Here is a 72,089-nt window from a genome sequence, read left to right on the forward strand (position 1 = left end):
AGGCACGCTGTGGTTGTCATAGGAACTAGGAACCTTTGTTTTTCATTGTTCACACTCGTGCATGTTTTACCGTCACACGCCGACTGACGCTGAAAACTAGTCATGGTTGTCAATAATCGTGGCTGACAGCAGTCGTACAGTATGAGTACACATGTCGTAGGGTCAGATAGAGTACGAGGGACAAACCCGGTTGTGCAGTGGGAGCATTTCCCCGACAGTCAGATTTCTAAAATCGCACAGTGTCCTCCCGGCATAAGAAGAACGTAGAACAACCACGGTTTTTAACCGGTTAACAACGTGACTTAGCTTTAGCCCGCTTCATTCCATTAGCTGGTTAGCTCCTGTTAGCCCTGGATTAGCTCAGTTAGCTCTTAGCTACAGAAAGCTCGGAGTTCGATGTCAATCATCCACCATGACACTCACACCCCCCCTCTCAGTTCCACCTCTTTGCCCATATTTGTATTTTCCAGGCAAAATGACACACATGCCTCTGCCAAGATGGCGATGGTAGGAACTGCCCACCGAGCTTCAATTCAGCTCTTCACAAACCTACGGGTGACGCCACGGAGGCTCTGTCCATCTTTTTATATACAGTCTACGGGTGCACCACAGCCTGTGTAATAAATAACTTAATCTGAACTACGAAACTGCTTTCATTTGGATGTGACGGATTTCCATTGACTGATTGATATTTCATTAATTTGGACAAAATAACACAATTTGATAAACAGGTTAAAGAAAAGTAAGAGGTATTATAGAGTCGGAAAAGGAGCAGAATGAAGCTATGCTTATTTATTGCTTGCCCCCTTTACAATGTGATTAGATTTAATTAAATACGTATTCATAAAAGTGATACTTGATTTCTGCTAATTAAAAAAAACAAACAAAAAAAAAACAACAAAGGAGTTTCACACAGTACCTTTAATTGATAATACTTCTAATAATACTAATTAAACTAACATAAAAGCTGAATGATATTAGATGAAGGACCATTTTGACCAAATGTTTGAAAAGAGACGTTTTCCTTTACCATTGTGATGGAAATTTACTTTGCTTTCAGGAACTAAACCTGCTGTCCTCTAATTGGACGATTTCATACATGATCGTGTCGAAGCCGTCTAATCAGTGAAAATGGTCAAATTCCGTTTTCTGCTTGTTATCTGAACAAATGCTGAGAATAACACCTCCAAGTTCTAATGATCTTTGTGTCATTTACCTGTTTTTACTGTCCAGATGCAAACGTTTTCTACGGACAAACCTGAACTTTCCACAGAATCATTTCACAGGACAACAAAGCTTCGTTTACAGCTGCAACATTTATGGTTTACAAGCTGAAAATGTGCAGCATATCAGTGGAACGATGCCATATCTCTGAGACACTGACGTAAACCTTGTTTGAACGGAACACACTGAAAGAATGATGCTGTTTGGAAAAGCAGTTTAGTTTTGGTTTATTCACTTATCGTTCATTTATTTTAATTTTAGATAGTGTGTAACGATGATAACTGCATCTGGTCATAAAACACATAAGGCTGAAATCAAGCATGGCGATTCTTCTGGTGTTTCATCTCCAGACCTTCAGCTTGGTGGGTGCATCACCCCCCAATAAATTCCTGTGGCTGAAATCTCCTCGGTTAACCTCATGTTCACAGCCTTAATCCGTCAGATTTATTGATTGCAGCCACATCCTCCAGTACTCCCGTGTAAACCCAGCGAAGACAGACAGAACAACGCAGGCGCCAGTTAAACCAGTTAAAGCTGCTGTTGTTGACTTTGAAGCCACAGCTGCATGCCTCGCTCTATCAAGTAAAGTCCTAATAAACAAAGAGATAAATCACTGCAAGCATCCAGGAACGCCTTCAGTTCCAACATGTTCGTCACTTAAAACTCCAAAGTTGAAGCCTTTTGAGTTTTCATCCACAAAATGTGTAAAAAAAGCTCCCGGTAACATGTGTGATGTGGTGGAACTGATGATCCAGGTCTAAGGAACTTGCCAGACGCGGAACTATGCGGAATTTAGAAAAAAAAAACGGTTTTATTTGCTGCACGACAGAAACTGCAGAAATAAACAGTCGATGAACCTCGTTTTGCAGCTCTGCCAGTTTAAGGCCTCTGATGATGCTCAACAGTCAGTTGTGTTGACTGACACCAGTTTTGTTGATTTTAAGTGTCTTTTAAACTCTCACCTTTTTACGCTGGCTTTTAACTCCAGAGAACACGACCTTTAGGCCGGGATTTGTTCTGCTGTCTTTGTATCATATTGTCTATTTAAGGGTTGTTTTATGGTATTATTGTTAATTTATTTATTTACCTGTACAGCACTTTGGTTACCTTGTCGTTTGTAAAAGCGCTTTATTAATAAAGTTTTGATTGACTGATTTATCAAAGTTATGTTATAAAGAAATGGCTCCCATGAAGGCCAACATGGCTGCTTCACGACATGAGCTACGTGTACATAGTGAGGGTTAAAGCCAGCTCCGCTTCTCTTCATCCTCTTCATCAGCTCCATCTGTTCTACTTCCTGTTTACACCAATATCCAACCAGCAAACCACATGTCAGCATGTAGACATGATGAAGGTGACTTCTGAAAGTCAAACTGAGCATCAGAACGAGGAGGAAAGGAGATTTAAGGTTGTTGGTCCGAGTATTTACTGGGATTTCCATATAAAACCATCTCCAGGTTTTCCAGAGAAGGTCTGAAGAAGAGAAAACATCCAGCAGCTGCAGTTGTCTGGACCAGGATGCAGCAGAAGACCACAGCGGGTTCCCTCCTGTCAGTAAGAACAGGAAACTGAGGCTACAATTCACACAGACTCACCAGAACTGGACAATAGAAGATGGAGAAACGTTGCTGGTCTGATGAGTCTCCAGTTCAGCTCCACATTCACATGGTAGGATCAGAATCTGCTGGAAACATCATGACAACATGGATCCATCCTGCTGTCAGGATCAACAGGATCTCCCTCCATAACCATGTCCATCCCTTTCTGAGCACAGTGTAGCATCTTCTGATGGAAACTTCCAGCAGGATGATGCACCATGTCACAAAGCTCACATCATCTCCACCATGACGATGAGTTCACTGTCCTCCAACGACCTCCACAGTCACCAGATCTACATCCAGCAGAGCAGCTTTGGGAAATTCTCATGGTGATGAGGTGGAACGGGAGATTCTCATGGTGATGAGGTGGAACGGGAGATTCTCATCATGATGAGGTGGAACAGGAGATTCTCATGGTGATGAGGTGGAACGGGAGATTCTCATCATGATGAGGTGGAACGGGAGATTCTCATGGTGATGAGGTGGAACGGGAGATTCTCATGGTGATGAGGTGTAACGGGAGATTCTCATGGTGATGAGGTGGAACGGGAGATTCTCATGGTGATGAGGTGGAACGGGAGATTCTCATCATGATGTGGTGGAACGGGAGATTCTCATGGTGATGAGGTGTAACGGGAGATTCTCATCATGATGTGGTGGAACGGGAGATTCTCATCTTGATGAGTTGGAACGGGAGATTCTCATGGTGATGAGGTGTAACGGGAGATTCTCATCATGATGTGGTGGAACGGGAGATTCTCATGGTGATGAGGTGGAACGGGAGATTCTCATCATGATGAGGTGGAACGGGAGATTCTCATGGTGATGAGGTGGAACGGGAGATTCTCATGGTGATGAGGTGGAACGGGAGATTCTCATCTTGATGAGATGGAACGGGAGATTCTCATGGTGATGAGGTGTAACGGGAGATTCTCATCATGATGTGGTGGAATGGGAGATTCTCATCTTGATGAGTTGGAACGGGAGATTCTCATGGTGATGAGGTGGAACGGGAGATTCTCATCATGATGAGGTGGAACGGGAGATTCTCATGGTGATGAGGTGGAACGGGAGATTCTCATCATGATGAGGTGGAACGGGAGATTCTCATCATGATGTGGTGGAACGGGAGATTCTCGTGGTGATGAGGTGTAACGGGAGATTCTCATCATGATGTGGTGGAACGGGAGATTCTCATCTTGATGAGATGGAACGGGAGATTCTCATGGTGATGAGGTGTAACGGGAGATTCTCATCATGATGTGGTGGAACGGGAGATTCTCATCTTGATGAGATGGAACGGGAGATTCTCATCTTGATGAGGTGGAACGGGAGATTCTCATCATGATGAGGTGGAACGGGAGATTCTCATCATGATGAGGTGGAACGGGAGATTCTCATGGTGATTAGGTGGAACGGGAGATTCTCATCTTGATGAGTTGGAACGGGAGATTCTCATGGTGATGAGGTGGAACGGGAGATTCTCATCATGATGTGGTGGAATGGGAGATTCTCATCTTGATGAGATGGAACGGGAGATTCTCATCTTGATGAGGTGGAACGGGAGATTCTCATCATGATGAGGTGGAACGGGAGATTCTCATCATGATGAGGTGTAACGGGAGATTCTCATGGTGATTAGGTGGAACGGGAGATTCTCATCTTGATGAGTTGGAACGGGAGATTCTCATGGTGATGAGGTGTAACGGGAGATTCTCATCATGATGTGGTGGAACGGGAGATTCTCATGGTGATTAGGTGGAACGGGAGATTCTCATTTTGATGAGATGGAACGGGAGATTCTCATCTTGATGAGGTGGAACGGGAGATTCTCATCATGATGAGGTGGAACGGGAGATTCTCATGGTGATGAGGTGGAACGGGAGATTCTCATGGTGATGAGGTGGAACGGGAGATTCTCATCATGGTGAGGTGGAACGGGAGATTCTCATCATGATGAGGTGGAACGGGAGAATCTCATGGTGATGAGGTGGAACGGGAGATTCTCATCATGATGAGGTGGAACGGGAGATTCTCATGGTGATGAGGTGGAACGGGAGATTCTCATAGTGATGAGGTGGAACGGGAGATTCTCATGGTGATGAGGTGGAACGGGAGATTCTCATAGTGATGAGGTGGAACGGGAGATTCTCATGGTGATGAGGTGGAACGGGAGATTCTCATGGTGATGAGGTGGAACGGGAGATTCTCATGGTGATGAGGTGGAACGGGAGATTCTCATCATGATGTGCAGCAACTGTGTGATGCTTCATGTCAACATGGAGAAAATCTCTAAGGAATGTTTCCATCTCGTTCAATCCAAGAATTACAAAGGAGGTCCAACCTGGTACTTGAAGGCGGTTTTTAACATCCATGTTTCAGATTGTCAACATGGTCCTGACATCACTTCACACGATTCCCGCTCCCTGCATGGAAAATCCTCCCCTCTGCTTCCAGGATGTCTCCAGGACAGAAAGAGATGCAAACAGACCCGAAATCATTCCTCATCTGATGGATCATCGTGTAGACTTCAGTTACTGCTGCCTCTCCAAAGATGGAGATGTTTCAGCGGCTGGGGTCAATCACCTGCTTGTCAAAAGACACAAGGATCCAGTTTCAATTTAAATGTAGGAGGTGGGAAACAAGAACTCAACAATCAAGATTAATTAATCAAATTAAAGTAAGCAGGAATGCTGAAAGGGGGCTGCAGGAACACTTTGTTAACCAAAACATATCTAAGCCCTTCTGTCCATGTTTATAGGTGTCTGTTACGCCATGATGAAGACTCCTGTCTTTCCCATAAAGTAGAGGAGAGAGGACGGAAACATGACTCATGTGAAGACATAAAATGTGTGGCTGAATAGCATCTAGATTTGAAAAGAAAGTCATTTCTGACTTGTGTTCAGTTTCAAGCACAAAACGTTGCTAAAACTTTGTCACCGCCTGGTCAGACAAACCCCAAAACAACAGTTGCTCAACAAAGTCACGACCTCAGGTATGTCCTTTTTACAACACGACTGCATTTTTATTTTTTTCCGGATTTACACGTAAACACAACACGCTATGACCAAACTTTCCCTTCCTGGGTGGGTTTGGACTAAAGTTTAATCAGCAGCTAGTAGGAATTAGGACATGATTAAACAACTCGGACCCGTGTATTACACGGTTTTAATGCACTGCACTGTGTTCTAGACTCCACGTCGTGCATTAAAACTTTGTAATGTACGGGTCCGAGTTGTTTATTCTGCTTGTACCACCGTCCCACACAGTAAACATTTTATAACTGATGTTATTTCAGCTAAATTTGCTGAAGTACAGGAACTATCTTATGTCCTTCCTTGTTGCCCAAACATGTCTCCGGTACACATAATCACATGACCATGTAAACTATTTTATGTTTTTATTTACTTTTCTGTTCTGAAATACTTTTGACACCTTTGTCAGACTAAATAAGACAATATATGAAGCTCTGTTTGTTTTGTTTTTTTTAAAACTTCTGGTCGTTTTTCTGTTAAACAAATGTGACAAAAAATTAACTGGGTTTACCGGTTAGATGAAACTCTTTCAGTCCCTTCATCTTGTCAAGGTTTGTGGAGGTGTGGGGACCCAAATGCATGACAGAGAGGCAAGAGGCAGACCCAATGCAGAAACAAGGTTTAATCATTATATGAAACTGAACAGAAAACAGGACGGAGACTAAACCGGCAACTAAAGAAAAGTTACCACAATGAAGCAGCACAAAGAACAGAAACCAAGGAACAGACTGGGTCCAGGTGAACTTAATGGGAAACAAGGCTGGACAGAAATCACAACTTCAAAATAAAACAGGAAACCAGGATCTAAAATAAACGTGACATCATGACTCATCCTGCTGCTTCTGCCTCTTCTGAGAATTGTCTGATCTGCACCTCCACTGGTGATGTGATATGGTCTGAAACCAGTGTTATGGTCTTCAAACAAGACTTTATTCTGTCACAAATAAGAAATAAGTTAGTTTTTTATGTAAATAAAATCAGTTTTATGAGTTTCCAATCTTTTCTGGAGAAATTAGTTTCTATAGAGACAGTTTGGTGAAAACAAGTTGGATTTTAAGTAAATATTTTGTATTTTGTAAGAACTGGTGTTTCTTTTAATGACATGCAATGAAAATATTGCAATATTTCTGTGACTGTTTTTTATCAATCTTATTTTTTTTAAAAACAAACAAAAATAAACTGCCTTTGCCATCTGGACCACCTGGTTCAGGTATGTAGAATGCAAAATAAGTGTTTTTCTTTAAAAAAAAAAAAAAAAGAAAGAAATTACTAACATTGCCACTACATTATCAATTGTCATCTTAACCAAAGAAACATAGATTATTATTATTATTATTATTATTATTATTATTATTATTATTATTATTATTGTTGTTGTTGTTGTTGTTGTTGTTGTTTTTGTCTAATGGAAAAGTACAAAGTACAAATGCAAAAAAACCCATCTTCATTTGTTTATTTATTTATTTATTTACTTAATACATAGACAATGCATATTAATCAACATTTCTGTAAATTTACCAGAGTTAGTCAGAGGGTTATTTTTCATCAGCAGTCCCTAGACAGATGTTAAAAGTCATCCCAGAGGAAGAAGATTAAAATATGTTTACATGACAGTTTTAGCATAATACATTAAGTAAAAGTAACATTTAGGCTAAAAGTATATTAGAGACAGAACACATCAACTATCACAACAATAAATGAAAAACATGAACACAAGGTAAGATGGCAGCAGGGGCAGCGACAGCAGGTTTAGTTAATATTGACTGCTCTGATTATCAATAAACCATTTCTTTAACTCAGTTTACTGTTTTCTTCATATAAACATTAAAAAGTTTAAACTAAACAAAAGGCAGAGACAGTCTACAGTAAATCCTAGTTTAACTCCTAAACACGTCATGGATGTGAGTTAGATAAGAAACAGAACATATGTCCACTGCTGCAATGTATTACTTATATTCTCCCAACAGAGAGTCTCTGTTAAACTAATGTCCATCTAAATACTTCCTGACACCTTGGCTTCGTGCAGCTCTCCACATGCATTTCATTCTGACTTTGCTCTTCACACAATGTAAAGAAAGGCCAGCTTCGTGCCCCTGCAGTTCCCATGGACGGGGACACTTTAACCCTTCATGCTCATTAGCCCCTTCAGCAGAGTCTGAATAAGTGGACAGCCTCAGTTGAGGAGGTGGGGGGGTAATTTAATAGCCAGTGGCTCTTGGCAGGAGCTCTCATCTACTGCTGTGTTGTGTGAAGCAGATAATGTGATTTCCAGACAAGAGTTCCTTTCACACCTCCCTGCATCAGGGGCTCAGTGCAGGATGAGGCTGAACACCAAACTTCTGCTCACATTCAGGAGAAACGTGAACCAATCAGGATGCAGCAGGTAAAACCCAGGACAGCTACTATGTCTACATGGTCGGTATGAAGCCACTGTGAGTATTCGTGTCTCTTCTTGTTGCACAGAGGAGATGAAATGAGCAGAAAACTCCACAAAACTCCAGCAGACCAGTTCTCCTGTTCCACCATCAGGATGTGGTCCAGCATGGTGGAACCTGCAAGGTCTTCCCTGAAAGAGACGTTGTCTGGATGGGAGCAGATGTTTCAGCATTGATGGAGCTTCCCAGATGTGGAAGCTGCCCACGCCATCGGCACTAATGCAACCCCATCCCATCAGAGATGCAGGCTGATAACAAGCTGGATGCTCCCTCTCCTCTTTAGTCTGCAGGACACGCCGTCCATGCTGTCCACAAACTATTCCACATCTTCATCCAGGTTTCCACTCAGAACATTTTAAATGAGCTTTGGTCCAGAGAAGACGGCGTGTTTCTGGATCCTCTTCACATATGATGGAGCTTTAACCTGCATGTGTGGATTTCAGCCTGAACTGGGTTCACACTGGTTTCTGGAAGCTTCCTGAGTCCATGCACTGGTTTCCAGTACAGAATCATGTCTGCTTTTATTGCAGACGATCACAGCATCCAGCATTGTCCCAAGCATTCAGAGATTCCTCCTGACTTTCTGAATTTGCCAGTGACATCTGTAACTACTGGAAACTTCAAATTCTGAGGAACATTTTCTGAATATTTGGATCCAGATCTTTCCATCTGAGAGACTTTGCCTCTCTGAAATGTTCCTTTTATACCCGTCATGTAACAAACCTGTTGATAATTAACCTGATTAGTTGTCAATAGTTCCTCCAGTTACTTTTCAGTCTTTTGTTGCTCCTGTTCCAACTTTTAATATTTTCCATCAAAAGATAAAATGTCTAACTTATATAATCTGATATGTTTATCCATGACCTGAATATGACCTAATGGCATTCTGGAAATAGCTAATTCTGTTTTATTTACATTTTACACAGTCCCATCTTTTTTCACCTCTGCTAAGTATGTTGTTTTTATTTTTTGTTCAGGCAAAAACAGAGAAAAAAATGAGAGAGCATGAGAAAGAGAGAGTGTGAAGAAGCCAGTTTTAAATAAAAATGATGGGTTTTTTTTTTTTTTTTTTTAAATATATGTGTTGACAACTGTAGCAAATCCTCCTAAACAGTTCAGCCCAGAGATCCTTTCCACTGAGAACTGGAAAGGATTTTCCAACTTTTTGAGTGAAAAGGATTTCATTCATTCATTCATTTTCTGAACCGCTTATTCCAATTCAGGGTTGCGGGGAAGCTGGAGCCTATCCCAGCTGGCTTTGGGCGACAAAGCCAAAAGCCCAAAGCCAGCTGAAAAAGATTTCAAAACAAGAAAACTGTTTTATGTCCAAAACCCAGAAATAACTCTGAAGTTATGTCGGAATTTACTGTGATTGTTTAAAAATCGTGCAGGAAAGAGTTTGGAATTTAAAATGAAAAATATGATTCAAGGATATCCCATCACAGTTTTTACCTCAGTAGAAACTAACTTCCTCTTTGTTGTTAACAGTTCACCAGCATCTGTCACCAAAGACACTGACCATTAAGCCACTCATAAAGAAAAGGACGGTAAACGGTCCTATCATGACCAACTATAGACCTGTCTCTAACCAACCATAGACCTGTCTTTAACTGACTATAGACCTGTCTCTAACCAACTATAGACCTGTCTCTAACCAACCATAGACCTGTCTTTAACTGACTGTAGACCTGTCTCTAACCAACCATAGACCTGTCTTTAACTGACTGTAGACCTGTCTCTAACCAACCATAGACCTGTCTTTAACTGACTGTAGACCTGTCTCTAACCAACCATAGACCTGTCTCTAACCAACTATAGACCTGTCTTTAACTGACTATAGACCTGTCTCTAACCAACCATAGACCTGTCTTTAACTGACTGTAGACCTGTCTCTAACCAACCATAGACCTGTCTCTAACCAACTATAGACCTGTCTTTAACTGACTATAGACCTGTCTCTAACCAACCATAGACCTGTCTTTAACTGACTGTAGACCTGTCTCTAACCAACCATAGACCTGTCTCTAACCAACTATAGACCTGTCTTTAACTGACTATAGACCTGTCTCTAACCAACCATAGACCTGTCTCTAACCAACTATAGACCTGTCTTTAACTGACTATAGACCTGTCTCTAACCAACCATAGACCTGTCTTTAACTGACTATAGACCTGTCTCTAACCAACCATAGACCTGTCTCTAACCAACCATAGACCTGTCTTTAACTGACTGTAGACCTGTCTCTAACCAACCATAGACCTGTCTCTAACCAACTATAGACCTGTCTTTAACTGACTGTAGACCTGTCTCTAACCAACCATAGACCTGTCTCTAACCAACTATAGACCTGTCTTTAACTGACTATAGACCTGTCTCTAACCAACCATAGACCTGTCTTTAACTGACTATAGACCTGTCTCTAACCAACCATAGACCTGTCTCTAACCAACTATAGACCTGTCTCTAACCAACCATAGACCTGTCTTTAACTGACTATAGACCTGTCTCTAACCAATCATAGACCTGTCTCTAACCAACCATAGACCTGTCTTTAACCAACCATAGACCTGTCTCTAACCAACTATAGACCTGTCTCTAACCAACTATAGACCTGTCTCTAACCAACTATAGACCTGTCTCTAACCAACCATAGACCTGTCTTTAACTGACTGTAGACCTGTCTCTAACCAACCATAGACCTGTCTTTAACTGACTGTAGACCTGTCTCTAACCAACCATAGACCTGTCTTTAACTGACTATAGACCTGTCTCTAACCAACCATAGACCTGTCTTTAACTGACTGTAGACCTGTCTCTAACCAACCATAGACCTGTCTTTAACTGACTGTAGACCTGTCTCTAACCAACCATAGACCTGTCTTTAACTGACTGTAGACCTGTCTCTAACCAACCATAGACCTGTCTTTAACTGACTGTAGACCTGTCTCTAACCAACCATAGACCTGTCTTTAACTGACTGTAGACCTGTCTCTAACCAACCATAGACCTGTCTCTAACCAACCATAGACCTGTCTTTAACTGACTGTAGACCTGTCTCTAACCAACCATAGACCTGTCTCTAACCAACCATAGACCTGTCTTTAACTGACTGTAGACCTGTCTCTAACCAACCATAGACCTGTCTCTAACCAACCATAGACCTGTCTTTAACTGACTATAGACCTGTCTCTAACCAACCATAGACCTGTCTCTAACCAACTATAGACCTGTCTCTAACCAACTATAGACCTGTCTTTAACTGACTATAGACCTGTCTTTAACTGACTATAGACCTGTCTTTAACTGACTATAGACCTGTCTCTAACCAACCATAGACCTGTCTTTAACTGACTGTAGACCTGTCTCTAACCAACCATAGACCTGTCTCTAACCAACTATAGACTTGTCTTTAACTGACTATAGACCTGTCTCTAACCAACTATAGACCTGTCTTTAACCAACTATAGACCTGTCTTTAACTGACTATAGACCTGTCTTTAACTGACTATAGACCTGTCTCTAACCAACCATAGACCTGTCTTTAACTGACTATAGACCTGTCTCTAACCAACCATAGACCTGTCTTTAACTGACTATAGACCTGTCTCTAACCAACCATAGACCCGTCTTTAACTGACTATAGACCTGTCTCTAACCAACCATAGACCTGTCTTTAACTGACTATAGACCTGTCTCTAACCAACCATAGACCTGTCTTTAACTGACTATAGACCTGTCTCTAACCAACCATAGACCTGTCTTTAACTGACTATAGACCTGTCTCTAACCAACCATAGACCTGTCTTTAACTGACTATAGACCTGTCTCTAACCAACCATAGACCTGTCTTTAACTGACTATAGACCTGTCTCTAACCAACCATAGACCTGTCTTTAACTGACTGTAGACCTGTCTCTAACCAACCATAGACCTGTCTTTAACTGACTGTAGACCTGTCTCTAACCAACCATAGACCTGTCTCTAACCAACCATAGACCTGTCTTTAACTGACTATAGACCTGTCTCTAACCAACCATAGACCTGTCTCTAACCAACTATAGACCTGTCTTTAACCAACTATAGACCTGTCTTTAACTGACTATAGACCTGTCTTTAACTGACTATAGACCTGTCTTTAACTGACTATAGACCTGTCTCTAACCAACCATAGACCTGTCTTTAACTGACTGTAGACCTGTCTCTAACCAACCATAGACCTGTCTCTAACCAACTATAGACTTGTCTTTAACTGACTATAGACCTGTCTCTAACCAACTATAGACCTGTCTTTAACCAACTATAGACCTGTCTTTAACTGACTATAGACCTGTCTTTAACTGACTATAGACCTGTCTCTAACCAACCATAGACCTGTCTCTAACCAACTATAGACCTGTCTCTAACCAACTATAGACCTGTCTTTAACTGACTATAGACCTGTCTCTAACCAACCATAGACCTGTCTTTAACTGTCTATAGACCTGTCTCTAACCAACCATAGACCTGTCTTTAACTGACTGTAGACCTGTCTCTAACCAACCATAGACCTGTCTTTAACTGACTATAGACCTGTCTCTAACCAACCATAGACCTGTCTTTAACTGACTATAGACCTGTCTCTAACCAACCATAGACCTGTCTCTAACCAACCATAGACCTGTCTTTAACTGACTATAGACCTGTCTCTAACCAACCATAGACCTGTCTCTAACCAACTATAGACCTGTCTTTAACCAACTATAGACCTGTCTTTAACTGACTATAGACCTGTCTTTAACTGACTATAGACCTGTCTTTAACTGACTATAGACCTGTCTCTAACCAACCATAGACCTGTCTTTAACTGACTATAGACCTGTCTTTAACTGACTATAGACCTGTCTCTAACCAACCATAGACCTGTCTCTAACCAACTATAGACCTGTCTCTAACCAACTATAGACCTGTCTTTAACTGACTATAGACCTGTCTCTAACCAACCATAGACCTGTCTTTAACTGTCTATAGACCTGTCTTTAACTGACTGTAGACCTTTCTCTAACCAACCATAGACCTGTCTTTAACTGACTGTAGACCTGTCTCTAACCAACCATAGACCTGTCTTTAACTGACTATAGACCTGTCTCTAACCAACCATAGACCTGTCTTTAACTGTCTATAGACCTGTCTCTAACCAACCATAGACCTGTCTTTAACTGACTGTAGACCTGTCTCTAACCAACCATAGACCTGTCTTTAACTGACTATAGACCTGTCTCTAACCAACCATAGACCTGTCTTTAACTGACTATAGACCTGTCTCTAACCAACCATAGACCTGTCTTTAACCAACTATAGACCTGTCTCTAACCAACCATAGACCTGTCTTTAACTGACTGTAGACCTGTCTCTAACCAACCATAGACCTGTCTCTAACCAACTATAGACCTGTCTCTAACCAACCATAGACCTGTCTTTAACTGACTATAGACCTGTCTCTAACCAACCATAGACCTGTCTTTAACTGACTATAGACCTGTCTCTAACCAACCATAGACCTGTCTTTAACTGACTATAGACCTGTCTCTAACCAACCATAGACCTGTCTCTAACCAACTATAGACCTGTCTCTAACCAACTATAGACCTGTCTTTAACTGACTATAGACCTGTCTCTAACCAACCATAGACCTGTCTTTAACTGACTATAGACCTGTCTCTAACCAACCATAGACCTGTCTTTAACTGACTATAGACCTGTCTCTAACCAACCATAGACCTGTCTTTAACTGACTATAGACCTGTCTCTAACCAACCATAGACCTGTCTTTAACTGACTATAGACCTGTCTCTAACCAACCATAGACCTGTCTTTAACTGACTATAGACCTGTCTCTAACCAACCATAGACCTGTCTTTAACTGACTATAGACCTGTCTCTAACCAACCATAGACCTGTCTTTAACTGACTATAGACCTGTCTCTAACCAACCATAGACCTGTCTTTAACTGTCTATAGACCTGTCTCTAACCAACCATAGACCTGTCTTTAACTGACTGTAGACCTGTCTCTAACCAACCATAGACCTGTCTTTAACTGACTATAGACCTGTCTCTAACCAACCATAGACCTGTCTTTAACTGACTATAGACCTGTCTCTAACCAACCATAGACCTGTCTTTAACCAACTATAGACCTGTCTCTAACCAACCATAGACCTGTCTTTAACTGACTGTAGACCTGTCTCTAACCAACCATAGACCTGTCTCTAACCAACTATAGACCTGTCTCTAACCAACCATAGACCTGTCTTTAACTGACTATAGACCTGTCTCTAACCAACCATAGACCTGTCTTTAACTGACTATAGACCTGTCTCTAACCAACCATAGACCTGTCTTTAACTGACTATAGACCTGTCTCTAACCAACCATAGACCTGTCTTTAACCAACTATAGACCTGTCTCTAACCAACCATAGACCTGTCTTTAACTGACTGTAGACCTGTCTCTAACCAACCATAGACCTGTCTCTAACCAACTATAGACCTGTCTTTAACCAACTATAGACCTGTCTTTAACTGACTATAGACCTGTATCCAACCAAATATAGATTTGCCTCTAACCACTGAAAGACTTGTCTCTGACCAAATATAGACCAGTTTCTAACTGACAATAGACCTTTATGTAACCAACTATATATACACTTGTCTCAACTCTGCTAAAGGCCTGCTGAAAACCAGCTATAAACCTGTTTCCAACTGACTATAGACTATAGACCTGTATTTAACCAATCATAGACTTGTCTCTAACTACCCATAGACTTGTCTCTGACTATAGTAATGTCAATTATCACAGTAATTTATTTTAATTTATGATTTATTGTGATTTTCACTATTTGTTGCTGCCTTCTATGTTTTATTTGCATCATCAATGCTTTTAATGTTTTATGTAAAGCACTTTGATTTGTTTTGTACATGAAATGTGACAAATAAACCTTTTCTTGCTTTAACTTACTGTGACACAATAACAATTTAATACGAAGCTCTAATTTAATCATGAACATCCAATAAAATATTAATGTGTGTCACAATCAATAAACCTTCAGACCCCTGCGATGGCTGTGGAACAATGCATGGGGCTTAGTGGGCTGACGCTGGCCAAGCCGGGGGTGTTATCACAGTACAGCCAGCACAGCGGAGCTTGAATCAGCAGAATACCAAAGTGGATGAATGATGGTGTTTTCATCTGCTTTCATGCTTCAGTTGGTGAAGAGCCTTGGTTATAACCACATGTGACACATGTGATAGAGGATCGCAGATTTCTGCAGGCAGCAGCAGAAACGTGACGTAGCACTGAGAGACATCCCAGTTCAACAAAAAGCTCAACACGTGCTCTTATATCGTTATCGCACTTTATTTTATACACCTAGGTGAGTGTATACATAGTATACAAGAAAACAGCCAATAGAAATAACATTATCTGTACATGGTGTCAAAGAAAAATACATCACCACCCTTTAGATGGTTCAACTGGTCCCTCTGACTCCTGACTGAGTCAACGTTTGTCTGAGTTGAGGTGGACATCCCCGTCCAACCACGAGGGGACGTTTATAAAAAGAGTATTTTAAAACGGTGCATCCTTGTTTTCCTGAACCACATGAGCTACAAGAAGACAATGAAAAGTATGCTGTAAACTGTGAATTGTGTGTTTCAATGTGGATTTCCCTTTTATTATAGACCTGCTCAGCTTTTTTAGCTATAAACAGCGTTTACGCACCAAGTTCAGCTGAATTACGCTCAGCACTTAACACAGCCATGCAAGCGGACCAGTAAACCTGTTAGTACTGGGTTCTGTGTTTATCTGGGACTGTAAATAGACTGGATTCATACTGCAAAGAAATGAAGAGGCAACACCAGGGCACATCAAACCATGAAAATATTTCACATCAACAGCAAATGAAGTCAAAGTAAAAGAAGATACAAAACAAAGTATGTACAAGGTCTTCTTCCAGGGGTGAGGTGATGGAGCGGCTAATGGGCATTTTACCCACAGCAGCTTCCACAATGTGCTGAAATAGACTAAAAGTAATGATAGAAGAAGGGAAGAAGAGGATACACCAAACTCAGAGCAACACGTGTCCCGTCTTCGCCCATTTTTACTTTAAAGATTCCTTTTATGACACAGTTGGATGGTTGTGTAAACTACATAATGTCAGTAAATGAGTGTTTGGTGGATTGTTTCTTTGTTGTACTCATAAATCTTCAGTACAACTTCTTTATTTCCCTTTTAAAAAGGAGCCATGTCTGTAAGGGAAACGTTTGTGGGATGAGCAGAGTTTAGTTTGTGGGTTGAAACTTGCTAAATCTCCTCTGCTGAGCCCAAGCAGCTGATGCCGCCCAGCAATCATCTTTGGTGTCGTTTACTGGACTAGACTCAAGTCTGAAGAAGGTCTGGATAGTTTTGTGGATTCAACAGACATGCCCCCCTCTCGTTGCCACAGGGGTGTGTGAGCTCACCTCTGCTGTTCGCCATCTACACCCATGACTGTCATCAGTGCACCTGACCACCATCTGTCAACAGAACCACCAACTGACATCTCTCTGGTGGCTCTGTTGACTAAAACCAGACACAAAACCAGAATAGCTTCATGCTGAATCCCACCAAGACGAAGGAGGACATCTTTGGGACAACACATTACAAACCCATGAAACAATCTGCATCCTTCGTTTGGGAGAGCAGGTGAACAGTGGCCTTTAACAGCCCCATCATGTGGATTTTATCTGCTACAAAGTTGCAGTTTCCACATTAAGCATCCTGAAACGTGGACTTCCACCCTGGGTCTGTGGCCTCTCGGTCTGAAACAGCAGAACATCTGGTCCAAGGTAGCAGGTCAGCCTGTGAAGGGCTGGTAAACAGCTGGTGTGTACACACTATCTGCAGATCGCTCTCATCCCCTGCATAACAAGCATCAGCGCCTCCCATCAGGCTGATGCTACAGGGAGCCTTTCTGCAGGACGAATCAACGTCCATCACACTGCTCAACCAGTACCTCTGTGTTCTTTCCTTCTTATCTCGATGTTCCAGTCTATTTTGATGGGTTTGCATCTTTAAAAATGTGGGGTTTTTTTAAATTTTATGTTCCTGCTGATACTCTAAAGGATATTTACAGACTGTTTCTGTTTGGTACGGCTGCAGTCTGGTCTGTTGATTCTGTACTGCAGTACAGTTTATCCTGCAAGCTGACAAAGTATCATCTATTCTCTCACACTCATCCCTGCTGCTCATCCCACACATGCACTTTCCTCGCAGATGTCTGAAGGTAATGGGATGCATCTGAAAGAAGATAAAATGTAGAAAGTTCATTATGAAGAGGCTATTAGAACAAAGAAACACTCATTTCCTAACTTCTTTGTGATAATGCAGTCTGGCTAAAGTCTTTTATCCTTCTGTGCGATGAGTAACGAAGATCTAGATTCTCAGGTATGGGTGGGATCCGTTGGACTAAGTCATGGTTTCACCACAGGAACCACCCTGGGAGGAAAAAGACAAACAGTCTACCTATGGGTCAGCATCAGTTTCCTGGACGGATTCACAACCAACTGACTTCCGTTGGGAAAAATCCCAAAAGCAGCGTCTGTTCTTTCAACCGAGGAGCCCAGACCTCCATCATCTGCTCCTTAAAATGTTCATAAACGCTCAGCTGTAATTTGAAAACAATAAAATGCTAAAATATCCTCATTTAATCTCATATACAGAAAGAAAAAGAGTTCAGTGAAGAAGATATGGAGGCAACTTTCCCACATATAAGGCCTACCTAACCCTGATCAATACTGTTACAAATGAACAGGATAAATGATTATTTCCTATTTGCCTGAGGTTTTTGCTGTCTGACATGAAGCCTCCTGAAGGTTAGGGTTTGTCAGTGGAAACGCAACGTTGGGGATGGTTGAACTCTTCGGCAACAAACAACACACAGGCCACCATTTCTCCACATGGAATACATTCATGCCACTAAATATGCTTCTCTCTAACTAAATATTTACTGTTTTTGGTATTAAATTCAGGATTTATATGATGTGAATAACATCTATTAGGATGGTACCTAAAAAAGCTTCATGTTTTTCTATGTCAGTCGGCTGAACAGAGACAAGCCAAGTTAAAAACAAAGGAATGAAAAGAAAAACGCAGAAAGTGCACGGAGATACAGCACCGTGTTTCACATTTTGATCAGTTCCTCGGTAAAATGAGGAGAATCACATATGAGTGTTGAGGCCGAACCTCCCAAACTTCCATTTCTTCCATACTCGTCTCATCCTATGAGTTCCATGTTGTGTACGTGTGGTTGTGTTGGTCTCAGACCAAACGCACCTCGTTTCCTTTGCGCTGCAATAAAAGCAAAGCTGCAGGCCACGAGGACAAGACGGCGTAACGAAACGATAGAGGCCTCATTCGTTACGACGACTTCGGTGTCGTCTTCTCCGCTGCGTGTCTGAAGAACCACAAGATGAACTTCTTCTGAATCAGCTTTGACAAAGCAGTGATGCAACGTGTCCCACGTCTCAAAAGGGCTCTTTCATTTGCACAGGTATGTCCTTAGACCTGTCAGAGGTAGACTAACCACAAGTCAGGCTTCAAATGGTTTGATAAATCTTTCCCCTTGAGTAAACGAAGTCTTTTAGACAGCGGTGTGGCAGGAGTCCCTTCAGACTCGAAACCGCATCTCCTGAGTCTGCTGTGGTCTAACATGGTGTCAGGTTGCAAAGGTCCAGTTCTTGTGGTTTCCTCCTTCCAGCGCAGTGATCTCTGGGTAAATGAAGACCATTGTCGGTCATGCAGCGCACTGGCCGCCTTTTAAAGCCTCTTCCACACGACTTGGAGCACTGGGACCAGGTTCCGACATCCCATACGGGACATGGATCCCCACAAGCTCTCACGTCCTCAGGCCTGTCGGCACCGTCGCAGTCTGCTGCAGGACGTCCCTCCCTGCTCTGGCACTGTACCAGCCGCCTCTGCAGACCGTTCCCACAAGTCACCGGGCACGAGTTCCATCCTCCTGTCACCCAGTGACTAACGGGTCTCTTGCCCATCACCTCCTTCTTACTCCCCAATCTGTTGCCGTCAGACAAGACGCTGTTCAGCGTTTTGTGGCTCCTCTCCTCTTTCCGAAGAGTTTTCTCCTCCTTGCTCTCCTTTGATGTGTAGAAGGAGTAGCGCACCCTCGGGGGAGTCATCTTCCCCACAGAGAGCACCTCCACAGTCAGAGGCTCCTGCAGGGGTCTAGTGGCCTGCAGAATCTCCACGGACGTGGAGGTGCCGCTGTAGCGCAGCAGGCTGCCTTTAACCAGCAGGTCCCGCTCGGCGGCCGACACCACGTAGTCGCCGTTCAGCAGGTACTTTCCATGGCGATTCTTCACAGCGAGGTAGTTTTCATCACCGACCATTCCTCTGTAGCCTCGCTGACGGATGTCAATGTTGGAGGCGCCAACCGGCAGCGTCACCACAAAGTTGTAGCCATGTCTGAAGACAAGGAATGGAAAGGTTAGATATAAATATCATCCAGATTTACAGGAGATTCACTCATATTTTCTCTTTCTCATCTGGTGCATGATCAGGCTTGCCAACCTGACAATACAAACCAGCTGATCACTGATGTGTCTTTTAGACCAGCAACCTCCAGCTGTTCTGCTTCCGTCTGAGTTTAGCCATCAGTCGAATGGACTTATCCTGGAACTATGGCTGCCATAACAGAATCCCACGACTGTTTACATGAACTACTTACATGGGCTTTGTGAACATTCCTGAGACTTTCTTGCAGGCCTGGTTGTCTCCGCCACACACGCCACACTTGTCAAACTTCTTCTTGGAGTCCAGCTTACCATCGCAGCCAGCCTTGATGCATTTTCCCTGAACACACACTGCGGAAGTGTCAGGGGAGCAAGGCGTTCCATCCACAACCTGCAAATTCAGGCCACACAACACACAAATGTTGCATCAGCATCACGTGCACACCTACTCCACAGGGTTTTACTCATTTAATTGCTTTAACATAAAAAAACAAAACAAATCCGATTCAGTCGTTTAGTGTAAACCAGCCGCTTGCTTGTATCTCGGTTACAAGCTGGCTTCCCCTTTGATTGCGTAAATCGCTGCTGACAAGCAACAGCTGTGAAATCCTGCCCGTTTCTCTGCCGAAGCACCGTGCAGTCCACCAACACAAAACTTCCATCGCCTCACTGTCGATGCTGACAGCTGTTAAAGCTGCTTAATACTCTCACCTGAACAGATTCAGACTCATCTAATGCAAGAATTTCAGACTGCGTTACAAGGTACCATAGATGACACTCATCAGCTCTTTAGACTGAAACAAGACTTGGTTTTATATCCACAGCAGCATAACAGAAGATAAATGCACTGCATATGTTGTTTGCATCATTTGCACTACAGCTAGCACATGATCAGTCAAAGAAGCCTCCAAATGACAGGATAATTATGCTAACTTATGAAGAGGACGGCCTCATTTTTCTTCTCTTCTGTGGTGAAAGATTGTTAACTGTCTGGTTGCTGACAGAACTCAGTAAGTTGGATTCATACTTTTGCAGCGAGAACATAGAAGTATCCCGTCCCGTTGGCCCGGCAGATGAGCTTGCATTTGTCCTTGGGAGAGATCCCTGAATATTTGGGAACCCACACCACAGTGGAGCCCAGCCTGTTGGTGTTAAGGTTCAAACCATTGAAGGCCTCACACTGCTCCTCTCGGAAACTCTTGGCTGGAGACAAAAAAAACAAATTGAGAAGCAATTTAGAGCAACAGGGAGTGAGAAAATCAGGTCAATGAGATCAGACAGGGGAAGACAAACAGCTACAACCTGCACATAAAGGCTGCAGTTATCTCTACGACAACTGGAGTCTTCAAACTGAGCAGGAATAAAACTCTCCACCGGTATCGGCTGATACTGGCATGAGTTAGGGCACATCAGCCTTTTTGATTTGAATCAGAGTTCATTTGTTTGGAAAGTCCGCTTCGTTTGGCAAAATGTGAATGCACCAAATGAGTTCTGATTCAAAGAAGCGGACTCGGTTGGCCTACAAACACAGGTCTCGGTCTGTTTCTAGCAGACCAAATACAGGAAGTGGACTACAAAAAAGTTACTTCCTGTATCTGATGTAGCATTGTATTGTGGGTAATCAAATCAATCAAATCAAAGATACTCGAGGGGAAATTCAAAGTTCGGTGAGTCATGTGGGAGGGGACCGGAGGTGGTTGCAGAGGGGGGAAAGAGCATCTATGAGCATCTCTTCTTCCATTCTCAGGGGGGGTTGCACCAGCCCAAGGCCGTTGGGAAGCCGAATCCAGATATGATTGTTGTTTGGGTTCCAGGCGAGGAAAATAATTTGCCCTCAGCCTTGAGTCCATAGCAAGTCTCAGGCTGGCAGCTCCAAACAGCCGAATGGGGGGGTCAATTTCCACCAATTCTAGCAGACATTTTCTTCATGTTGTTGTCGATTCTGTGTAGCAGCTCCGGGGGCTCGGCCAAATGACCAGTATGGACCAGACTGGCGTCCTGCTTACGGTCGAGTCCGGTCAATGCAAGAGTCTGTGCACTGCTAGCCCGGCACATACGTTACAGAATTCTGGCAGCCTGCCAATTGTTACCAGAATCTCACGGGTCTTGAGGTAGATCAGGACTCCACCAGCGCCAATCAGCAGAATCCCGATCACCATAATCCAAAGATGTAAACGTCCTCCAAAGATGTAAACGTCCTCCACGTCCTCAGAGGACAGAACCGCCAGACACATTGGACTTCACCTGGCCCATGAGTCCTGACGTATCCAGCCAGAAGCGTCCCCTCAGGACATGCGGGCTCCCCTCTGCCCGATCTTCAAGTTGAGAAAATTTGATCAATTGCGTTGAGAGACCAGCCGACAAAATCCATGGTGTAAATTTGAGTAAAGAGTAAAGAGATGTAAAAAAGAGGCTCCGAGTCAGACAGAACAAAGTCGCAGACCAGAGTGGGAGGTAGGGGAGGAAACAGGAGCAGAGAGAAAAGTGTCCGCCTTCGCTGAGAGGAGTGGAATGGAACTGGAAATTCCAATAAATTGGAATTGAATCGAGTCGGGATAAAAGCATATCATCACAGCCCTATTTATTAGTGTAGATTATCATGATAGTATAAATATCCTTTCTATGTGAGCGTGCTTCTAAGTGCACAACAGCAGCATGCATGTGATTGATGATTGATACGTGCATGCTGCCGTGTTGCATCAGAAATATTTATGGCCATTTTCTTTTAATAAATTAGATGTTTCTCTGCAGAAACCACTTTAAGCTGTTGGCTGTTAGAGCACTTCTTGATGAAGTGAATATTTATTCCAACAATGTCCAGAAAGACGTCAAATCCAGCATGGATTCACGTCCCCAGACGACCTTTTACAGAATATTTCCACATAATTTGATAAAAAAAAAAAAAAAAAAAAACAACAAAAAAACACAACAACAACACAGGAATCTAAACATAGAACAGCATAAAATCCTTGGTCTTGGTATCGGTGTTGGTATTGGTATTAGTATTGGTTTCAACATCGGTACTGATTTTATGTATTGGTATAGGTATAGGCAGAGGTGGCATTCCTGGTCCAGAAAGTAAAAGTCCTGTCAGGCAGCTGTTCTGATCAGTCACCAAACAAGCTGAATTTGATGAGCAGAGTTTGTTTGCCAGGTAAACTAGCCTGTTAGTGAAAACACCTGTTCTAAATGTACAGCTAGATCCAAAAACATGGCAGGACTTTTATTTTCTGGACCAAGAATTTCCACCTCTTGGTATAGGTATAGGTTTCAATATCAGATGTTGGCCAAAAATCCAATATTTTGCATCATTAACTTATTTAGCTTCTTGGGTTGAACTTTTCAAAGGGTAATTTTACAACTTTACTACAGTTAGCAGTGAGCTACTGTTGCTAATATGTAGCTACTTTATTTAACCTACTTACTTTAAAGTAGGTTAGCGCGTTTTGATCTGTTCTTGACTGTTGTGTTTCATACTTGTTGGTCCTTAAAGACCGACCCCCCCGAAAAAAAGCTTGAGCTTAAAAACACTTTTTACTGCAAACAAATGCAGTCTTTTATTCTGAGTTGACCATTCTTAAAGATGCATTACATAACTTTCTGAACTTAAAACTCTGGGTTCTGGACTTGTTTGATGACACAGTGACACCTATCATGTATATTTCTAGATCCGCTGATTCCCAGCAGCGTCCAGAGGCTGAGAAACGGACACTATACACTTTTACATCTGGGATGCGATGTGACGTTTTGCTTCATGGTAAATTAAGGAACTGGCTGTTTGGGACATGCAACGTTGCTGATATAGCAAAGAAAAGAAGATTAAAAGAGAAAACAAAAGTCATTGTAAGATTGTCTTTTACTTCCTGGAGAAAGCTAATAGGCCAGGTAGGATGCAACATGGATGCTGAGTTAGCCATCGATAGCGTGTCTTTAAAGGGGTGCTATTATGGTATTTGGAGTTTTCTGAGCTTTCTACAGTGTAACAGTGTTGAATCCTCATCAGACATGTGAACGGCACCTTTTTTTTTATCACCTAAACGCATGTTTAAGTTTGAGTTTGAGTTCCAGCACTCTCTCTGTTCGGTTTCCATGGCGACGAAAAACGCGTCGTTTTAGAGAGTTTTTTCTACTTGGAAATCCTTGTGACGTCCCGGGGGATAAGGTTCGGTGATTGGTTACCTTCTACTGGTTAACAAGGGCATGTACAAATACATCAGGTGGGTGGAAAACGTGGGATAAAGTTATTTCCAACGATGGCTGGTGAGTTTACCAAAGAGAGACATCCTGCTGCATTCGTTGCTGTGGGTTGCTGTTTTCCACTTCGTTTTCAGGCTCTGATTCAGGTTCCAACAAGTAGGGCAGTATGTTATGTGTTGACATTGTATTTTGTTTTTTTATTGAGTTCATATCAGCCTAATCCTTCTGTTTATGAGATGTTACAATGACGGCAAAAGCAGTTGCGGTGCGCGCTCCCGACGTAGCGCAGTGGCGGGAGGCGGGGCTTAATGCGGAAGAGTCTCAATCCACTCATTTTGCCCACAGGCTGATCTGACAGCCTACGGAGAGGGTCGGTCTGAAGTAAATAAAGCCATTTGTGACGATAACTCCATCAATCCCAGCCCTTCTGGTTTCAGAAATAAAATTAAATTAGCCTGAAATGCACATAATAGTTCTACTTTAACAAACTAAACAAGTGCTGCTAACTTTTCTCTTTAATACTAGAAAACTGCAATGTACTGGCGAGCTGTCCAGGGTGTACCCTGCCTTTCGCCCACAGACAACTGGGATAGTCTCCAGCTTCCCTACAACCCTGAATTGGATTAAGCGGTTTAGAAAATGAATGAATGAATGAATAATATTAAAATTTTCTCCTAAAAAATGAAAAAAAAGTCAAATAAATAAATAAAAACTGAAAATAAGAATGATGTGCGAATAAGCACTGGACTTTAAGTAACTTTTTCAAGTGGATTTTGGTAAAAAAAAAAAAAAAAAAAACAGTTGCAGTCAGAATGATTTAACCCTCACTTGCATATTAAATTTATGTACAAACTCACAGCTGTCTGCAATAAACAAATTAAATAAGAGCCATTAACAGTGTTTTTTTTTCCAAATTCAACAGAAAATACCACTTTCAATGACCACAAGATTATTCAACCCCCTGAAAGAAGTTCCCATAAGTAACCTGAGCTGCACTCCACTGAAAATCTTTGGTGGGAATTGAGAGAAGCAGTTGCAGCACACAAACCCAAGAACATGCAGGAACTGGAGAGCTTTGGTCATGACTAATGGACTGAGATTCACACAGGAACAGTTTTAACAGCAGATAAGCGCTAAAGATTCTTGTCATGAAGGAGTTGGATGATTCTGAGATTGCAGTGTTCATTGAAAGTGGCATTTTCTGTTGAATTCGGAGAAACCACCCACTGATGGTATTAGTTGTGTTGAGCTGTTAAAATGTTTGATTTGTTTATTGCAAACAGCTGCTAGTTTGGACATTTTGCCAGTAAGCTTTGCAGTCGCTGCTGAATCATTTTGACTGCAGCTGTACTTGCATTTCAACCTCCCATATAGACAACCAGCTCCATTATGGCAGCGATGTTTCAGAGAGTCCTCTGACTTTTAGAAAAATGTCCATAAAAACCGGAGAATGTTCTGGCAGAAATTTACCAGGACATTTTACAGACGGACACTTCTGTTAATCCAAACATGAAAAAATTCCACAGTACAAAATACAAAATGCTCCATTGAATTCAGTGACACCACACATTAAAATATTTACTTGAATTAGTATCAAATGGCTGAATTTTGGTTGTGTGCATGGGTTCCCTCCGGGTGTGAGTGTGAACTGTTGTTTGTCTCGCTGTGTTGGCGTTGTGATGGACTGGGAACCTTTCTAAGTGGTACGCTGCCTATTGCCGGTGAATTGAATTTTCTTTTGGGGATTAGTAAAGTATTTTCTCATTTCATTTCATTTCATTGCTGGGATAGGCTCCAGCCTCCACGGACCTATATTGAACTAAGCAGTATAAAAAATGATTGAATAGTTGATATAATTTGTCTGAGATCAGATATAAAGTTCTTATCTAGGATAATTTGAACTCCCACTAATAGACACACACACACACTTCCTCTCTGTGTCTGGTAGTCTTTACACAAAAAAATCAACCATTAAATGGTGAAATGCACGGACTAGATAGGTAGTGGTGGTGGTGGTCACTTTCTGTACTGTCCGCCGTACTCATGGTGCACGTTTAAACAGATCAGAGACCTGTACAAAGGCTTTCTCTTATGCAGGTAACGTCAGATTTTCTGTTTGACAACGCTTGTCACTTCTTATCGGCGTAAATCACCATGGTAACTTAAGCTGAACGGCTAACCGGCTCTGGAGCAGGTTATGTTCTGGATCAGAGATCAGCCAGTATGAAAGCATCGCCTCCTGATCGATCAGTTCTGAATGAATTCATGGAACCACAACTGCTGGTGATGTCAATCTGAGGAGTTTACAATCCAACACAAAATGTTTCACACAGGGGCGGAGCCTCAGAAGACCTGAGCAGAAAACATAAAGGAAAGGAAGGAACTGAGGAAGCTCTGCCCCACACGTCTGAAACTGACCCTGTTCATGTCGTCCCATCAGTTAACATCCTATAATCTCACTGGTTTACACATTAATAGAGTCATTTTCTGCCAGCATCCTGTCCTGGCTGTTGCCATGGCAACGTTGTTGCCTTTGGTCTGAATAATGTGTTTAATTCTTTGTATGTGTGAATATTAACTGTCTGTTCCTCCATAGTAGCTGCCCTGCAAGGTTTATCACATGTCTGATTGGTCAGATGCTGCCGACTCCGCCCCTTTTATGAGAGTACTCTCTAGTGAAAATGAGAAACACAAGGTCGAATGATGAGGTTGATAACCAGCTTCTACAGCATATATTGGCGCCTTGAATGTCTGAGTAAGTTAACCATAGATACCCGGCGTTAGTTTGTTCTGCTTCCTGGTTCAGGACATCCCATAATACCACGTAAATGTAAACATAACGCAGGCAGCAAAGCACATAACTCAAATTTAAAGGGTCACAATCTCAAAAACTTAAATTCTTGCTAAGTATGAGATTTCCCATGAGCCTCTGCACACTTGCTGCTGTAAATCTGAATCTGGAGAAAAGTGTTTATCAAGAAGCTAAAGCCATTTTAAACTTTATTGTCCAACTTTAAAAGTAGAAAACGAAGAAGTCCCAAGATGCAATGCACAAATGACTAAATATGGGTAAAACTGCTGTAAAAGTTTCCATTTTTACACGTATTTACGAAACATCTGACCCATTTTTACAGACTTTTTTTTGCGAGTATACGACGGTTGTAACCGGAGAATTCCACAAGGGGGCGCAATCGTGAAGTTGGACCAGAAAGAGCTGCTGAATTTAGAAATAAAACCAACAAACATGGTGACAACAGAGAGAGCAGCAACACACCTGTTTCGGGGCAAGGACTGAGGTTACACGAGCGGTATTTGATGCGAAGGCCGTAGCAGTATTTCCCTCCATTTTCAGGGGCGGGGTTGTTGCACTCCCTCGTGGCCAGCTGAACTCCCCCTCCACAACTTCGGGAACAGTCTCCAAAAGCACGCCACTTGCCCCACCGTCCGTCCACCTGAGACAAAAGCACAATGCTTCATGTCTCTGTGATGCGAAAGACCAGGTTGTCTTCGTAAAGCGCTCACCTTGATGTGCACGGTGGTGTTCTTATCGACGCAGGAACCTCTGTAGCAGACCTTGCCATTGGCGCAGCTTGTGCCGTCTGCCCAGGGGAAGTGACGGGTTTGGCACACCAGCTGTCCGCGGGCCTTCCCAGTGCACCACAGCTTGGAGCAGGGCTGCATGTAAGGGCAGGGCTTGGATCCAGCGCCGAAAGCGAGCTCACACTGACGAGGCAGGCTGTAGCTGGAACCTGGTAGGCTGTCGTGGAGCGACAGCTGCTTCTGAGGCTGGTCCAGGAGGCAGTCTCCTGCAGAGACAAACCACCAGAGCTGCAAACAATCAGGCTACAGGTGAAGTTAACACCATGATGCTGCATATTACCGCTGATCATCATCTAAACTGTACAAAAATAAACGTGAATATTCAGAAATGTAGATTTTAAGCTCTGAAAAAGCCCTGCGATGGAGACATGTGCCTGCCTCTCGTCTGCTGAGGCTGGGATGGGCCTCTACGTCTCTTCAGGATGTTTACAGCCACAGTTCAAGAAGAGCAGCCATTTCTAACCCCAAACTGACACAACTGCAGCATTTTCTTGATTCCTCTGAGACTGGATCAACTAAAACCTGCAACACTGCTTGTAAAAATGTCGCAACACTGAATACAATGTGAATAAAAACAGAACAGAGTGATTTCTGAATCTTATTAATCAATATTTAATGTAAAATATGTCAAATGTTGAAAGACAGAAATGTTACTATGTTTAGCTCATGCTTTCAACAAGTTGGGTTTGGGGGAAACAAAGGCTGTAAAAGAAGAGCCGGAGGAACATGTTGCAGCAGGTCAGTATGGTCATGAAGGGTGGAGAAGAACACCTTGGAAAGACAGAGTCTCTCAGTGTCAAACTGGACGGATGTAAAAATTGTAACCGTGGAACAATTTCTGCAAAGTGCTCTTTACTGTAAAACCGTGAAGAATTACTCTGTTGTCAACAGTAAATAATGTCAAAATGTTCAGAGAATCTGGAGACGCGTCTTCCAGACATGTCTGCAAAAACCCTCTACGTCCAACACAAATGCAGGTTAAAGCTCTATCATGCAAGGAGGAGGAAATCCAGAAAGACCACCATCTTTTCTGGACCACAGCTCAATTAAAATGCTCCAAAGCGAAGTGGAAACCTGTTCTGTGGTCAGATGGATGAGAACATTGTTTTGATTTTTTCTGCATCTTATACAGAAAACATCTTGTTTTTTTAACACACCTCAGTTGAAAACTGAGCGTCACTCAGGAAGACCTTGAAGAGGAGGTGATGCTTCACAGCTGGAAACACGGAGTTGGATCAACTTTCCAAAGAACCAATTTCACCAGTTTAGCTCATATTCTTCCGTGAAACGTAAAAGTCTCACTTCCAACTGCGGCCATGTTTTCTGTGCTCACACTGGTTTACGAGGTGAAGGATTACACTTGTTAATCTGTCTAAAACTGAACAGTCGAATGCTTGGAGTCCATAGTAAAAGGTAAAACCATTTAGAAACCACTACAGATGTTAAAACGTGCACTTCTGAGTAAAGCAATACTTTTCTGACATATTTGACAAATAGAGCACAGCTCTGAGTAGGTTGGAGAGGTAAATAACTACCAGCTGAGCGCTCAGTAATGAATCTAGGACAGAACTAGTCATCCAGCTGAGTTCAGAACACCATACAGGAAGAGTTTACTAACCATGACCTCTGTCCAGGAACTCGGTAATGATGGCTGCGCTGCACACAGACCAAGGTCGGCTCCTGTCTATTTGAATCAGCGTGGGAGACATCATGTGGTTGTCCTTTAGTTTCCCAAACACCTCCTCACATGCCTTCACATTGTCATGGGGCATGTTGAAGACGTGGCCTGTGGGGGGGGAGGGTGTGGAGAGTTACAACAGGGTCATGTCTTTGGCAGTGGAACATAATTAGAAAGAGTAACTGGGAGGATACAATGAGGCTGTGGGAAACTTTTCACACAGGCAGCCAAACAACAAAGCCAACACAGTGATGATATAGAAGACAGGAACAGAGGGGAGATGTATACAACATGAAAGAACAAGTGTGTGTGCTAACACAAGCCTGACAGGAGAATAAAATCATTCCCTAAATTCTTCATGCAGTCTAAGTCACCACCATCAAACATCTCATGTGCAGGAAAGCAGCGTTCACACAACTTCACTTGAGCTGTTTATGGATTTCAGGATGTTTTCAGTAAAGCAGGAAATATGTTTAAATTAGTTTGAATGAATGTTATGATTCTTGCAACAACAGGCTGCAGGTCTATCGGACAAAAGTCTTGGACGATAGCTGCTCTGTGGACATTTCGCATTAACGCATAAAGTCATGTCTACCACCAGGGGGAAGTCTCAAACACGCCAAACAACCGGAGGTGTAAAGTCCTGTCCTCTGTGTTGGCGCTGTCGCGGCTCCTTCAGCTTTCCCAGAAGTTCTAATAAAGACCTGCTTCATGGTGAAATGAAATTCTCTTGTGAACACAATCAGTAGCAGCGTTTCCATCACGGTTTCTCGCAAAATAAAAGCAATATTTGTAAAATTTGAAGAAAGTTCAATTGTTTGTTTTTTGTTTTTTTTTTCAGATTTTCAGGCTCAATCTCATAAAATCTCATCGTGTGAGACTCAGCTTTGATGAGGATCTTAAACATTTTGCGTTTTGGAGCAGATATTTGGCTGTTGCTCTTGTCCTGATCAGATGAGAAGAGAAGTCATCCAGAAGCCACCTCTACTTGAAGAGATCTGGGCACGTGACCCGCTATGTCACGTCCAGTGACGTGTAAATGCTAAAAAAGTGTTTGTTCTCTTTTGTTTGTACACATTTCATATGGACACATCTGAAACCCTTATGAGAACATAAAAAACTTTTTAGGGCTTTTTTAGTGTTTCCATTACCAGTTATCTTCATGGCAAAATTTAGCTTTTTTACAGTTCTATGGGTAGTGGAAATGCAGGTTGTGACATCTCTGCTGCTTTCCAACAAACACTGGAAATGAGTCTGTCTTACTACGGCGATGCAAAGCTAATGCTAACAACAAGGATCATGTGATCTGTAGCAAACAACTTAGCACTCAGTGCTACCAAAGTGCCTTCCAGATGGCATTGCAAGGGACATAACAGTAACTCAGAGATGCACAAAACATGGAGTTTGGTTGGTTTAGGTTAGCATCTTTGTTTTATGCAGAAACTGCAGTTAGCAGCTGAATGTGAATAAGCTATGATTAGCATTTCAGATCATTAGACAGTCCAGTGGAGGACAGAGCTGGAGGAGGTGACTGGAGAGAAAGTCTGGGGCTCTCTGCTCAGACTGCTGTCCCAGAAAAATGTCCCAAATAAGAGGCAGACAATGCTCTCCTCAGAGCCGTGACGTTTGAGACGAAGTCTGTTGGTAGCATCTTTCCAGCTCAAGCTAACATTCAACCAGTCAGTTTAGAACATCCACATAGCATTAGGTCCAAAGAATATATGCCTTGTTAGTGGCTATATGTCGGAAGTCCTCTGCTTTGGTTTAATACGGCACGTTCTGTAGGGTCACACTAATACAGATGGAAACATTAAATGGCACAATAAGTACCATTTACTCATCAATTTAATGTGGAAGTTGGATGGAAAAGCCTTCATGCAGTAATGGAGATTTTAAACCAAAAAAGAACTTCTAAACATTTACAAGTTATTTAATGTGTAAACATGAGTTCTACATGTAAAGGGAGCATCCACAGCCATTATGAAACTCATAAATCCTGCAATGAGATAATGGCGCATATTCCAGCTTGAAGAGTTATTTTAAGATATATGCTCAGCTGTATGTATCCACACAGCTCATAACAAGTTGAAGCTGTAACACAATTAGGTTTATGTAGTGGCTTGCTCAACTGCCATTTGCAGCGTTCAGCGATGGAAAGTTTGTGCTGGTTGTTTGGAGCTTTTTTCTGCTCAGCACTCAATCAGAAGTTGGAATTCAGTCATCAAAACTTTGGAAACTTTTGGCAAAAAGCATCAACTAGCCTGACCGTTAGTTCATAAAGTCGTATGAAAGAGTTCAGAGGTATCATACAGTCCTTTCACTCGTCAGTTCCAGATTATTTCCCTGCATGTTGTAGCTGTAATGCTGAACACACACACACACATCTCAGCTCTGCACTGTGGGTTTGTTTTGTAACAACAGGTAAAACAGTCTGAAACTAATCATTGTAAATGTTGGAGAGTCTTTAAGCCACATTAGCATCCTTGCTGTGCATGTATATGTTTCAACGCTATCTGCACCACTCCTTCGCCGTTGTCAGCTACAGATTTAGCTTTGAGTTATTTCATTACCATAAATCTGTAATGCATAGCACAAGCATTCAGTTGCCATCACCACAAACAGCTGTCTTACCAAGCTCATGAGCAGTTGTGAAAGCCGACGGTAATCCATCGTCCTCAATAACAGAACAGCTTCTCTTTGGGTCACACATGGTCCCAACGTCGGCCATCCCAAGCGTATCACAGGTTGTTGCCCCACAAAGATCCTAATGGCACAATAATAAATACGTTAGTCTGACTCTTCATTCTACATTGAAGCTGAAAAAAAAAGGGATTGGACTTGAGCCATGATCCAAACATGCTTTTTCTGGCTGGGTTTGGAGCTACAGAATGAGCAGCCCATTAAAGCACTAATTGGAAGCATATGTGACTGGGGATTGGATTCCTCATTCTCTATTCTTAAATACATTAAAGCAGAGCGAAAGAGAATTCTCTGTATGACTGATGTGGCCTCACTCTACAGAACTTAAACACTGAGATGCAGACAAATGCTAACACACAACACATTTACCCTGCACGTGCAGGCATAGAGCCAAGAAGCCTAGCTAGGTCAACACAGAGAAATTAAGCTGAAGGATGGATGGATGGATGGATGGATGGATGAATGGATGGATGGATGGATGGATAGATGCATGGATAGATGGATGCATGGATGGATGGATGGATGGAATTTAGTCGGAATTATCACTTCCAAATTTAACTAAAAAAACATCCAAAACAGTACTTTGTCCATCATCCAGTAACTTCAGGTGCAGCCATTGTGCACTACAGGTAACTGCATGTCTACTGTCTTCTTCTATGGTGCTTTTAATACATTAATTATCCCAAATGGTGCTCTAACTCTTTGCGAACAAAGCTACTACTACAGTTTTAAAGCCTCTTTGACCATTCAGACATTGTAGTAAAAAATGGTGTTGCTTAACATGCTAAATCCCAACAGAGAAACACTAGCATTAGCATGAAGTGTTTAATTTAGTAAATGAAGGATCAGAGAAAATTTTTATTCATTTTTTTTCTGTCAGGTTCATTTACAAATAATGTATGACCTCTACTCAGTCAGGTTTAGTCACACAGTTAATGTTTAGGTCATAAAATCGGCTTGTTTCAAGTTACAAAAGGATCCCAGTCTGGACATCTTAGGAAATGTTATGCCAACATTTTGCTACAGAAAAGAATTGTGCTGGTAGCCAAAATAATGATGAGATTCGACATGCAGCTGTTCACAAGCCGCAAATTTTTCAAAAAGGAGCTAGAGACTGCGATTTCTGCTTTGTTGCTGTGAAAAGTCTTTATGCTAAGGGCTGTTAGCATTTAGCTGCTAACTCAGAAAACTTCCTAATTACTGATTTAACTGTAATCTCTTCTTACTGAAGAGGTTTAAACATTTCTAGTGAAGATTTTCTCTGCTTTATCTTAAAAAAGAGAACTAGAGATTGGGATTTCTGCTTTGTTGTTGTGAAAAGTCTTTATGCTAAGAGTTGTTAGCAATTAGCTGCTAACTCCAAAAACTTCCTGATTATTGATGTAACTGTAATCTCTTCCTACTGAAGAGGTTTAAACATTTCTAGTGAGGAATTTCTCTGCTTTATCTTACTCCTTTCTGTGTTTTTGGAGCATTCAATGCTAATTTGAGCCCGAATTGGTGTTGAACCTGTAAAAGCAGTGAGGTCCAGCAATGCCAGCAGCTCGTTCTGCCAGCCATGTGTAATCCGCTCCACTGGCTCTTCCTAACATGCTAGGGCAGTTTTCCATTCTGCCAGGACAGAGACAGCAGTCCTGGACATGCATATCAGCCTTCAGTGTAAATAAAAGATCGTTCTTTTGTCTGGGATGATTAGTTGGTGTTTTTCATGTTGCTATGAGGCTGAATATCAGAAGGTTAGTTAACCTAAACTAAACCTAATGGAAAATAGATAGCAGTAAGAAATGTGAACTCAATACTGATACACAAAGATAAAATAAGATCATCCCATGGTGGCCTCATGGGATGAGCTGACAGCTGTGACCGAGCTGAGATATCAGCTTGAGCGAGGGAGAAGCCATGTATGTTCTGCATGGAAACTTTTCAAATTGACTGATTGTTACCAAATCTAACTTCCAGAGATAGTGACCCACTTTGTTTTCCTTCCAAGCAGAAAGTGGCGTTATGGTCTTTTAGGAAGAGAACAGACCCACTTTGCTGTGGCTGATTCACCTAAGAGATGAATTACTGCACCCACTAATACAAACATACCTGCAGGGGCCACATGAATCAGGAGGCCAATCAGAGCACAGATATTTAAGAGCGGAACAACAAAGATGTGAAAATAGAAAACAAATGAGACATAATAATAAAAAGAAACAATAAAAGGATGTAGATTCTCCTTAGAGAGAGAAAACAACATAAAAAGGACACAAAAGACCCTAAAATGCGTTGCTTTTACTGCATTCCTGCTCCGTTCCCTACCTGTTTGGTGAACAGAATGGCCGTATCCCAGTACTCAGGGTGCTTGTCACTGTGTTTGTTTAACTTCTTCTGCCAGGAGCAGAAGTTGCGCAGAGTCAGTGCAGCATTGCTGGAAACCTTTGGCCCCTTGTCAGCTTCATTTATCACCACGAAGCCCACCACCACTATGTTTATAGAGTTGAGGATGCTGGGGTGCTTGTAGAGCCTGGCTGCGACGGACATCAGGGTCAGGACGTAATGCTTCAGGTCGTCTCCGTGGAACCTGGCCATGGATTCATCTGCCACCACCAGCACCTCCACAAACCTGGGGATGGAGGCAAACCTTTTGGACCTCCCCAATGATTTCCACACGGTTTGGGACAAGCCATCAATCTCCAGGTTTTTGTATTTTTCCAGGGAAACAGTGAAGTTGGCGTCAGGTGTGACTCCGCACCTGCTGGTGAAGTTGCTTCCTGAAAGCCTCGCGCCTGGTCTGCGGCGGATGATGTGCGTTTTCTCCATGAAGTTCACACTTCCAAGCGCAGCTGGATCATCTCCAGCCCCGGCTCGACTGATGAAATACTCCATGCCGTTGTAGGAGAACCCTCCCTGCAGACCTCTGCACAGGCTGAGCGCTACAAAGGAGTCCGGCTCTGCGTTGACATCCCCGGAGTAGAAGCACTTCCTGGGGTCAGCAGAGCCGCCTGATGCGGCTTCTCCCTCAGGCCACCAGCTGCCAGGAGCAAAGAAACTGGAGTCCGGCGCCAGGCTGAGGTAAAAATCCTGCTCGAATGCACTTATTCTATAAAGGATGTGCTTTCCATCCATCAGTCCCGCGCGCCGGTGCAGATGGTTGCCATGCTTCTGGCCATCCTCGCGCACAGGTGTGCAGAAATCTATGTCCATGCAACATGCCAACTTTAAAAGAAGCAGAAGTTGTGAGAAAATAAGCAAAGGACCAACAAGTGCTGCCATTTCTGCAGCTGTTCAGCAGAGACCGTGACGCGTCTGTGCGCGATGGCACCGCGCGTCCTCACAAACCACACGCGCCCGCGCTTCCTTCCTTTCCCATCTCCTTTCCACTCTGGACTCCAACTTCTTTCTTCTGCTGAGCTTTAAACGGGCGCACAAACTGAGCACATGCGCAGGACAGAGCTCTCTGGTCATGTTGCATCCAACTCTCCAAAAATCCTTGCAGCGCAGCACGTGCGACGGGAGGGTCGCCCCCCCTCCTCACACAAATCTCCCCCATCCCTCCCTCTACATTTCAACGAGTCATAAATCAGAGATTTTCAGCTGCAGCAAAACATTTTAATGAAGTAAAGAAAACAGCAAAAACTTGCATGTTTCACAGTTTTTACTTTTTAATTTTCTGTTAAAAAGAATTAAATTAAACTGGATCAAAATAAATTAAGTTTAACAATAAAATACAGTAAACGATGCTGACACATGCGCAGTGGTTTTATTATGATAAAAACTGAAGCGAGCAGAAAGCGACACCTGTTGTCAGCCAGACTGGTCTCTGCTGGGTCTGGTTTCTTTTCCTCTTCCACCACCTGCTGCTGGACGGGTCCAACTGCGCCCCAAAGACCTCTCCTGCAAAACTGTTAAAACAGTTCTGACACTGGGAGAAGAGAGATCACAACATGGAGGAGAGAAGCTGAAATTATTTGAGGAAATTATAAAGAAATTAATCAATTAAAAATATCTGATAAACTTTTTTAAAAATAAAAAAAAGGTTTATTGCAGGTTAAACAACACAGATAATATAATAATAGATGTGAATAAAGGCTTCTCAACACACGCTGGGGGGGGGGGCACCCGCACCCTACCCTACCCCCTCCCCTACAGGACCGGAGCCACCCGCGCGCACTCGGGGAACGAAATAAGAGGTGGCGGACCGCCAGCTGCGCTGCACGCGGGGTTAATAATAGGAGCTCGGTTGTCAAGCGGGGGGGCTGTCCTTATTGGATCACTTTTATCCGCGAGTTTCTCATGAAGTACGAGTGGGAGGAGAATTTCCAGGATATCAAAAATAACCCCCGTCATGTCCAGAGAGGAGCTGGAAGTATAAATACTCCTGATGCGGTGCTGGAGAGCAGAACCACGCGGCTCGGTTCGCTTTGGAGACCTCAGGCTGACACCAGGCAGCGGACACACTTTGATCCAGACTGACAGGAGGATATCTCCTGGCTTTCAGAGCACCTCCTTTTTTCTATAAAACTCTCCAGTTTCTCTATAATCTGCGGTGTTTGAGCAACTTCTGAGTCCACATTTCTTCCCAGAAGATGTGTTCCAGCGCGAGCTTTGTGGTTGTACTGCTGCTCTTGGTCCACGCGGCGCGCGCCACTCAGTTTGAATCGGAGGATGTTGTTCCAGTTCGGATGAGTGGAAGAATCACGGATCGCTTCTGGAAGAGGAGCGAGGAGCAGCCGAGCTTCACCCTCTCAGCGTTTGGGAAGAACCTGACTCTAAGCCTGGTTCCAGACACCAGCTTCATGGCGCCTTCTTTCTCCATCCAGCGCATCAGCGCGAGGCACGTGGGCGCGTCACGCAGCAGCTCAGGTGCCCACGGCGTCCTGCGCGCGGGGCCCCAGACGCCAGTGAACCAGACGGAGGAGAGTGAAGGACGGATGAGGGGCTGCTTCTACTCCGGGAACGTGGATCAGGACCAGAACTCGGTCGTGGCCGTCAGTTTGTGCTCCGGCATCTTTGGCTCCTTCATCACGGGGGGGAAGGAATATCTGATTGAGCCCAAAGCGCGCGCAGGCCCGGGACCGGCCTCTGCCGAGCAGCTGCATGTCATCAGGAGGAGGACATTCACCAGAAGCAGCAGCTTCCCCCTCCTGCTGGGTGGCGCGGCGGAGGAGAGCCGAGGGGAAAGTTTTACGCACGGCCACGGTGACGCACGGACACGCCGGAGACGTTTTGTTTCCGCGCCACGGTTCATAGAAACCCTGGCCGTGGCAGACACAAGCATGACCCACTTCTATGGAGATGAAATAAAGGTCAGCATGAGCTCATTCTCTCCTCACTCACATTTGGTCAGAAGCTTCATTTCACACTCCAGCATCTCGTCCTAGTTTCCAAACTGGCTGGAAATCCCACTTTTGTTTTCCTCTGCTGCTCCATCAGACGTGTTTTTGGCTGTGGGGGGAGTCTGGGAGGAAGTCGGTGGGCTTGCATGTTTTCCACAGGCTGAGAAAGAAGTCAGGCAATAAAAATGCTAGAAATGCTGAAACATTCCTCAGAGCTCCGTCACGACCTGACAGCGCAGCCTCAACACCGCCGCGGAAGATTTACGTGGAAAACAAGATTTATCCACTTTCAGTTCGGGCTTTAATTAATTCTCTTGTGTTCCACGCAGCAGGAAGGGGAAAAAAATCCAGTTTTAAAAGTGAGATGAAGTTAAAGGATGGTGTGTTTGCATCATGTGTGTACTGCTTATCGCGCAACTAAAGACTTTTCAGTCCAAACCAGAACAACCAGACATCGGCTCTGATGGTCTTTGCTCAGCGCGCCAGTCTGTCTGTATTCACACACCAGTAAGACCAGCAACCACTCACCAGTCTCACGTCGGCAAAATTAGACTGATACTGGATTAATTTTTCACTTTTCAGAGACATCTGAAAATATGGCTTCATGGGTGTGTGTGGAAAACCTTCACCGTGGAAATATCACCCCCCCCCCCCACACACACACACAAAATCCCAGCCAGTCAAAAAGTATGATGGTTCATGTTGGAGGTAAATCCACTGCGTTGCCGCAGCAGAGAAGCTCAGATGGTGAAATGTTCCAACAGAAAAGTCTGGAGTGATGGATCACGTCTGCTCCCTTCCTTCCTGCTAAGGAGGCAGACTGGACTCACACAGAGCAGAAAAACATAAATAAACAGAAAATAATCAAATAATATGAAGCAGCTGATGCTTTAAGTGTTGAGAGGAGTTTCCTGCTCTTCACTTCTTCGCTGCTGTTTGTAGACATTTTCCTGCTCAGAGCTGCAACTATCAGCTGTTTGGACAAAATGCATTTTATATTATTTACAGTGAAGGATAACGTGAAAAAAAATACTCTGCAGTAACAAACTGTAGCTTCTGATTCAGCCTCGATGAGCAGAACTAATAGAAACGGGGTGTTTGATGTAAGAATGGACGATATCGAGATTTTTCCTGTCGATACCACGAGTTTATATTTTTTCTTTGACATCGTTATTGATACTTTTTGCCACTAAACAGAAAATTGGGATTGTACAGTATGCATCAATGATAAATAAATAAATAAAAATAAAAAGCATCAGTATGTAAAAGAAATGCTTTAAAAACAATAAATATTATTCCGATAAATGAAATTAATCAAAAATAAGATATTATAAATCTTTTAAAATGACAAAATAATTAACTGAAGATAACAGAATATTCATACATATTAAATGTAAAACAACTAGATATAACATTTAAAACTAATATAATAATGTAATGAAACATAATGTGTGATAACTTATAAAAACTGTATTGTCCGGACATCCTGACATCTGATAGGCTGCCATGATCATGTGACACAGACAGAAAACTGTTTCCGGGCTTCACATGCAGTTTTACTGCCTAAAACTCCCAGAAGAGATAAAAGTCATTTTTTGTGTCTTTATACACAAAAAAGTATCAAGTTTGATATTTTTACTGGCTGACATTGACGTATCGACTCCAGGGTATCGATACGTCTAGTTTGATGCAGCATACAGAGTTAGATCTTAATACCAGAAATACACCGTTCTTCCAGTGACGTTAAAATGCAACAAGATGTTTTGTCCAACAGGGGGCGCTCTGTGAAACGTCTCCTTATAAAAACCAAAAGTTATAATCTGAAGGTTTGAAATAAAGGATTCAGAAATCAAGTTTTCTAAACGTCCCGTTTTTCTCCCGACAGCACTACGTTCTCACGCTCATGTCCATGACAGCCCAGCTGTACAGACACCCCAGCATCAAGAACTCGGTGAACATCGTGGTGGTGAAGATGTTGGTGGTGGAGAGCGAGGAAGTTGGCCCGGAGGTTTCCAGCAACGGAGGCGTGGCGCTGCGGAACTTCTGCTCCTGGCAGCAGCTGTTCAACCCGCCGAGCCACAGACACCCGGAGCACTACGACACCGCAATGCTGTTCACCAGAGAGGTGAGGCCACTTGCTGCTCCGGTCTCGAGTTGCAGAACAGCTGTTAGGTCTCTCTGATAAAACAAACCGTCATCTGCAAAAGGTTTTAAGTTACATTTTTACCCCAATTTATGCAGAAACATTCAGTCTTCATCTTGGAGAAGTTCAGCTAGTGTGAATATCTTCATCTAAACTCCTTTATTTGTCCTTAAAGCAGCTTGTTTGTTCATGGAATAACTAAAATCAGCCGACTGACTCAGGCATGTATGTGTCTGTTGTGTCTCAGTCAGAGAAAGAGATCAATAATAACATTTATATCAGGAAACCTCCTGGATGAAGGGAAGAAACGTTCCTCTGAGCTGGTTTAACTGGGTGCACCATGAAAGCCAAGATGGCTTGAAGGATCCTCATCTCCACCTTTTCACCTCCAGTTTACACACACACGTAAGCAGCCAATCACATGACAGCATGTCGTCATGTAGACGTGGCGAAGGTGACTTGCTGAAGTTCAAACTGAGCATCAGAATGAGGAGGAAATACTGGGATTTACTGGGAATGGTCTGCTGGAAACATCCTGAAAACATGGATCCATCCAGAAGCCTGAAACATGGAGCCTTTCAGGCTTCTGGTGGGACGGTGGTGGTCTCGGTACCAACGGGGTCTGGTTTAACCACCACAGCCTGCCTGAGGTCAGGAGCCTTTCAGGCTTCTGGTGGGACGGTGGTGGTCTCGGTACCAACGGGGTCTGGTTTAACCACCACAGCCTGCCTGAGGTCAGGAGCCTTTCAGGCTTCTGGTGGGACGGTGGTGGTCTCGGTACCAACGGGGTCTGGTTTAACCATCACAGCCTGCCTGAGGTCAGGAGCCTTTCAGGCTTCTGGTGGGACGGTGGTGGTCTCGGTACCAACGGGGTCTGGTTTAACCATCACAGCCTGCCTGAGGTCAGGAGCCTTTCAGGCTTCTGGTGGGACGGTGGTGGTCTCGGTACCAACGGGGTCTGGTTTAACCATCACAGCCTGCCTGAGGTCAGGAGCCTTTCAGGCTTCTGGTGGGACGGTGGTGGTCTCGGTACCAACGGGGTCTGGTTTAACCACCACAGCCTGCCTGAGGTCAGGAGCCTTTCAGGCTTCTGGTGGGACGGTGGTGGTCTCGGTACCAACGGGGTCTGGTTTAACCATCACAGCCTGCCTGAGGTCAGGAGCCTTTCAGGCTTCTGGTGGGACGGTGGTGGTCTCAGTACCAACGGGGTCTGGTTTAACCACCACAGCCTGCTTGAGGTCAGGAGCCTTTCAGGCTTCTGGAGGGACGGTGGTGGTCTCGGTACCAACGGGGTCTGGTTTAACCATCACAGCCTGCCTGAGGTCAGGAGCCTTTCAGGCTTCTGGTGGGACGGTGGTGGTCTCGGTACCAACGGGGTCTGGTTTAACCACCACAGCCTGCCTGAGGTCAGGAGCCTTTCAGGCTTCTGGTGGGACGGTGGTGGTCTCGGTACCAACGGGGTCTGGTTTAACCACCACAGCCTGCTTGAGGTCAGGAGCCTTTCAGGCTTCTGGAGGGACGGTGGTGGTCTCGGTACCAACGGGGTCTGGTTTAACCACCACAGCCTGCTTGAGGTCAGGAGCCTTTCAGGCTTCTGGTGGGACGGTGGTGGTCTCGGTACCAACGGGGTCTGGTTTAACCACCACAGCCTGCTTGAGGTCAGGAGCCTTTCAGGCTTCTGGTGGGACGGTGGTGGTCTCGGTACCAACGGGGTCTGGTTTAACCACCACAGCCTGCCTGAGGTCAGGAGCCTTTCAGGCTTCTGGTGGGACGGTGGTGGTCTCGGTACCAACGGGGTCTGGTTTAACCATCACAGCCTGCCTGAGGTCAGGAGCCTTTCAGGCTTCTGGTGGGACGGTGGTGGTCTCGGTACCAACGGGGTCTGGTTTAACCATCACAGCCTGCCTGAGGTCAGGAGCCTTTCAGGCTTCTGGTGGGACGGTGGTGGTCTCGGTACCAACGGGGTCTGGTTTAACCACCACAGCCTGCCTGAGGTCAGGAGCCTTTCAGGCTTCTGGTGGGACGGTGGTGGTCTCGGTACCAACGGGGTCTGGTTTAACCACCACAGCCTGCTTGAGGTCAGGAGCCTTTCAGGCTTCTGGTGGGACGGTGGTGGTCTCGGTACCAACGGGGTCTGGTTTAACCACCACAGCCTGCCTGAGGTCAGGAGCCTTTCAGGCTTCTGGTGGGACGGTGGTGGTCTCGGTACCAACGGGGTCTGGTTTAACCACCACAGCCTGCCTGAGGTCAGGAGCCTTTCAGGCTTCTGGTGGGACGGTGGTGGTCTCGGTACCAACGGGGTCTGGTTTAACCATCACAGCCTGCCTGAGGTCAGGAGCCTTTCAGGCTTCTGGTGGGACGGTGGTGGTCTCGGTACCAACGGGGTCTGGTTTAACCACCACAGCCTGCCTGAGTGTTGCTGCTGACCGCGTCGGAGGGGTAAACTCTGTGACGACCGCCACACGGAGACGGAAAAGCTTGAAACATAGGAACCACTCGGTTTAGGAGGGGACTGCTGTATTCGCAGTTCTGCAGGTTTTCAATGTTTTCTGCTCCAACATATCTGACTCTAATGAAAGTGCAGAACTTTAGATCCTGTTAGTTTCATTTCATTAGAGTCAGGTGTGTTGGAGCAGGGGCACACTGAAAACCTGCAGAACTGAGTTCTCCTGGTTCTGGATTTTCTGCTAAATGTGAACGAGTTTTCGGATCGCGACCAGAGAATGTTCTTTCAGGTGACGACTTCGTTCTCATGGGGAACTTATTTCTGCTGCTTCATCCTGTTTGTTGGTAAATCTGTGGCTGTTGGCTCGGCCGCGGTCTTCCAGGATCAGGATTCACTCATTGTGTCGTTTCATCTGCGATAGACTCGGCTCTGTTGGCTTTCAGGAGGACTGCATATCTGTCTGTGTTGAATGTATGTTTGCAGAGGCTGGGAATGCAAAAAGAGCTCATGTTGCACGCCCAGATGCATCGAGCCCCGTGTGCCACCTTCTAATCCCGCCTTTCCCTCAGTCAACAGAATGCTGATGCTAAACAAAGCCCTGATATTTCACAAATAAAACAAGACAAAAGCAACCAGCTCAGCATATTTAAGGTTTCAGATGTGACAGATGTGATGTGAGGCATGCAGACAGGAACTTTGATACCCATTAGCTTTGATTCAGCACCTAGTAACCAAACAAGGACGAGTCTCAGCGGGATTCAGTCCCAGTCCAGCTGTGGTATGCAGTGTGGATCCACACTGAACCACAGTGCAAATATCTCCAGGCGTGGTACAGTAAGAGCGCTTTGTTCAGCGGCTGGTCTCTGGCTTTGGTCCACGTCTTCCCACGATGAAACCAGGTAAAGGATCGGAAGGAAAGTCTTTCTGGCTCTTTGGGTTGATGAAGGATGAAGAAAACAGATTGTAGAAATGGAAAAGCTCAAATCCTTTCCAAGCAGGGGGAGTGTCAGCACAGAGCAAACAAACTGCTTTATGGATGCTTCGGCAGGAAATGGGTTCAGAAGTCCTGAGGGTTTGGGTTGTGATTGGCCCGCTGGGCTGTATTTGGCTGCCGTCTGGTATGTGCATGCTGACAAGGTGTTAGCTGACAGTACATTAGGTGAGTGACTTCTCTATTATTAAATTTTTATAGCTAAGTGCTCTGGTGTGCGGCTTGATTTGATGACAGGTTAGGAATTTATCTGCCTACTGCATGACTCCAGCATGTAAATTTGACCCAACGATGAAGAGGATACATGGGTTTTATGCTGCGTTGGACATGTGGAAGCGGCTTTCGACCATGAGATACCATCACTTACATAAACTGGGTTTTATTTTTCCATTTCTGCTGTGTTGTGCTTTAAACCTAAAGGACAGAGGCTCCTTGTGGACGAGCTAACTTTAGTCCTGCCACAAATCAGCCCCGCCACGATGAAGACATTTAAAAGGGTCAGAGCTTGAATGCTCAGCTGGTTTAGGGTTTAAAATGTGTGCCATGCAGCTTTCAGTCAGAAGGAAAGACTGTTGTTACCACAGACTATTGTAAAAACCAAAAGTACACTCATTTGCATGTAGTGGAAACAATTTTCTGCTGCATTTTTGTGGTCCTGTCCTGTGGACGGCACAAACTTTGGTCCACACTGGCATTCAAAAAGAAACATCTTTGAGTTCTAAGGTTTTATATATAAAGATGTACTTTAAAAAAGTTAAAGTAACTTTAAAATTGAATTTTTTTATGCACAAGTGCAACCAGAGGTCCTTTAAAAACACCAAAATGGTACAGAGGAAATACATCATGCACCTTGTTCAGCCAAGGTTCTAACCAAAGAGCCAGATCTCAGACCGTTCAGGCCTCAGTTAGGATGTTTCCTGTTAAAGTTTATGACTGTCCAGTTCAGTGCCTGAACCAGTATGGCTGTATTAGAAGGGTTGCAGGATTTAGGTTATTAAAGCTGCATCAGAACAAACTACCAGAAGTCATAATGCATTGCACATCTGGTAAAATCAAACTTCTCATTATAACTGTTTAGTATGGTGGTGGAGGACTGATGACTGATTAACTAAGCTAAAAAATGTTACATGTTAGCATTAACTAGCATGGCAAACATTATCCATCAAGATAACATGAACTAGCTTAACAAAGGTTACTGATCATGTTAGCATTAACTAGCATCACAAAAATTACCTGCAGCATTAGCATTAACTAGCTTAACAAACGTTACCGATCATGTTAGCATTAACTTACATTGCAAACATTTTCCATCAAGATAACATTAACTAGCATGACAAATGTTACTCATCATGTTAGCATTAACTAGCATCACAAAAATTACCTGCTGCAGTAGCATTGACTAGCATAGCAAACGTTACTGGTTGTGTTAGCATTAACGTACATCGCAAACATTTTCCATCAAGATAACATTAACTAGCATGACAAATATTACTCATCATGTTAGCATTAACTAGCATCACAAAAATTACCTGCTGCAGTAGCATTAACTAGCCCAACAAATGTTACATATTAGCATTAACTAGCACTAGTCTTTTTATTCACTTTTCCTTCGACAACTAATGTTTTCCTTCTAAACTCCATCTTGTTTTCCTTCCTGCATTGATTGTCTTCACTCTGAGTTCATTTATATCAACGTGTTCTGGTCAGATACGAGTCTCTGTCCAACAGCTGAAACTGTCTCATGCAGAAAGACAATGATCTTAAGCACAGCAGCCAGAGTCCACGTTACGTTAAAGAAATAATGTCACAGAATAATTATTTGTTGTTTATTGAGGTTATTTATCTTATCTTAATGTGTGGATGAGACGTTTCTGGTGTTATGTAACATGGCAGATGTACTTTCTTCTTGACATGGCTGCGTATTTGCTGACATGGGCGAGGATGTCTGTTCTGGAACAAGGTGGACAAACCCACGCTGAGCTCCCTCTAAACTGCAGCTCCAAGTCCAGATGTCTTTCCAATCACAGCTTTGTGGTTTGAGGTTGGGACGAGGTCACAGATGCAGCCGTCTCCATCCTACATAGCCAGACGTCTCCCGGTGTGTGGGAAGCTTTCTGATGCATCACAATGTACATTTCCTACAATCACACAACATGTTCATTATTTCATTGTTTAGTTAATTGGATGGAAGTTGTCCTGTTTCAGGAGAAATATTTGCCATGATGCAGCTTTAACTGCAAATGTGACTCAAGGTCTTATACTGGTGGTGTGTGTTGGCTGCTGTTATTGATTGATATGATTTTTATTTACAGATGAATTTCTGCTGTGGATAGTTGTTGGGTAGTGCAGCTGGGTAGTTAAACACCTTCTACACTGACTGAGAGGAGAGTTACTGCTGAAGGCTGAGAATAGCTTTTTCCATCGTCATGAGAACAGTAATGTTACATAAAAATAACATGAAATATGTGTAAAAATAAAAATAAAAAAAAACTAAATAGAAAGACATTTTGAAATTTTTTGCTGTTTCAATAAAATATTAGATATTGTGATACAGCATAATTAATTTTATTTGTTAATGTTCTGTTATTTTACCCTGAATTTATTTAAGTTCTTAACATATAGTGTTGGTTCTGGAGGTTAAAGAGGTGGACTAGTGTCTGGTGGACTGTCTTTAAGTCTGTGGACTGTGGCCCTATGAGCAAATTGCTCCACAGGCACTGGGATGTCAGGCATCCTGGTGATTAACTGGAGAATAGAGACTGGAATTGATATTTTAAATTAAATGTTTTATTGGTAATATAATATCACATGCTGACTAAATACAAAAATCTTTCCTAAAATTTGCTAAATAAAACAAATTAATTAAATTAATACACTTTTGAGGTTTATTTTTTTGTGTTTTTGCTGTTTAGTGTAATTAAAGTGTAATTGTTTGTATACATGCTAATTTCTTTCATGCTAATGTTTTTCTGATTAATTTTCCAGTATTCCCATCAGTTTCCTGCTGCAGGTTTAGTGGTGTCACAGTGAAAACATTCCCCTCTCAAACAGTTTTCCACTGCACTATGTTCCCATTCTGTTTGTATTGATGTCGGGAGTATAAGAAACACAGTATTTGGAAAAGAAGCAGTCCACCACCACTGCTGATATGATGGTACTGGTTACCTAAAACTACCATCACCATGGCAACAGTTTGAAAACTACAATGGATGTATCTGCTTCTTACTGATGGCTGAATTGCTGGTTTCCAGTGAGAATTTCGGTATTTCTACTGTTGCGTGTTGTAGCTCTGCCTTTAAGCTTCATGTAAATGTGAACTGGACCAGACTGGAAACCAGCACCTCAGACCATAACTCATGAGAAGAATATTTGCTGAGATAACAGACTTTCAGGACTGTGGTTCTCCTTGAGCTGAGAGATGATTCTAAGTACCTTTGCTTCAATGCAAACAAGCAAGAACAGGCAGCGGTGGCATAACAAAGACTTCCTTCATTGTTTGCAGTGTCTTAACAATCTTTTTCTAACCAGGAGCGTCACTCCTGCACGCAGTTTGAAAAAGAAACTTGTCTGCATTGCTTCATTTTCCAGACTGTAGCCAAGCTAATCTCGAGAAGTTACCACCCAGACTGTGTTTGTTCCCATGATGTGGAAACATTGAGAAATTCAGTCGCTACAGACCCAATAACTCAGCATCATGAGGGATTGATGTCATGAAGTCATCCTGTACTTTTCCTTTCTCACCTCTCAACATTGCAGCTTCAGCATGTTGTGTTGTGTTTACTTGTCACTGCAGGACATCTGCGGACAGAAGAGCTGCGACACTTTAGGAGTGGCCGATGTCGGGACGATGTGCGATCCAAAGAGAAGCTGCTCGGTTATCGAGGACAACGGTCTGCAAGCTGCCTTCACAGCTGCACACGAGCTGGGTTCGTGCAACAGAAACAGATTTCAGACATTCATATGCATGATTTTGCTCGCATTAAAATGTGGTTTCTGGTCGTTGCACCCTCCCTTCCTGCAGGCCATGTGCTAAGTATGCCTCATGATGACTCGAAGACATGCGAGAGGCTGTTTGGGGACCTGGGAGGACATTATCTCATGGCGCCGCTATACGTCAACCTCAACAGAACAGAGCCATGGTCTCCCTGCAGCGCTCTCTACATCACGGAGTTCTTTGACAACGGGCATGGTGAGGAAAAGTTTGGTTTTATAGTTTATTATCAGGGCCGTTGCAGAGATATATAAAATATGCAGAATGAAGCCTTTCCTGTTCAAACATGCTGCAAATTACAGGTTGTAGAGCAGTTTGTCATGCAGTGGATTTCCACATCCTCCTCTGTTTTTATTTTTTTACCTTTGCCTGGCCCCCGTAACTCCCTCCCCTTCCTCACGTTGTCGATCTCGCATTATTTGTAACCTTGTAAGACTGTATCAGTGAAGCTTCTTTTCCACTGAGTCATCGTATGGACCTCTTCCTGTTCGCCACCTCTGCAGCCAAAAGCAACAGCTGGAGATGAAAAAAATGTGCTTTTTATCTGCTGGAAAATGTCTCGAATGAAAAGTCATGTGGCTGAGAGCGTTTGTTCTGAAATGCCGCTGCCAGCTCCAGACAACAGAAGATAATAACGACCATTAGAGGAATGATTTAGATGTAGGTCATCTGCACAATGTCCAGGTTTCAAACCAGTTGCCTCAAAAAATGCATTCAGAATATTGATCTAATCTTCACAACAGTGCAGGAAAGTCTAAATCCAGTCTTAATGTGGACTACAGGAGACTGCCTTCTGGATGTCCCAGAGAGCACCATGCCCCTACCAGAGGAGCTGCCAGGCACCATCTACAGCCTGGACCAGCAGTGCCAGCAGATCTTTGGAGAGGAGTTCATCCACTGCCCCAACACATCCGACAGCGACATCTGCAGCCAGCTGTGGTGTCAGGAAGACGGCACGTCGCAGTGCTCCACCAAGAACGGCAGCATGGCCTGGGCTGATGGCACCCCCTGCAGCTCTAATGGGACCTGTCTCAGCGGCGTGTGCAGACCCACTTCGGAGGTGATGCAGCCACTGGTAAGACTGCATCTTTAATAGAAGGACTGGTTTCATTACATCACAACAAGACATGTTCCCTGAAGGCAGAGCAGGAGATCCTGGAAAAACAGTTAGAGAAAGCAACATGTTAAAAGTCCAAACTCCTTTCTTCAGACTCCATAACTCCCATTAACCCCCAGCTGCAGCCTGGAGGATGGGACGAGGCTGGATATTGGGCGTGATTGGATGTCAAAAGGGCGTGATTAGACGGGCAGTGGGTGTTAGGGGTTAGGGTTAGGGTTAGCAATGGCCATTTAGAAGGAATAAGAAACATGATCTAATCAATATGTAGAGGGGTTTGGACATCCAGTCCCGCCTCATTCTCCACTCTGCAGCCAAAACCCTCTCACCCCTCCTTCCCCTCCAATGCTTGTTAGTCATGGTGTGTTTGCTTCACACATTCACTAATTTGAGTCCAAAATCCATCACACTCTATCAGATTTCTGCACCAACTTTTCATGCCGACAGCCAGTAGCTCATGTCAACTAGTTCAATTACGCACAACTGCAAGTTGAGAAGAAAGTCAGGCAAAAAGTCGTTGAGTGTGTCTGCAGCGCTTCTTACTGAGCAAACTCATCCAGGTAAACACTCAGCTCTTCAAGGAGAACTTCAACACTCAGTTTAGCTATATTTGTTGGAAAGTTGGAGAACTTAGCCCAGTTCTTTGCAACAAACATTATGGTATTAATTCTTTGTATTATGACATGGGTGATATTATGGGGTGGGAAGGGAGTAAACAACAACAACAACAAAAAACCAGCCTGTAGCACTTCATGTAAGGACCTGCGTCCAACTGGACAGTCCACCAGCACCTTCCTACCATGTCCTCTACTGTTTGATTTCCTGCTTGTGTTGTTCTCACTCAGATGTAAAACCATTGCTAAATGACTGTAGAATAGAATAGAATAGAATAGAATAGAATAGAATAGAATAGAATAGAATAGAATAGAATTGCTACAGTATTACTAACAACTGTCTGGATGCCTGTTGGGATAACAACATAATGCTGGAAAACGATAAATAGTCTCCAAAATGTTATGATGCCATAATGTTATCATATATATCTAGTAGAAATGTGGCCACCATGTCTTCACTTTGCAGCCCTTTCTTTGGCTTCAGTTGACACCGTCCCACTCTGCTCTCCCTCCGTTCTCCTTCAGCTTTATTCTTGGATGTAGCCTTCTCCAAAACATTTTTCTTTCCCGACTCGATGTATCCAACGTTTCTGCCATAATGTTCCTGATGTTTTAGTGTGTAGCGTATTTTGATAAAGCTGGCTGAGCTCCGGCCCTCTTATTGTTGCCTTTACAGGCTCTCTGAGCCTCTGGTAGAGCAGGGTTCGTGCACGGAGAGGGGTTGAGGGACTAAATGGCATGAGATGCCATCCAAACGTTTAGAACATGTGATTAAAATAACTGGATGGCGTTTGTTCAGTCCTGTCCGTTCCACAGGTTACTGAACATTTATATTTTAGTGTTTGAGGGTTTATTTCATGTCTGCATTCGGGGTGTGAAGGTGTTTTAAACCATGCAGTAAAACATCTCCTTTCGTCATGACGTTCTAATCAAGTCCCAGCCTGTGACTTGTGTGTAGACTTCTGGAACGGTGCTGAAGTCCGCGGTTAGAAATCATGAGATGGATTTAAAATGTTGCCATTTTGTTTAGCAGAGAACCAAAAGAACTGGAAACTAGTCGGATGGGACTTCGTTGTGGGTCTTTTTAATGGGAATCAGCAGCCTGCAGTCAAACGTTGTTTAATTCAATCCAAGACTCAACGTTCTCAATAAAAAGCTAAAAAGAAAAAAAAAAGAGTAAAAAGCATGTAAGAGGATTTAACCTGCAAGACGACAACTGCTCCAACACCTGCGCAGATTGTCCCGTAACAACTTCACTCCAACGAAGACTGGGGACACAAATAAATTCAAACATTAAGTTTAAACCAGTCTGAAAAGTTCTGCACAGAGCAGCAGCTAACATGCTGCACCTCAACGCACGCCTGGAGGCATCATTAGAAGCTTTCTGTTAGATGCCTGCAGTTCGTCCTACATAAAGACATCTTCGCTCCATCTGTACGTGCACTGAACCGCGTAGAGCGTTCGCTTCATGCAGCGCTGACAAGCAACATCCTCATCATCGCTCATTTCTTCACGAAGTCGCAGAGACACTGAAGGAAGATGTTTGACAGAGACAGACACAACGCAGTGAGACGTAGATGTGCATCGAACCGCCTGAAATCCACACATGCAGGTTAAAGCTCCATCATATGTGAAGAGGATCCAGAAACACGCCGTCTTCTCTGGACCAAAGCTCATTTAAAATGTTCTGAGTGGAAACCTGGATGAAGATGTGGAATAGTTAGTGGACAGCATGGACGGCGTGTCCTGCAGACTAAAGAGGAGAGGGAGCATCCAGCTTGTTATCAGCCTGCATCTCTGATGGGATGGGGTTGCATTAGTGCCGATGGCGTGGGCAGCTTCCACATCTGGGAAGCTCCATCAGTGCTGAAGAGTACATGATCCATCACTAGTCTGCTTTAGAAGAGCTTCTCTCTTGTTTTTGTGTTTTCAAGCTGCTTATAATCAACATGCCACAGTCTTCAGCGTCAGCCTGCAGCGACCCACCTCTCCCGTCTTCAGAGCAGTCTGCAGCTTCCAGCTGATTTCTACAGCAGCTGCTTCATGGTTCCTCGTTCTGTTTCTATTTATGCTGCACTTGTACATCTCAGCGTCTCATTTTAAACTTGCTTGCCTTCCCTTCGTGTTTGATACACACATCTGTTTATGAGTCCAGACGTGCTGGCAGCTGAGACGTTTGCCGGTCCAAACTCGTAAAACGTCTGGAGAGGACATCCTCACTAACAAACGCACACACAGAGCTGCAGCATGGCAGGCTGGGCTGGCGGTGAGTGACACATGTGGCAGGAATGTGGGCAGAGACAGACAGCGGACGCGTGCCGAACTTCAACACAAATTTAGCACGGCGAGTGGCCTCGAACCCACGAGCCCAGACTGTGGTTTGGGCTGCACAGCCGAGGTTGCTGTTGGCTCCGTGCTCTGACGAACTACCCTGACTGCTTCTTGTTTGTCTGTGTTTTACCACAGAAGGCTGTGGACGGAGGCTGGAGCCCCTGGGGACCATGGCAACAGTGCTCCAGGACGTGTGGAGGTGGGGTGGAGTTCTCCTACAGGGAGTGCACCGACCCGGTTCCTCAGAATGGAGGGAGGTACTGTGAAGGGCAGAGGGTTCAGTACCAGTCCTGCAACATCCAGCCGTGTGACAACAGCGAAGGTGAGACTTGCGTGAGGACTGTAAAACTCTGCACACTGTCCAATCACAGCACAGACTCCACGTTGGCCCAGTTATGCTAAAAAGATGGTGAGTCGCGAAATCTTACCCCCAAATAATCCTACATGTTCATCTACTTCTGGGTTGGATTGTTTTCCTCATATAAAAGCTGCAGACTCAGCCTGCAGTACTGGCATCAGACAAGCCTCTCAGCCAAGCAGACGTGTAAAATACTGTGTATGCAGTCACGATATTCTGCTCCTCAGGCCGACACGGTGAATAATCCACAGAAAATCCTGATTTTTTTCAGTAAAAAAAACACAAACATGTCAACATAATAATCATTTGTATATAAGATTTATGACCCTGTAGATCTGTAAGAATTATTGTGGTCCAACAAGTATCCGTCAGAGTTCAGAGGAGACGTAACAGACGGCATCCAACAGGGTTCTGTGTTTGGGCTGGGCTATTAATAGGATTTTAATCTCAGTACGATCTGGGTTTTCAACGATGATAAAAATAAAAGGGTGTGATTATTTTCCTCTCTGCAGTTTCCTCTCCTGCTGTCTTCAGCTGCTAATCGAGCGTCTCTGGCGTTGCAGCGCTGTGCTGTAAACTCCTCCCACAGCCGCTTTGCTGTCATTCAGACACTGTTGCCAACTTGGAGACTTTCTCGCTAAATCTGGAGACTTTTTTTGTTAAAAGCAACAAATCTAGCAGCTTTTACTGGAGTTATTAGAGACTTTTCTGGTGTTTTGGCGACTGACTTGAAGGCACATATTGTTCTGCAGTTACTGTAAGGAAGGAGCAGCGGGAGCCTCTCCCGTCCTAAAGCACTCCCAGGCGGCCAGTCTCAGTCGGCTCCGGCTGCAGGTCCATGTAGAATAACTGCAGTAGGTTGTGGAAGTTCACCTAAACATAGTTTATACCATTGTCAGTGACAACTGGCTGCATTATTTTCCTATACATAGTTCGGCAGTTAAACACTGTAATATCCCCCCGTTACGGGGCGTTGCCATAGCAACTCGTTAACCAGCTGGTTCAGATCAGCCGTCTTTTAACAGGTGAATGAGAGAAACGCGCTGCAGCCTGACAGCGGTTGTTTGGCATAAAACGTACATCCAGGCCAACGTAAAATAGTTCCTAGATAAGCTGTAAAAGCGGATTAAACAACTCGGAACCGTCCATTAGACGGTTATAATGTACGACACGGAGTCTAGAACCCCACGACGCGCAGCGTTGTTTATAAATACTGGATAATTGATTATAATTTGTGTCATAATCGAGCAGCCCTAGTTCTGAGCTACGTTTTGGTGATGCAGTAGCGCTCAGAAACTGCATGGATCACATATCATACACAGTCCTAAAGAGTAAACTGGATCTAGTAGAATTAACAAGGCTGAATCTGCACACGCTGCACTGTCCTGCATGCACTTGAATGCATCTCCTGAAGGCTGATGAGGTGCTGAGAAGTAACTTGGTTACCTTGGTAATGAAGCAAAACCTTTCATGTCGCATTCAGAATCATCCTAGTTTATCTGAAGGCAACACTTTAAATTACGCAGCCGACTGAAAAACTTCAACTTTGACCTTTTATTACCTGGAAAAACCTCCTGATGGACTTTGTCACATCAGTAAAAGAACTATCAAGCAATAAACCTGGTAAATTAATTTAGATTGAGTTTATTTCATCTTTAGATGTGTTAAAGTCAGTTTCTGCAGAAACTCGGCATATTTTTAAGATTAACGCCACATTCCTGGTCCTTGTAGGCGCACACCTCCTCTGATTGAGACTCTGGCTTGGGCAGAGTAGAACTCAAGTCCTGCACAAGTCTGCTAACGAAGCTTTGATTGGAATCAGATGTGTTGCAGCTGGAAAACCTTTAAAACCTGCAGGACCAGCCCTTGAGGATATATTCTGCAAATTGCTTGTTTTGTTAGAATAGATAACAGGCTTATAAAGATTTTATGGTTTCATTTCCATTAAACAACATAATAATTGAGGCTGTTTGCACTGCATGGTCTCAGCCTGGTCTCATTTGTGCAGCAAATACAAACTATTACTCTGCATTGTTCTAAAAGAAACTTAATAAGGTCTCATCATGGAATATTTTTTATTTCCTGTCCTGCATTTCCCTTTCAGGTAAAAGTTTTAGAGAGGAAGAGTGTGAAAAGTACAACAGCCCCAACTACAATGGCATCGTGAAAGAATGGATTCCAAAGTATGCCGGCGTGTCTCCCAGAGACAGATGCAAGCTGTTCTGCAGGGCCCGAGGCAGCAGTGAATTTAAGGTGTTTCAGTCCAAGGTACGGCGTGTTCACTCAGCTCATTCTTCATAGTTTTAGCATGCACACGATCGCCGTCCAAACTGAATTTTGTGCCATAAGCATGAATATGTTTTCCGTAGAGGGAATGGGAGTGAGAGGAAAACCAGATGTGGCTTCATTTAACGGAACAAACCTGATTTAAAAAGCTGCTCCAGCAGGAACTCTGATGGTTTTCAGGGTTATTCGGCTGACAGTGATTGTTGCTATGTGCAGGTGATTGACGGGACGACCTGCGGTCCTGACACCACATCAGTGTGTGTTCAAGGCCAGTGTGTGAAAGCAGGCTGCGACCAGGTGATTGGATCCAACATGAAGGTGGATAAGTGTGGTGTGTGTGGAGGAGATGGACTCAGCTGCAGGAAGATCACAGGCTCCTACAGCAGAGCAACGTAAGACAACTCAAACATCTTGTTAAAGCTGGGGTTGGTAATGTTGGGGAGCTAGCTAGACGTGAAAGCGGCACCCTGTCTTGGCTCCTCCCCCTCTGGTTTATCGTCTTGTGTGATCCAAGGCTTCTTTATTTGCGGCTTTTCCCACCGACAATTTTCTCTTTCTCGGCTGTTTAGCGGGAGAAGGCAAATAAACCGAGGAATCCTTTCTGCAGTTTCTCAGCCATGTTTGCCTTCCGAGTTTCTTCTTCACTACTTTGTATTTTCATCCTAACACGCTGTTTATATGTAGGGTGTGGCTATCAGGTATGCGCTGCAGGAGGGGGAGGAGGGGAACCGGGAGAAGAAGCTTATGAAATATAAGAAATGAACAACTCCATTTGTGTCTGAACGTTTGGATTGGAGTTTTTACAGATTTATAGTAAACTGAGGGGTCTAACTATATTTCTTATTGTTCATGATTACAGAATGTATAGACTACTATCAGGAAGAGGAACTACTTCACCCAGAGTGACATGTCTCTCAGCAACATTACCTACCGCAGCTTTAAATTACATTTTAACCTCATTAAGACTGATACACAACATTACCAGGACGTTTAGAATGACAGAAACACGGTTCTTTCTAAACAAAAGAAGCCAAATGTCGTCACCACTGCAAAGCACCACTGTTTGAAAATATGTCACGTTAGATGCAGCTAAATAAAACAAACCATTTTGCTGAAATAAACATCTGTTTTTTTTTTTTTAACAGTAACCAGATATTTAAGAGGAGCTGAAAGATGTTTAAGTGGTTAGCATGAACACTAGCTAGCTAGCTTAACTGTTTCTTACTGAAGTAAACATGTTTTGTGTTGGTCAGACTTCGTTGACCCTGAAGATAGAAATGATTTAACGTTTCTGTTTCTGTCCTTATGTAACACAAAACTAAATAATTTTATTCTTGTTGCTGGTGTTGAGAATGAATCTGCTTTCCTGGCAGAGATGCTAGGCTAGACTCTTGTCCGTCTGGGAGCAGCAGAAGAAAGCTGCTCTTGTTCCGTAACCGTTGTGTCAAAGTGAATTAGATCAGCAGTTTAGCCTCTGTTTATACATCAGTTCCATTTTTTTACTTCATAGTTTGATTAAATTCCATTCAGCTTTATTTTTACAGCACCAGTTCACAAAAAAGTCATCTCAAAGCACTTTCACAGACACACACCCAGTTATTATGGTCTCATTTATAATCCAGTTAAAACAGATCCATCATATGATCCACATCAGTCCGCTTTAATAGAGCTGTGTTCATATCAACCAGACCAAGTTATAGAAAACCTCCATCAGGACCAGAACCAGGAAGGAAAACCTCCATCAGGACCAGAACCAGGAAGGAAAACCTCCATCAGGACCAGAACCAGGAAGGAAAACCTCCATCAGAACCAGAACCAGGAAGGAAAACCTCCATCAGGACCAGAACCAGGAAGGAAAACCTCCATCAGAACCAGAACCAGCACTAAAAACCTCCATCAGAACCAGAACCAGGAGGAAAAAAACTCCATCAGAACTAGAACCAGGAAGAAGGTCCATCATCCTGGACTGGTTGCGGGTGCGGAGGATAGGAAAGAGAGATGAGATGAACAAGCAGCGTAACTTTGTGAATGACTGCAACAATGTCAATGTGTGCCATGGGACGTCTCCCAGTGCATCATGGGACATCTCCCAGCAGCCTCGGCTTGTAGCAGCAGGAGTAAAGAGATGGATCAGGGTCACCAGACCGGACTAAAAGGTTCATCTGGAAGTTTGAAGATGATATGAAGGTGAAGAGGAGGTCTAGTTCCTAAAGCCACGCTGGGATCTGGTTCTGCTTCCTGAAACCAGACTGGGATCTGGTTCCACAGAGAAGTTCTGATAAGTGGAGGTTCTGCTTTAGAACCAGTAGGAACCAGCAGTAAACCTGGAGACTTTTCATAACATTTCTGGGACAGATCAATATTCAGGAATTCCAGTCATCCATTCTGGAAGGAACTTCATGGAGCATCACTCTGGGACCAGATGAGCCTCATTCTGGGAATATTACCTCGGTGGAAGAAGGATTTCATTGGTTTTCTGTCTCAGTTTGCAGAATAAAACACATTTCTAAACACTTTATTTTAATTGTATTGAAACTTTAAGCTGAAAAGATCCAACGTGTAGCTTTTGATTAAACATTGATGAAAAGTTTGAGGAAATCTTTTTTTTTTTGACTCCCTGGTCTGACTGCTGTCCTACAAACCCTGCTGAAAAAAGCCTGAAACATCCCTTTAAGCTGTTAGTTAAGTGTGAGAAGAACCTTCTAACTCTTCTTCTTCTTCTCTTTAGCTACGGATACAGCGACATCGTCACCATTCCCGTCGGTGCCACCAACATCGACATCAAGCAGCGCAGCCACAGAGGAATGAAACACGACGGGAACTACCTGGCAGTGAAGCGAGAAAGCGGCGCCTACATCCTGAATGGGAACTTCTCCGTCTCCACCGTGGAGCAGGACATCCCCGTTCTGGGAGCGGTGCTGAAGTACAGCGGCTCCTCCACCACCTTGGAGAGGATCCAGAGTTTCAGGCAGCTGAAGGAGGCCATCACCGTCCAGCTGCTGGCCACTGCAGGCGATGCCAACCCTCCAAAGGTGAAATACACCTTTTTCATCCCCAAAGATGTGACATTCAGCAGATCCAAAGAGAAGAAGGGCTCGTACCCGTCGCTGCATATGATAAGTCCGTTTGGTGGGCCTGACTGGGTTCTGGGAGAGTGGTCCGAGTGCTCTAAGAGCTGCGGCTCCGGATGGTCCAGGAGAAGCGTGGAATGCAGGGACATGGACGGCTTCCTGTACAGCCAGTGCGACCAGGACCTGAAGCCCACAGACATCCGGCCTTGTGGGGATCTGCCGTGTCCCATATGGCAGATGGGGCCGTGGTCTGCGTGCTCAGGAGCCTGCGGCCGGGGGGAGCGCCGTCGCAGCGTCTTCTGCATAGACTACACTGGGAAGACTGTGGAGCCGGAGAAGTGTGATCCGAACAAAACGCCAGAACCAGTTTCTGGAGAATGTAACACCCAGGACTGCTTATGAAGAACACTGAAACTTACTTTTATGTTTTATTTTGAGGGCACATGATGCCCCTAAATGCACCTGATTGCACCATGATGCACCTGAATGCACCGTGATGCACCGTGGTGCACCGTGGTGCACCGTGATGCACCGTGGTGCACCGTGGTGCACCGTGATGCACCGTGGTGCACCGTGGTGCACCGTGGTGCACCTGAATGCACCGTGGTGCACCGTGATGGACCTGAATGCACCGTGATGCACCGTGATGCACCAGGAAGTACCTGAATGCACCGTGATGCACCATGATGCACCGTGATGCACCTGAATGCACCATGATGCACCGTGATGCACCTGAATGGGTGGGGGTGTAACATGTGACCTGTTGTGTCCCAATCTGGTTGCATCGTGCGCATTAAGGGTTGTCACCGCCATATTTTGTCATCTTTTATTGACATTTGTCGAGATTAGAGATCAGAAAGCGTTTAAATCTACCTCAGGATGTAAATGTGATGCTATGTACAGATGTTAGCTGAAGAGGCGGCGAGTAAAGTTTTCTAGTTTTTTTTTTTTTTTTTTTTTTTAAAAAAGAAGCTAACATCGTCCAGAGTTAGCGGCTAGCTTGAAGTGGGATAAAAACCTGCTGTCAAAAACCAGCACAGTGTACACATACCTCCAGTTTCCTAAACTCAGAACCCAGAAAGCTTCCATGGAGCCGCTTACCTGTTGCTGCGCTGTGGAGAAATGACTGAAGACAAACGTGCTTGTGTGTGATTGCTTCCTTTTTCTACTGGCGTACAAATGTGACGTGTGTTAAATGCTTTTTGTGTTTTAAAGCTGTTTTCAGGCACGATATGTTTTTTAGCTTTTACACATAGCCGTAGCTTTACACAGAGACAGGCGGAGTCATGTCAGGATGTGCTCTCAGGTGAGTCCCACCTGTCGGCTCTGAAGCCAGACTCTCTGGTTCCAGTTAGAAGACCAGGATGGTGACACCTGATGCTGGACTGCAGCTCACAAGCCAGTAGATAAAATCCCAGAAGCTACGTCCAGTTTTCTCACAACAGATTCCTTCATTCATAAAGGTTTAATTAGAGTTTACAGGTGGTGTAAAATGTTAGTAACCTGCTTTTCCTGATGACAAACATCTTCTAACCGTAGTTTTTACCCTGGAAGTCATCGTATAGAGTAAGTGTTAAACATATTATCAGTGTTGTACAAAAGTAACACAATGTTTTGTCATTTCCAGCCTTTGTTTGTTTGTAAATGAAAAATATTTGTTTTCAGTCTCATGTCTGTATATTTGATCTTTTTTTAAATTTTTTTTTTATTCCTTCTGTTAATTTACAGTATATTGTAAGATGTAAGAGATGGCTCATTAGTCTGATATCCCTTCAATGAAGGACCATGCTGTTTTCTTATTGCAGCTTTTTAAGCTATTTATTTTTTAAAAGTTTTTTATAAACATGGCAGATGTTGCTGTCTTTGAGTTTTCATTTTAATTCTTTTGTCTATAAAATGGTCAAATAAACACATTTATGACAAAACATGATTCTGTTTTCCAACAGTTTGTCTTCCATGATATCTGGAAGAAATCCCTGTATGTCATGTACAACCACAACAACACACATAAGAATTATTTCCACGCTTTTTAGGAACCACAACACCAGCATGACTCACAGTTTGCAGAACTTCCTTCCAGATTAAACTCCAACTGTCCTCCTCCATCACGTCTGAACAGTTTATAAACTGAGAAATTACATTATTTACATTATTCTGAGTAAAAGTAAATGAGTTCAAGTTCACCTCACTAAGATGAACTGATGCCCCTGAACACAGCAGGAAGATGGTGTTGACATGGGATGAACTGATGCCCCTGAACGCAGCAGGAAGGTGGTGTTGACATGGGATGAACTGATGCCCCTGAACGCAGCAGGAAGGTGGTGTTGACATGGGATGAACTGATGTCCCTGAATGCAGCAGGAAGTTGGTGTTGACATGGGATGAACTGATGTCCCTGAATGCAGCAGGAAGTTGGTGTTGACATGGGATGAACTGATGCCCCTGAACACAGCAGGAAGATGGTGTGGAACTAGGATGAACTTTGATCACCCTCTCCTGTCTCTGTTTCAGATCTCCTTGCCCCGCCAAGTATTGTCTGTGGGTGTTTCACAATTCAGGGTCTGCACACTTCCAAGTGCGCAGACTACGTAGGCAACGAAGTGTTCTACATCGTCTGCACAGACCAAAGTGTGCTTACTGCCAGTAAAATGAGACGGCCTCTCTAGTGTACGAGAATTACCCATAGTGCTCCAGTCCTCCGTTGCCTAGCAACTACATATACCAATATTATCTCAGTACTGATCCCATTCTTCCACAAAAAGACACAAAAATATTTTTAAAATGACAGAAAATGGTGCCAGTAATTTAACTTTGATTTATTTTCATTTTCCTTTGTGTGTAAATGACCAACATGAGGCGGTTTAGACGAGCTCTCCTCAGGCTGACAGCTCATCCTGTCAAGCTGACGTTAACTTCAGTGGAAAAATAATCCTTGTTAGACACATATACAGTCGTCCTAATATGTATTCATGCCTTCCCATTAAAGAAGGAGAAAATACCTGCCTGGGAAATAAGCTGAAATTGACAATAGTAATAATAAATAAAAGTGTTATGAAAACCATGACATTGTAATTCTGGTTCAAAAGAAAGATATTTTAAAAACCAAACCAAGATGATAAAATAACATATGTTACATCACATTCAAACTAAATATATATCTATATCTATCTATCTATATATATATATATAGGTATTTTGTCCCACTGTTAATCAGAAAAATGCTCTAATTTGCCCAGGATTGATTTGTTTTTTGTGTTTTTTTTTTCTTTAACGCAATTAAATGGCCAAAGAGTGTCTTATATCACTGGATTATGATTTAGCACATATTTAATTATTGTTCATTATTTCAGTCTCCAGTTATCTGAGTGACTGTAATAAATTCAGCCCTTTCTTTAATGAAAGGAGACGAAGACATCTGAAGACGACTGGAATGAAATTCATTTGTGGTTATTGGACACAAATATGTATGTATATATACATAAAAATAAATAAATAAACAGTCTGGCTGGTGTGGTACTTACACCAGCTCTCTGCTGCTCATTATTTTCTATCAGGAACGCAATGGATTCTGGGATAGGAGAGGGTGCAAAGGATATATCTCTTGTGTCCTTCGTTTTAAGCTAATCTGGAGCCAAACGAAGGGCGGATTTGAAGGGTGGACTCGAAGGAGCCTCTGATTTGAGACAGCACTTGGCGCGCCATGATGACGCATTCAAGCCATAGTTTTGGATTGCTGCTGTCACTGGTTAAAAAAAACTTGTTTTGTTCCTGACTTGATCTGTTTTGTGCATTTGGTTCCCAGCTCTGTCACGCCCTTGACAGATGTCCCTGAACGCAGCAAGAAGGTGGTGTTCAGTCCGAGGTCAGACTGTGCAGTCATCACAGAAACGGTCAAATCCCCAAAGACTACATCTCAGACTCTCCAGGCCTCAGCAGGTTAAATGTTAAAAGTTCACGACAGTCCAGCTAGAAGGAGACTGATCCAGTATGGTTGTTTGGAAGGGTGGCAGGAGACTCCTTTTACATGAAAATATAATTCTCTGCATTGGTTGGAAGTAGAGTTAGAGCATGTTGCCGGTACTGAGAACAGATGCTTCAGTGAGAGTGTGTGTAGGTGTGTGGAAGAGAGAACTGTGAGGGGAAAAAAGACTAAAGTTTTATCATCATATCTGTGATTTAATCACACAGAGATGTGTTGATTCTTATTTTTTGCAATCGAATGATCATTTGATGCTTTTTGTTCCATTTGCCCGCAGAGAACTGGGAAAAAGGGCCTTTGTCTACTCCGCTCGGCCTACATGGAACTCTGCAGACAAACTGGAAATTGTCGCAACTTATTTCTTTGAACGGTTTTAAGTCCAGAATGAGAGATTTTGAGATGTCCACCTTTAGTTGTAATTGCTTTTAATTATTTGTTCTGTTTAAGTGGTAACATGTAAATTGCCTGTAACTGTCGCCGCCTCTTGGCCAGGACTCGCTGGAGAAAGAGGTTCTTGACCTCAATGAGACTTTCCTGGTGAAATAAAGGTTAAATAAAATAAATAAAAATTATTCTGCATACACACAGTTATCAGAAAACCCAGATAAACATTTAGAGTGCACAGAATTTATTTTTGTTTGCTCAGATGAATTTATTCTTTGTACCTTCATGTTTTCCAGTCTAAATGGAACTGATGTGTGAGCATAAGTCATCTGTCTGCAGCCAGAATGACCTTCTACTTGCTCAGCAATGAGACACAAAAAGAAGAATGAGGTTTTCCCAGAACGACGGTACAACCCATCAAGCGGTTCCGAGCAGAAAATCATGTCTAGGGATGCAGTGCTAAGATCACCAGCACCTAAAACTGACCTGTGGTCAAGTTTGTGTTCAGACTGAGATTTCTGGAAGTCTTCCAGAGTCTATGTAGTGATTTCCAAGCCTTGTCCCTGGCGTACAGAGATTCCTCCTGATTCTCAGAATCTTCTGATGATCGATGCAGCAGCTGGTGGGATCTTCAAACTCTGAGGATCGTTGTTCTGAATGTTTCCATCCAGTTTTTCTCAGATTGGTGAGACTCTCCCAATGTTTCCATCTGAGAGTCTCTGCCTCTCTGACATGCTCCTTCAATCAAGGCCGGATTATCCAATGGGCATTATGGGCACGGGCCCATGGGCCCACACCCACTGGGGTCCCATTTGGGAAATACATAGGGCGTACATCAGAAGTTTGGACATGAAGCAGATACTTACTGGCTGAGAGATGTTAGAAAAGTCATTTCACAGTTTATCATTCACAATTTTTACAACTTTATGTTGTGGAACTCTGGACCACTCTGCCCCCCGGGGGCCTGTGCACTTTTAGCCCTGCCTTTTATATCCAGTCATGTTCCTGACATGTTGACAATTAACCTGATTTGTTGTGAAGAGCTTCTCCAGTTGTGACTGATTTACTTAATCAGCCTTCTTTTTGTTCCTGTTCCAACATCTTACAGATGTGTTGCTGCCATCTGAATGCTAACATGCCTCTGTTTCAACGTTGCTGATATTTTATTGGGAATCAAATATATATTGATTAGATCAAATCATTCCATTCAGTTTTTAGTAACATCTCAATTATCCTGGAGTTAAAATGCATTTTATAAACCATATAGATTTAAGAAAATGGTGATAATTATTAATAAAATAATAAAGTGTGTTTACAGCTGAGCTGGTGCGCATGTTTTTTTAAAATTTTTATTTGATAACTCACATTCAGGTGAATAAATGCAATATAACAAACATGGTTGTGCTTTTACAATGATAACATTTGAAATAAGGGAACAATGATGAATAGTTCCAGCAATACATTGAAAAAACTTAAATAAATCAAAAGTGCAAAATGAGGCGAAACATTGCAAAAGGTAAGAAGACTTCAGACTGAGACCATTGAGTCCAAAGGAATATCATGTAAATAGGAATACATTGTTTGAGCTATGGGGTTTTCCATACAATTCACAGTTTTTACTTATAGTTTGAGCTCATTTTTAAAAAAGATCAAATTAGGGGAGAATTTCTGAACTTTACATTTGTGAATAAAAGATTTTGGCTAAACATAAAAAGAGATTTATACAGAGTTTTTCTTGTATTTAATCAGCATACCAAATATAATGGCCTCTGTTGTTAATTATAGATATTGGAGACAATGGAAAAATATGATTTAACCAATTTTGTAATTTGGACCAGAAATATTGTACTACAGCACAAAAGATAAATAGATGATCAATACTTTCAATACCTTTTTCACAAATTTCACACATTTTTTATTTATCCGTAGTTTTTTGTACGGATAAATATTGTTCATTATTTTCTAATCTGTCTTTAGTAGCGACAAGGAAAGGCAGGTACATTGTTCTAAACTTTATCTCTTTTTTGTCAAATTTACAAGTAATATTATTTTTATTTTGCAAGTAAGGGAACAAATTGTTGGTTAAAATGTACAAATAATAAAATAATTTTGTACATTTTCTGTCTGTAATTGAAGTTCCTTGTATTGATGTTGTAGGTAATTGTGGAATTATAGTTTGGTTGTATAAAAAGTTTTTAGAGAGAAAAATTCATTCTTTTGGGAGAGCATTTTGTAAACAAATAAAGTTCAAAAGGGGGGCTTAAAGTTATGTTTTGTGCAGAACTGATTATAATTTAGTAAATTTCCATTATTATCCATTAAGTGTGCTATATACCAAATATTTCTATCTAACCATTCTCTGTAAAATAATTCTTTTTTGCAATGTAATATGTATCGGTTATTCCAGATAATAGTGACATGTGGAGAGTAGTTATGAACATATAACATTTTCCAATACAACAGAATTTGTTTATGGAACTCTGATAAGGTTATAGGAAGTTTATTAATCTCAAAATCACATATAAAGCTGGTGCGCATGTCGCCTAACTTCCTATTTCTGACTGTACAGCAAGGCTAGATTATCCAATTGGCATTTTGGGCACAGGCCCAGGGGCTATCACCATATATACCTGTATATATACCTGTACATAGAGATGGACGTAGCCTATGTGACGTCACCCATAGGTTTCTGCACAGCTGAATTGAAGCTCAGTGGGCGGTTTTTACCATCGCCATCTTGGCAGGGGCATGCGCATCTTCTCGCTCGGAAAATACATATAAGGACAAAGAGGTGGAGCTGAGAGGGGGGCTGTCAGCGTCATGGTGGATGATTGACATCGAGCAAACTCCGAGCTTTCTGTAGCTAAGAGCTAACCAAGCTAACCTGGAGATAACAGTAGCTAACAGCTAACGGAGGTAAGCGGGCTAAAGCTAAGTCACGTTGTTAACCGCAGTTGTTCTACGTTCTTCTGACTTGAAGTGGGAGATCGGGTACGTGTCAATCAAAAGGACACGCCCCTGAATATGCTGAACTTCCAGATTAAATTACTTTTAAATGGGCGAGTTAGAAAAAAATTCACTCTCCCCACAGTTGTCGAGAAGTAAAACCTGACCTATTAAACAGAAGATAGATTTTTTGAACCAGGCTGTAAACATGTTTATTTTTGCTGTGAAGTTGGTCTTTTTAACATGGGAGTCTATGGGGATTTGCTCTGTTTTGCAGCCAGCTCCTAGCGGATGAAGGGGGAACTGAAATTTTATGCACTTCTGCATAGGCTTCACTTTTTTACCGCCGAAGGCTCCGTCAATCTTTCATTTACGGTCTATGGTCCACACCCATTGGGGGGCGCATTTGGGGTCCATGTAGGACATACATCAACAGTTTGGACATGAAACAAAACATACATAAAGGCCAGATAGTTACACCACAGTGTCTAGTGTGCTGCCATTGGTACCACTGGCTGAACGAAGTCAAAAATGTCGTTTCACAGTGTATCATTCACAATTTTTACAATGTTATGTTGTGGAGCGGGGCCCCTGGAACACTCTGGGCCCAGGGCCCTGTGCACGTTTAATACGGCCCTGCTGTACAGTACAGTGAGGGGATGCGCGGTGCATTGTGGGAGTAAAAATACAGCAAACGCAGGAGAGCACAAAGGAATAAAACAGCTCTGCTGCAGCTTTTAATGCGACTTTAATGAAATTTGGATTAATGTTAGTGTTGATTTTAATGGAAAGCTGGCAGATGCGCGGGGAGACCGCGGAGCGTGACTGACCGGAGCGGCGCGGAGAGCGGAGCGGTCGGGCGAGCCGCTGTCAGCGGAGCTGCTCGCATCCCGAGGCCCATCACCACAGGCCCACCAGCGCTAGGTGATCTAGTATGAATGCTTTTGTCCGACTCTTCCAATAGAACTAGACTTGTTGCATTTACTTCTAGCTGGTTATTAGTTTATTATGTGTCTGTTTCTGTAGGTAACGTAGCATAGCTTTAGCTGGGAAGCTAACTGCTAATTAGCAGCAGCAGCGTGAAAACACTGAGGTTAAAATACGGTCTGGACTGAAATATGTGGGTTTAAAATCACTTAAAATAACTTAACCTGAACCTGGCACGTCTCAGCTTTGCTTATGGGATATGCAGCTTTAATTTTGAATGGTAAATCTAAGACTGAAACATAAAACCATATCTGTTTAATGACAGGCGAATTGGAGCTACTAATACTGTATTTATATGTAATATTAAATAAAAGCTTTGGAATTCTTATCTAAAGGGGTTAGGGTGATTGTTATAACCTAAAAGGCCTGCTATCTACTGTCTATTTTGACGTCCCAGTTGGAACCAGTTAGCCAGTGCTTGCTAAACTGGGATTGTTGTTATTGTAGACATGTTTGTTCAGCATCCAGTCAGCTGGAGACTGAACCTTCACGGCTGCCGTACATGTAGCTGCTGGCTGTACTTTTATATTTTTCTAATATAAAAATATAATTAATCCACATACAGTTGTGCTCATGTGTATTCATCTCCTTTCATTCAAGAAAAGGCTGAATTTACAACAGTCACTCAAATAACTGGAGACTTAAAGAAGGAACAATAACTAAAAATTTGCAAAAATATAATTTAGTAATATAAGACACTGTTTTTTCATTTAATTGAGTTGAAAAAAGAAGAAAAAAACCAAACAAACAAATTGGTCCTGGACAAATGAGAGCACTTTTCTGTTGAACAGTGGGACAAAATACCTGTCAACAGGTGCAGAAGTCTGACTGAGAGGAACAGAAAACACCTGACTGGAGCGGAAACATTAAAGGATTGTTCAACTAAATATTAGTTAATGAGTGATGTAATATGTAATAAATTATCTTATTTGTTTGCTTTAAAAAAAAAAAAAAATTCTATTGAACCAGAATTAAAAAGTAATGTAATTATTTTCACAATTTTTTTTAAAATTTATTATTATTTTAGTCAATTTCATCTAATTTTACAGGCATCTGTTTTTTTCCTTCTTTATTTAAAGGGTATGAATAAATATGAGCGCAATTGTATGATCTACTCCTACAAGATCAAAGTGTTTATTATATGTTTATAGCTCAGAATAAATAGGTGTCTGCTTAAGTTGTTCTCACTCATATGTAAATCGCTTTGGATAAAAGCGTCTGCTAAATGACTGTAGAACAGAACAGAATAGAATAGAATAGAACAGAATAGAATAGAATAGAATAGAAAAGCTGGCATGTGCTTTTTCTTTGGCTGCATCATCATTTATTTCCCTAGTGAAGGTAAATAATCTGACGGGAAACATAAGCATGTAAAGATCCTAGTTTTAAGCCTTTACTCTGTTTGCTGGTTCAGACCCGCTGCAGCTCAGGTCCATAACTCACTTTGTCTTTACTGGGCCAACATAGCCCAAGAGTGTTTTCCTTCAGTGTGTGTGTGTGTGTGTGTGTGTGTGTGTGTGTGTGTGTGTGTGTGTGTGTGTGGATGGCGAGTGCTCTTTCCCTGCGAGAGCCCCTCACTTGAGCTTTTGTTTGATGGAAAATCTCATGCCTCAGAGAATCCACATGTCTCTGAGACAGCTGCTGAGCGTCCTGTAGCGCGCTGGCCTCCACATCGGTCTGGCTTGCATCGCTGCACATCTGCTTTGATTGTTGTTACATAACTTGGCATCTTGTCCTCTGTGCTCCCTACCCCACTTCCGAGCCCCCATACACTGCCTTTCCCCTCAGAGAGCACCTTTGTATGAGTTCCGCTGCTTTTTGTGGGGATTTTTATCTTTTGTTTCACGCCTGAATGTTTGACGGTGAGAGCTGGATTTTGTTTAATTGGGTTTATCTTAAAGCTTGTTTATGTTGCCTGATGCCAGTGGTTCCTAAACTTTTTAAGCAGGGGCCCCCTTGTATCAATGACAACAATATCAAGCCCCCCATCCTGTCACATGAACCAAAGAAACACACTAAGAAATGCGTCATTAGTTTAGTGACTGTATTGTAGTTAAAACTATGTCGGTGTTATGATCCATTCTTCTGCTTTAGTGTGAAACGTTTTAAACTTCTTCATGTGAGCTTTTAATTTTAAGTGAGAAGATGCTGCTTTAGTAAAACAACTCTGCTAGATATCAGAGTTTATTTTATGGTTTATTTCTAAAGGATTTTCTTTGTATTCAGGATGAAAAGTCCCCAAATGGTGTTGAAGCTTGTTTGGCTTCAGACTTCATAATATTAGAATATAATATTTTGATATGTGGTCTCATCATTACCCATCATTGATTATTAGTATTAGTTGACTGTTACCTGGTCAAGCAGGAGCAGATATGCTGCGTCATATTCTCTTCTCTTTTATTAGTACTTGGAGTCTTTCTTGTTTATTTATCATCATATTAGGGTTGTGACAATATGCTTTCGTCCTGATTCAATTCCAATTTTTTGGGTGCTGATTTGATTTAAATTGTGATTCTCACAATTCATCAATATTGCTGATTTTTGTAGATTAAAAACAAAAAATATTTACAAAACTTTTTTTACTTGTCATTTTTCTTGATTTCAATGAGGAAGAAAACAACACAGTAGCCGGACCATCATTCTGCTGCTATAACACCCAAGAATACAAGTAAAAAGATCAATAAAAATGACAAAAATTTTGTAATGAATTGTCTTTATTTATTTGGAGAAAAAAAAAAAAGTTTATTTTTTTAGCCACCAAAAAAAAATCTACTTTAAAATTGTAAAGCAAAAAATCCAGATACTCCATTTTCGATTTTCCCACCCCTCATCATCCATCATTACTACTTTTACAGATTTGTCCCGTGCCAAAACCCCCAAGTTTTATTTAGCCTTGCTGCACCCCCCTTTATGATACCCCTGGACCCGCCCCCCAGTTTGGGAATCAGTGCCTCATGCAAACAGTGCTGATTTCCACTAAAAGACAAAATAAGAGAAAAATATGTGCAAACGTAACTGTTGTGTTTGCCATCTCTCTCTCTCTCTCTCTCTCTCTCTCTCTCTCTCTCTCTCTGCAGACCACGTTTTCTTTACAGAGAGAGCAACTCCAACATGGGGGTGAAAACCTTCACTCACAGCTCCACCTCCCACAGCCAGGAGATGCTCGAGAAGCTCAATGCGTTGCGTAACGACGGTCACCTATGTGACGTCACCATCCGGGTCCAAGACAAGCTCTTCCTTGCACACAAAGTGGTCCTGGCCTGCTGCAGTGAGTTTTTCCGCTCCAAGCTGGTGGGCCGACCGGAGGAGGAGGATAAGTTCGTGTTGGACCTTCATCATGTCACAGTTAGTGGTTTTGCTCCTCTGCTGGAATACGCCTACACCTCCACGCTCTCCATCAGCACGGAGAACATCATCGACGTCCTGGCAGCTGCAAGCTACATGCAGATGTTCGCGGTGGCGAGTACATGCTCAGAGTTCATGAAGTCCAGTATTCTTTGGAGCCCGACTAACAACAACAACAACAACAATAACATGGCGGTGGATAAGCCGCATGAATCGGCGGCGGAGAGCGCCTCGTCAAACTGTGCCCTGACTCCTCTGGACGGCAGCGTGTCGCCCGTGTCCTCTGACTGTAGCGTGATGGAGAGAAACGTTCCCATATGCCGCGAGTCGCGGCGGAAACGAAAGAGTTTTGTAACCATGGCGTCGCCGGAGAGTCCGCTGAAGTGCACGACACAGATGGTCACCACCTCGCCGCAGATCCCAAACCCCTCGCCGTCGTTTTCAGACGGCACAGCCCAGCCTGTGGAGTCCTCCCTGGCCTTCCCGTGGACTTTCCCGTTCGGCATTGACCGAAGGTTCCACTCAGACAAGTCTAAGCTACCGGAGAGCCCCCGCTGCTTGGACCAGGGCGCTCCGGGGACCTCGGAGGGCGTGGTGGCTCGTCGGCTCAGCGACTTCCTGACATGCGAGAGCTCCAAGGCAGTGCCGTCCCCGGTAGCAGCAGAGGAGGAGGACGTTCGGGTGAAGGTGGAGCGCCTTAGCGACGAGGAGGTCCAAGAGGCGTCGTCACAGCCGGTCAGCGCCTCTCAGAGCTCACTGAGTGACCAGCAGACGGTGCCGGGGAGCGAACAGGTCCAGGAGGAGCTCCTCATTAGTCCACAATCCTCCTCGATAGGTGGGACAGCAGGTGTTATGTACAGAGGATGTTTATCTGATGTCAATGTGAAATGTTCTCCATGTTGGGGGGAAATCCATCTCCACGTTCAGGGCGCTCACTGGTAACCTCCACATTACGCTGACAAGAGAAGCAAAGTGTCATTATGGCGACGTTCACACTGCAGGTCTCGCTGCTCATATCGGATGTTTTTGTGAAATCCGAATTTTTTGAAAGTTCGTTCACATTTCCGATCAAACGTGACTTGTATGTGATCTCCTGTTTGAACATCATGCACACCAGAAGCGTCCCGCATGCTAGAAGACACGGCGACGGGCAGTGAGCGTGACGTCTTTGTGTTTGCAGAAGTAAACATGGACGGCAGCAGAGCATTTGCTATTTTAAACGTTTTGTCCAACCGTAGCCACAACATTGTGAATGGGTTTGTTTTAAGGGGACGTTTACGGAAGAGGAAAGTAAAAGTTTTAGTCAAGACATTTTGTGGAGCTGCAGCAGCAACAACTGTAGAGAGAAACGTTTGGGTACGGAGTCGCAGTCAGGATTGGTGGGAGAGTGATGTGACGCATTTACCGGTAAAGAGTTCATAAACAACAAATGCAGAAGAATGACGTTTGTCGTGTGTCGGATTAATGCGACCAGACCGTTCAGACTGAAGTCGCATGGCAAAAGATCAGATACATATCGGGTTTAGGACCACATATCCAAGCGGCCTGGGTCGCATTAGAAAATATCAGATCTGTGTCGTTCAGACTGTTAAGAAAAGATCGGTTACATGTCGCATCGGGGCTCAAACACCGGACTGAAGTCACTTCAGCCTGTAGTGTGAACGTAGCGTATGATGCCAAATTGGGACTAATTACTAACGTGGGTCTTTACAAGATGCTGAACAACCAATGAGGCTCAGTTTGGAATGAGTTTCAGTCTAATTCACAGATTCTATTTTGTGTTTGGTGTAACTTTGTTCATCTGTAAAGAATCAAAAAACCTACGATCAGTAACCTTTTCTGGACCAGATCCTCCTGCACAGGAAGCAGCATGACAAGCGGGACGTGACACACAAGATGTTTGCTGATAGCACGCAGCAGTGCTAATGTGTAGCAAAGCAGCAACGCTAACATGTAGCATATAGGGCAAATATAGAACACATTCTTAGGATTACTTTGCTCATAACTAGAATGACTTTACTTGTTCTTTGGGCTTTTTAGCTCATTTCTACGATTACTTTGCTCATTAACAGGTCTAATTTACTCATTCTTAGGATCACTTTATTCATACCTATGACCACTATTATATTAATTCCTGCTTATTTTACTTATTCTTAGCACTACTTTCCTCATTCCTAGGACTGCCTTTACTCTTTCCTAGGACTGAAGGTCCATGAGGAGTTCTTCATTAGTCTGCAGTTCTTCTCTATAGATGGAAATGGTCTCTTTTAACACCCATTCTACTGTCAGATAGAAGTACATCAGCTGCTGCGTGTTGTCTGGGACGTTTACCACTGCACTCAAGATGAAAATCTGCTGCTTCACTTCCTCTCGGTGTGTTGATCACAAAGCTGCTGCAGCTGAGGACACAACTAAAGAGAAAAGATGAAAAACTGGTCAAAAACTAAATAAGATGATGGACATAGTTGATCTTCTGTAAACAGAAGATGTAATCCCCCAACATGGCAGATCAATCCCACAGATCTGTTGGTGGTGATGTGTGTGTGTTGTCTGTTAACCAATCCTGTCTGATATAACATGCTCTGGGGTTTATTCTCCAATTTATGCCATCCTGAGTTATTCCTTTTCTTAATCTTCCCAGGATCCATGGATGAAGGAGTATCGGAGGGTCTGCCGTCAATGCAGAGCACCTCCAATGCCGGAGGACATGCCGAAGATGACGAGAGGTATCACGACTTATCGGAACAGTTTGTCAGAACTTGTACTGAACAAGTCAGAGGCAGTAAAGAGGAGACTGACGCGGGCCTTCTGATGGAGCGTCTCGGATACATCTGTTAGATCGTCATGTTGAGACAATCCTCTGTAACATAAAGACTGCTCTAAGCTGTCAGAGCCTCGAGCCTGAACATTACCTCAGACAGGTCGTCTGTGGACGTCAGATGCTGATGCATATCATCGTCCTCGCCTTCCACTTAGTGTCATGTTTGGACGCTGAAACCTGACGTCAGTTAGGGCGAATTAGGACGAGTTGTCTCTGGAAGAATAGTCTGGAAAGGGTTTGGTGTGGCCATGTCAGCTCATACTAACCTCATGTTTTTTTTTTTTTTACTTTCTCTGTGTTTCAGGCTTGAAGGTATTCAGTATCCATACCACCTTTATATAAGTCCTTCAGCCCGGCCCGGAACCAACGGCCCTGACCGGCCCTTTCAGTGTCCGACCTGCGGAGTCAGATTCACTCGCATTCAAAATCTCAAACAGCACATGCTCATACACTCTGGTAGGTAAAACTAAAGACAGAATATTACCATGCATCTGTGACCACTACATCAGGTAGCATGGTTGGTGTTGCTGCTTTTCAGCTAATCAGGTTTCATATAGTCTGCTTTATTTAAAAGGAACTGAACCAAAGTGGTCATTTGTCTGATACGCCGATATTTAACAGAGTACTCGGCTGAATCTGTGTCGTGTTTATACTGAGCTGAGCCACTGGAGAACAAAAGGATCAAACTCATCGCAGCAGAAGCAGAGATCCAATCTCCAATTCCACACATTCCTGTCCCTTTCCCAGACCAGAACTGGGATTCTGAGTGAAACTGGATCACCAATACTTCTGTCTTAGATTTGGAGTCGTCGTGCTGCTGCCTGATGCTGCAGGACGCTTCTTTCTGACTCCGTATTCCCAAATGCTTTTCATTAAAAAGTTTTAGCCTCATCAGTCACATGACTCCAGGATGTTATTAGACCTGACAGGTGTCCTTTTTCACTA

At 43.3% G+C, this 72,089-nt stretch overlaps 3 protein-coding genes across 4 annotated transcripts in view; 2 read left to right on the forward strand and 1 right to left on the reverse strand.

The window, feature by feature from the left end:
• Nucleotides 1–15,660: 15,660 nt before the first annotated feature.
• Nucleotides 15,661–35,368, reverse strand: LOC306760120 (A disintegrin and metalloproteinase with thrombospondin motifs 15-like). The gene is made up of 8 exons (XM_079245911.1): nt 34,318–35,368; nt 31,945–32,077; nt 29,254–29,421; nt 27,558–27,841; nt 27,310–27,487; nt 20,866–21,041; nt 20,054–20,229; nt 15,661–19,791 (listed from the first exon to the last, which is right to left on the reverse strand). Exons 1-8 carry the CDS (start codon nt 35,269–35,271, stop codon nt 19,014–19,016), a joined length of 2,847 nt encoding a protein of 948 aa, XP_079102037.1. The 5' UTR covers nt 35,272–35,368; the 3' UTR covers nt 15,661–19,013.
• A 1,062-nt stretch (nt 35,369–36,430) lies between these two features.
• On the forward strand, nt 36,431–58,306 carry LOC306760354 (A disintegrin and metalloproteinase with thrombospondin motifs 8). Its single transcript, XM_079246167.1, has 9 exons — nt 36,431–37,304; nt 39,220–39,459; nt 46,708–46,840; nt 46,936–47,103; nt 47,688–47,980; nt 51,103–51,289; nt 53,430–53,593; nt 53,828–54,003; nt 56,340–58,306. Exons 1-9 carry the CDS (start codon nt 36,585–36,587, stop codon nt 57,082–57,084), a joined length of 2,826 nt encoding a protein of 941 aa, XP_079102293.1. The 5' UTR covers nt 36,431–36,584; the 3' UTR covers nt 57,085–58,306.
• Nucleotides 58,307–64,686: 6,380 nt separating this feature from the next.
• The window catches only part of zbtb44 (zinc finger and BTB domain containing 44), an 18,141-nt gene continuing 10,738 nt past the window's right edge, over nt 64,687–72,089 (forward strand). For both annotated transcript variants that reach the window (XM_079246908.1, XM_079246909.1), the window contains exons 1-4: nt 64,687–64,915; nt 68,056–69,158; nt 70,965–71,049; nt 71,449–71,600. In XM_079246908.1, the coding sequence (XP_079103034.1) occupies nt 68,090–69,158; nt 70,965–71,049; nt 71,449–71,600 (1,306 nt within the window). In that variant the 5' untranslated portion in view covers nt 64,687–64,915; nt 68,056–68,089. The remainder of the gene's footprint in view (nt 64,916–68,055; nt 69,159–70,964; nt 71,050–71,448; nt 71,601–72,089) is intronic.

This window comes from Telmatherina bonti, assembly GCF_933228915.1.
Source record: "Telmatherina bonti genome assembly, chromosome: 9".
Lineage (NCBI taxonomy): Eukaryota > Metazoa > Chordata > Actinopteri > Atheriniformes > Telmatherinidae > Telmatherina > Telmatherina bonti.

Bases quoted from the DNA above. Each gene is read 5' to 3' on its own strand.
- LOC306760120 (XM_079245911.1), bottom strand. From the start codon at position 35,271: ATGGCAGCACTTGTTGGTCCTTTGCTTATTTTCTCACAACTTCTGCTT. The intron at 29,422-31,944 runs GTAAGACAGCTG...CCCCCCCCACAG, and splicing joins CACAACTGCTCATGAGCTTG to GCCACGTCTTCAACATGCCC. The intron at 21,042-27,309 runs GTGTGTTGCTGC...TTTTGTCTCCAG, and splicing joins CAGTCCTTGCCCCGAAACAG to CCAAGAGTTTCCGAGAGGAG.
- LOC306760354 (XM_079246167.1), top strand. From the start codon at position 36,585: ATGTGTTCCAGCGCGAGCTTTGTGGTTGTACTGCTGCTCTTGGTCCAC. The intron at 39,460-46,707 runs GTGAGGCCACTT...TTGTCACTGCAG, and splicing joins CAATGCTGTTCACCAGAGAG to GACATCTGCGGACAGAAGAG. The intron at 53,594-53,827 runs GTACGGCGTGTT...TGCTATGTGCAG, and splicing joins TTAAGGTGTTTCAGTCCAAG to GTGATTGACGGGACGACCTG.